General features: G+C 32.7%; 4 protein-coding genes, 1 long non-coding RNA gene and 2 other non-coding genes across 10 annotated transcripts; 4 read left to right on the top strand and 3 right to left on the bottom strand.

The window, feature by feature from the left end:
• The first annotated feature begins 25,423 nt into the window (after positions 1-25,423).
• Positions 25,424-32,294, top strand: LOC133037149 (uncharacterized). Its single transcript, XM_061113990.1, has 2 exons — positions 25,424-25,509; positions 26,795-32,294. The coding sequence occupies exons 1-2, from the start codon at positions 25,424-25,426 to the stop codon at positions 32,292-32,294; spliced, it is 5,586 nt and encodes a 1,861-aa protein (XP_060969973.1).
• On the bottom strand, positions 27,381-27,487 carry LOC115701778 (small nucleolar RNA R71). Its single transcript, XR_004008758.2, has one exon. It is a non-coding gene; the product is annotated as a small nucleolar RNA R71 (small nucleolar RNA).
• A 13,336-nt stretch (positions 32,295-45,630) lies between the features above and the next one.
• On the top strand, positions 45,631-48,269 carry LOC115714557 (uncharacterized). Its single transcript, XM_030643292.2, has 3 exons — positions 45,631-46,083; positions 46,175-46,304; positions 47,707-48,269. The coding sequence occupies exons 1-3, from the start codon at positions 45,700-45,702 to the stop codon at positions 47,940-47,942; spliced, it is 750 nt and encodes a 249-aa protein (XP_030499152.2). The 5' UTR covers positions 45,631-45,699; the 3' UTR covers positions 47,943-48,269.
• Positions 48,270-51,076: 2,807 nt separating this feature from the next.
• Positions 51,077-54,014, bottom strand: LOC133029033 (uncharacterized). 4 transcript variants are annotated; one of them, XR_009687485.1, is made up of 7 exons: positions 53,774-54,014; positions 53,520-53,607; positions 53,322-53,375; positions 52,948-53,035; positions 52,005-52,139; positions 51,732-51,792; positions 51,088-51,614 (listed from the first exon to the last, which is right to left on the bottom strand). XR_009687485.1 is itself a non-coding variant. In XM_061114479.1 (2 exons), exons 1-2 carry the CDS (start codon positions 51,761-51,763, stop codon positions 51,092-51,094), a joined length of 555 nt encoding a protein of 184 aa, XP_060970462.1. In that variant the 5' UTR covers positions 51,764-51,994; the 3' UTR covers positions 51,077-51,091. The 4 variants fall into 4 exon arrangements, 1 of the variants encoding a protein (XP_060970462.1); XR_009687483.1 differs by having other exon boundaries at positions 53,520-54,012; XR_009687484.1 differs by lacking the exon at positions 51,732-51,792 and having other exon boundaries at positions 53,520-54,010.
• Positions 54,015-56,457: 2,443 nt separating this feature from the next.
• Positions 56,458-60,272, top strand: LOC115714296 (mitogen-activated protein kinase kinase kinase 5). Its single transcript, XM_030642942.2, has 11 exons — positions 56,458-57,304; positions 57,436-58,047; positions 58,159-58,246; positions 58,338-58,400; positions 58,483-58,646; positions 58,731-58,806; positions 58,888-58,947; positions 59,036-59,161; positions 59,237-59,446; positions 59,552-59,655; positions 59,748-60,272. Exons 1-11 carry the CDS (start codon positions 56,793-56,795, stop codon positions 59,827-59,829), a joined length of 2,097 nt encoding a protein of 698 aa, XP_030498802.2. The 5' UTR covers positions 56,458-56,792; the 3' UTR covers positions 59,830-60,272.
• Positions 60,273-61,186: 914 nt separating this feature from the next.
• Positions 61,187-61,260, bottom strand: TRNAR-UCG (transfer RNA arginine (anticodon UCG)). The gene has a single exon. It is a non-coding gene; the product is annotated as a tRNA-Arg (tRNA).
• Positions 61,261-64,326: 3,066 nt separating this feature from the next.
• LOC115714658 (uncharacterized) lies at positions 64,327-65,344 on the top strand. Its single transcript, XR_004011093.2, has 2 exons — positions 64,327-64,836; positions 64,941-65,344. It is a non-coding gene; the product is annotated as an uncharacterized LOC115714658 (long non-coding RNA).
• The last annotated feature ends 6,745 nt before the right edge of the window (positions 65,345-72,089 follow it).

Raw genomic sequence — 72,089 nt, 5'->3', positions numbered from 1 at the left:
AACCTTGTCCTTTGTTTTTGTGGAAAAATGATGAAAAGATGATGTTTTGCATGCTTAGTGGAGTTGATGTTGCTGCTGTGTTTTTGATGTGATTTCTGAAGTTTAAAGCATGATTATTTGAAGATAATTAAGCTGCTTGTGATGCATGATAGTTAGGTTGTTTAGAGTTGTGGAATTTTTAGTTCAAAATTATAGTTTTCAAAATGAAATTGTGAAATTAGTTGTTGTATTTGTTGCATGAGTTTGGGAATAGTTTCTGCAGTTCTTTTATGCATGAATATATAGTTTAAATCTAGTTTGGAGGCTTGTTGGTAAGCTTTAGACAAGTTTGAGTTTTGAACTCAAAGCTTGGAGCTCACATGGTGATTTTCGATTCTGTGTTTTCTGGGCTATGTAGATGCTTTAGAAATGTTCTTTGGAATATTTAGAACAGGTGTTGAAGTTTTGGTGTGGTTTGGAATTGATTTGAGCAAAGTGTGAATTTTTGAAAGTTTCCTGCGAGAAATCGGAATTCCGGTTGTGCATTTGGAATTCCGGATGGGGTTCAGGAATTTCCAAAACCGGAATTTCGGTTGTGCAACCGGTCTGCCGGTTGGGAAATTTTCTGGAACCCTAGATTTTCTCATTTTTGTGTTATTTGGGGTATTGCCATGCTTTTTATCGATAGGGAAACTTTTAGTTTCTAGTTTAAGTCCCCGGGAAGTGATTTAGCGTATCACTTATAGTGTTGTGATTGTTATGGTTTAGGAGCCTGTAAACCGCCGTGCAGTTCGTTCCAGTCAGGTTGACCGACACACCTGAATTCGGAATTGAGGAAAGATTAGTATAACAGTATGCATATATATTACATGTTTAGCATGCATGTTAGGAAGCCTGTTAGATTACATTAGATATGTATGTTGGCTTCGTACCATCTGACCATATCACATCGGTTAGGCTAGAGTATGACTAGCAACTAGAGTATGACCAGTATACCGAGTATAGGCTGATACTAGGGTTGGTGGTACAGTGCTATGTGACCGTATATCATCGGTTAGGCTAGAGTATGACTAGCAGCTGGAGTATGACCAGTGAACCGAGTATAGGCTGATACTGTAACACATCGGTACAGGCTAGAGTATGACTAGCAGCTGGAGTATGACCAGTGTACCGAGTATAGGCTGTTACTTGTCAATAGTACCGTCTTATGAACGTTTGGGACTCAGTATCGTGTGGGACACGGCAGTTAGGGTTATGGTCAGGGGTATGGGCGTCTGATCATAACCCAGGATTTATGTATGTTTATGATTTATGCTTTTCTTACTGAGTCTGTCGACTCACAGTGCTATGTTTATGTGTAGGTAAGGGCAAGGCTAAGGCTGAAGGACCGTGAGAGCGAGCCGGTGAAGATTGTACATGTCGGGGCGGTTAGGCCTGGAGCGTACGATCCTCGGGACAACAGTGCTTGTTTTGTAATTAGTCGCTAGGCGATAAGTATTTTGTATAGTCAGTGAACTTTTGTAAAATATTTTGTAATCGGGATCCCGAGTATTTTTGTATAAATATTTTATAAGTTTAATTAAAAAGCAAAAATTTTAATTAATCACGATTTCCATAAACCTCGTTGATTAGCAACGAGCTGCACAGTACGTTTAAAAATCACGTAATACGCCTATGCTAGTTAGGGTGTTACATTATAATTCCTTAAAGATCTTGTGATCCAAAAGAAGCCCAATATTGTGTTTCTCTGTAAGACTCCATCCAATCGTTCTCAGATGGAGAGAGTGCGTGTGACGTTGGGATTTGATGGCATGATAGTCGTAGATGTCAATGGTAAGAGTGGAGGTATTGCGTTGTTATGGAAAATTAAGGATAAAGTGTCTTTGCTTGGGTTTTATGATGCTTATATAGATGTGAGAGTTGCATCTAAAGGTGTGCAGGAATGGCATTTCACTGGTGTGTATGGGGAACCGAATAGGAGTAGGCGTGCTTCTACTTGGAATCTGTTACGTACTCTTGCTAATCGTTCTAATCTACCATGGTGTGTGATGGGTGATCTTAACAATATTTTATCTCATGAGGACAAAAAGGGCGGTAATAGGTACCCTGATTTTTTAATCCAAGGTTTTCAACAGACTTTGGTTGATAGTGGACTTCAAGACATGGAGTTATGTGGTTATCTGTTTACTTGAGAGTGTGGGAGGGGTACTAATCATTGGATCGAAGTGTGTTTGGATAGGGAACTAGCTAATCTTGCTTGGTTGAACATGTTCACTTCTTCTAAGCTCCATAATCTTGAAATTTCAACTTCAGACCATGATCTGATTCTTATGGTCATGGTTGAGGGAACCTCTTTGTTATCAGATTGTTAAATATAGTTGGGAGATTTGTGGGGTTGATGACGTGATGTATAAAATTTAGTTTTGTGGGAAGAAGCTGGCTGATTGGGGTAAGGAGGTTACTGGGAACTTTAAAGAAAGATTAAAAAAGTGTAAAAATGAGATGCAAAGGTGAAAATTGGGTCGAGATGAAGTCTCCGTTGCCAATTACAAACAAGCAAAGAGAAATTTGGCCGAATGTTATGTGCAAAGGGAAGTTTTCTGGCGTGAAAGATCGAAGCAATTTTGGTTGCAAGAAGGAGACAATAATAGCAAATATTTTCATGCTTCTGCAACTACAAGACAAAGAAATAATTTTGTGGCAAAACTTAAAGACCATTCTGGTGCGTGGGTTGACTGGGATAGTGGTTTAGACCAACTTATGGTTTCTTATTTCAATGAACCTTTTTTATCTTCTCAAACCGATTGGAGAGAAGTCACAAGCAGTGTGCAAACTCGTGTATCATCACAGCAGAATGCCGAGTTGTTGCTACCAATTTCAGATGAGGAGGTTCGCAAAGCTTTGTTCCAAATGCATCCGGATAAATCCCAAGGGCTCGACGGTATGACCCCTGGTTTTTTTAGAAGTCTTGGCCGATTGTTAAAGATGATAGTATCAATATGGTCAAGCAATTTTTTTCATAATGGGTTTCTTCCTATAGATCTTAACAAAACTATTTTGGTCTTAATTCCTAAGAAGAAGGAGCCTATGGATATGGGGGATTTAAGACCAATTGCTTTATGCAATGTGTTGTACAAGATTGTGTCCAAAGTGGTTGCTAATAGACTTAAGAGTGTTATACCATCCATCATATCTGATACTCAAAGTGCATTTTTACAAGGTCGCTTAATCTTAGATAACATCATGATTGCCTATGAGATTATGCATCATTTAAAGAGAAAACGAAGAGGGAGGGATGGTTATATGGCACTTAAACTTGATGTTAGCAAAGCGTATAATAAGCTTGAGTGGTGTTACCTCCGTGCTATGATGGTAAGGATGGATTTTGATGGTCGTTGGATTAACTTAGTTATGCAATGTGTAACTTCTGTTTCCTATACCATTTCACACGGAGGGAAGGAGTTGGGACCCATTGTTGCTCAAAGAGGATTACGTCAAGGTGATCCTTTATCGCCATATATGTTTATTCTTTGTGTTGAAGGTTTCTCTAGTTTGTTGTGTAGTTATGAACACAGTTTTTTACTCACATGATGCAAAATTGCTCAAGGTGCACCGGTAATCTCTCATATGCTCTTTGCTGATTATAGCTATATTTATTGTAAGGCCACTGAGGAGGAAGCGTACAATGTGAAGGAGCTGTTGCTATGCTGGTAATCTCTCATATGCTCTCATATGCTCTTCTGTGTTTTATAGCAATAATACTGGTAATGATGTGCGGGATTCTATCTGTGCTATGTTAGAAATTTATAAGGCAGATGAAAATGGCTATTACCTGGGCCTTCCTTATTCGGTTGGGAGGAATAAGAATGTTATCCTTGGCTTTCTTAAGGATAAGCTTCGGAAGAGAATTCAAGGTTGGGAAGGGCGTATTTTATCTCGTGTTGAAAAGGACGTATTGCTAAAATCTATTGCTCAAGCATTGCCGAATTATGCTATGAATGTATTTCTCTTGCCTTTAGACACTTGTAAAGAGTTAGAGCGGCTTATGGCTAAGTTTTGGTGGCATTCAGATTCGAGCAGTGGTAAAGGTAGTAATTGGATGAGTTGGGAGCGGTTGTGTCGTCATAAAAATGTAGGAGGACTGGGTTTCCGAAGCTTGAGAGACTTTAATTTGGCTCTTCTAGGGAAACAATATTGGCAATTTTTGGTTAATGATGACTCTTTGGTTGGTAGGCTCTATAAGGCAAAATATTATGCTCATGGCAACTTGTTTTCTACTGAATTGGGAGATAATCCTAGTTTCATCTAGCGAAGTATTCTTGAAGCTAAAGATCTAGTACATTCCCGTGCTTAAAGAACAATCGCTAATGGGGAAAATGCATCCATTCTTGCAGATCCTTGGCTTCCACATAGTTCTAACATTTGTGTCGTTATAAGGCACCCTGCTCTTGTGAACAAATGGTCAACTGCCTCTTTCAAGTTGACACTCGTGCATGGGATGAGGATATTGTGAGAGACTTGTTTGTTTCACGTGATCAGGATCTTATTTTGTCCATTCAGCTTAGTGATTCGACCGTAAATGATGGTTGGAATTGGAGACTTGAGACTTGTGGGAATTATTCGGTTAAAAGTGCCTATAAATTTTTACAAGAATCTAAAGGTGCTTGGTGCCCGGATGTCAATACTGATTTTTGGAAGTACCTTTGGTCGTTACAAATACCTCCTAAGATTAGTAACTTCTTATGGAGGGCTACTTCGGGTGTGCTCCCAACTTGTTTTCAGCTCCAAAAACGTCATGTTCTTGTCAATGCTGACTATCCGCTGTGTAACGCTCATGCAGAAACTGTTCAACATGCGTTGGTGGAGTGTGAGTTTGCTAAAGTTGCTTGGAATCGCAGCATGGTCGACGTTGGGGCTGGGGCTGCAACATTGAGCAGCTAGCTATTGGGGATCTTCGACAGAGGGCACGAAGGTGAAATGGAGGAGTTGGCTGCATCATATATTGTTGCATCAGCTAGAAACATGCTTGATCAGTATAAATTTGCTCAAGGAAGGAAGGGTCTTTCGTTGTCTCCGCTGCATGATGGGGGCAAAATCTTGAGCGTTGGATTGCACCTGAGTTAAACAAGATCAAAGTTAATGTTGATGGGGCTTTATTTGAACAAGAGGGGCGCTTTGACATGGGTTGTGTAGCTCGAAATTATCATGGTGCTATGGTAGAAGCATTCAAGAAGGGGAAGATTGGTTGTGTTCAACCCGAAATTGCTAAGATAATAGGCATTAAAGAAGCTTTGAGTTGGATTGTAACTCATTCGTAGGATAGAGTCATGTTGGAAACAGATAGCTTGGTGTGTGTCCAAGTGATTCAAAGCGGTATTTTTATACCTTCATAGTTTGGTCTTATTGTTCAAGATGTTCGAAATTTTTCTTTTGGCTTTATCCTTTGTTAATTTGTGTTTTGTAAAACGATCTGCAAATAAGTTGGCTCATTGCTTGGCAAGAGATTCTTGTTTCTCTACAGGTCGTGCGCTTCAGTTGGAGGACTGTTCCTCTGAAGTGCGTTCTATTGTTTTGAACGAATTTATTAATTAATAAATTTTATGATTTTTATTCAAAAAAAAAAAGATGAAAAACTTGATTGGTTTGAGATTTGAAAACAATTTTATATTTTTGAAAACTTAAAAGATGGGGGTCCACATAAAAATACTTGATTGGTTTGGTATTTATAAAAACTAAATTTGAATATGATTTTGAGTTTTAAGCTTAAAAATGAATATAACAATTTTATGTTTTCTATGTTTTCAAATTATTAAATCTAAAAAATCTTCAAATACTCTCTTACTTTTTTATTTTGAAATTATCAACCAATCACAAATCTAACTTTTTAAAACCCAAAAACACAAAATTAAACTACAACCAATCACATTTTTAAAAATAATTTTTAACATACAAATTCAAATTTTTGTTTCCAAAACACTTTCTTGGAAAACACAATTTTTAAATCTCAAACCAATCAAGCCCTAAAATAAAAAATTCATGCATTTTATCATAATAAAAATATATATTATTTAAAAAAAAATATTAAAACTAAATTTTAAAAATTAATTTAAGTTGATTAACTAATTAGAATATTTAAAACACACTACCTTATATAGGCATAAAATTTCATTTTCATTTTAAAAACTTTTTTAAAATTTACTATTTCCCAAACTACAATTTATAGAATATTATTTGTTGTTCTAAATTTATTATTCCATCTTCATATTAGTTGTTTCTTCTATTTTGCTCACATTCTATAACTCTAGCATTACACATTCTATGAATGAAGAGAATAGTACATTTCGGATAAATTTTAAAAAAATTAATGAATAGTAATTTTTTCTCTTTTATTTGAAAAAACATGTTAATAAATAAAATAAAACTAAATTTTACAGTCGTTATAAAATATGTTCTCTAGGATGATTGACGGGTCAATCATGCTAAAAATATTATTGGCGAAAGCAAACTTAAGTATATTATAAGCTGTAAAATTACAAACTTTAAAAATAAATAAAAAATTACAATTCAAACATAAACTAGAGAGTTTATTATAATAGTAAACAAGTTACCAATACCCAATTGGAACAGGTCTCATTCATTCAGCACCTTAATAACTATATTGGAGTCACTCTCAATTAACACACAAAAAAAAAGTGTTTCAAAAACAGACCTTCAATTTCTCCAAGAGATTAGAGAACTTGTGTAGTCTTCTTTATAGTTTGGTTGTGGAAATATTTAATAAAAATTGATGTATTTTAAAGAGTGGTTATGCAAATATAAATATAGGAATATGATTTTGTCTCGTGATGTACTTTCACGGAATGTATTCCGTGATACATTAGATGAGTCTCAGGATATGTTACTATTTTTTAACCCTAATTATTCGTAGATCAACCCTAGCGCTCAGATAAAATAACTCCCTCATCTGACAGTTGCCTTACATCACGGAATACATTCCGTAGTAGAGTGATAAAATAGTGTCCCTATAAATATAATGTCCCGTAATTGTAATGAATGAGGTGAGGAAAGGGGAGATGAGGTGCAAGTGCAGTTATGGGTCAGCGTCCGTACGAAGTGAAGGCACATCCATCCATATCATAATATCATTATCAAGTATATATCAACGACAACCACACTGCTACTGCTTCCTTCATCATCCCTGGCTTAACCCCTTTTTGCACCACCTGCGACACTGTCGTTTTGATTGACACATAAGACATTTCCCTTTTTACCCCTCTTCTTCTTCTTCTTCTCTCATTCATTTTCCCAATCCGAATTGACTAAACCTTAGCTTTCCTCCCAAACGTCTCATCATCCAACCCCACACCCTCCCTTCGCCCTTGGATATTATATACTACTACTACTACTACTAGGATCCCCTATATATTAATGATAAGGGATAGTTACGACTTAATTTCTATATAATAACATTTTCCACATTTTTTTTTTATAATTAATCACATTTTTGTGAATTAATGTTGTTTGGAGAATTTTTGAAATAGAATGAAATTAAATTTATAACGTATAGAAAAATTTAATAAAAAATTATTAAACCTTATTGGGTTTCTCATTAGAAGTCATTCATCATTTACAATTTCATATTCTACTCTTTTTTTTTTAAAAAAAAAATATTATACTCATTTTATAGTTATGTTAATAATATACATATCTCATAAAATAAATAAGTAAAATTAGAGATTGTTTCACTTCATAACTTAAAAACTGTTTTTAGTTTTTAAAAACTAATAGAAGTCGTTCGGTAAATTTTTTAAAAAACTGAGTTTTAAAAAACAAAAAAATAGAAAACATATTTTTAATTTTCAAAAATAATTTTTTTTGTCTAACATATTATATTTTATATTTTTACTCACATACTCGGATCCTAGACTCGAACCCGAATGGATTCATATTATGGTATGGTATTAAAATATTAATTTTTTTTAGTAAGACTAAAATTAAAAATAGTTTTAAAAAACTTGTATCGAACACTATTAAATTTTTAAAACGACAAATTTTTTTTTCTATTATCACTTTTAAAAATACAATTTTAAAAACTGAAAACTAAAAACACAACTAAACAAGCTATTAATATGGTAGATATATGAAAATTTATTTGGATATAACACATTAAAACAATACATATATATTACATATACTAGGTGAATGTACGTGTCGAGTCACGTATTGCTAGTTTTATTTAAGATTTTGGTATTTTTAAGATTTTGAATGTATTTTATTTTTAAAGATTACAAATTTTTTGTTTGAAAAAATTAAATATTTATATTTGAAATATTATTTAATAATGTATTAAAAATAATATTAGTGTAATTATAAAATTGTAAATAAATTTATTATTGGAGTAGTAGATTATTCTATTTAGTTCTTTTTTTAACATAGCATTGTAATGTAAGTTTATATTTATAAATATTCTGTAAAGTGTTAATATTATATGAACATCTCCATTTATAAAGCTAAAAAGTGGGTCAATGACAGAAGTGGTATATCTGCAATCACACAAAGATAGAAGTGTTAATATTAGATAACGTAATGTTAACTTTAATATATAAAGATTTTTCTTTTTTAAAAAATAAATAAAAAAAAATATTAATATTCTCCCAAAATAGGTTTGTTAGAGAGATATGTGGGTAAAATGATTTTTTTCATATAAAAAAAGATTATTAATATTTAAAAGATTGTTTAATTTTTTGGTTTAATTATTGGGTTTATTTGTTAACGGGAGATCAAACCTAATCGTTAAATTTAACAGAATATTCTTTTTATTTTTAAGAATATTCTGTTAAACCAAGAATTGCCGTTAGATAGGCACTTTTAATATATAAAGATATTACATGTGCATTTATTGAAAAAAAAAAAAGTAATATATTACCTGATTTTATCTATGAGCCTATAGGTATGAATTGGTATTATAAATAGGTATATAATATATAGGGTGATTCTACAATGCACTCCCTTAAAAGGGATGTACTGATACACCCTTGACTTGTTTCAGCATCCTATTAAAATTTTTTAGTCTAATTTTTTTTTATATTCATGTACGTTATAACTATTTAAGATAACTTACAAAATTTTGAGAAATTCTGAATAATATACAATATAGAAAATAATGTTCAAACAATCTATTTTACATGCGTATAAAATAAAATAGTCATGCGTGCAATACACTGTTTGAACGTAGTTTTCGGCGTGTTAAACTTTTTCAAATTTCTTAAAATTTTGTAGGATGTCTTAAATAACTATAACGTATATGACCATGAGAAAAAATTTGATGAAAAAATTATTTCGAGTGCTAAAACAGATAAGGTTACATCAATATATCTATTTTAAGGGAGTACATTGTAGAATTTCCCATGTAACCGAATAAGATGCAATCAGAGCAAAAAGGTGGATTCAAAAAAATAAAAACAAATGATCTGAATATGTCTATATCTGGCATAATCAGATAAAGATATATTATTAACCGTAAACAAATGACCTTTAACACATTTCTACTGTTTTCCTTAATGTATTATTGGCCATTTTGATTAGGTTAATTAAGATTTTTATTCTTGAATTTTGACATGTACTAAATTATATCCTTTTAATTTTTATGGTCGTTAAAAATTCCTTCAGAACTATTAAGATTGTTAGATTTAAGGACTTTTGTCTAATTTCATTCAATTTTACTGTTTCAGTGATTATTTATGTACTAAACCATGCTTCCCATACTTTGATATCTACCAAATCATGACCTTCGAACTTTGACATGTACTAAATCATGTCTTCTAAACTTTCATCCATATTAGACTTTTTTTTACTAAAATTAGATAAATGTCCTTAAATTCAACAATCTTAATAATTTATGGGGCATTTTTAACGACTTTAAAAATTCGAGAAACATAATTTAATACATGTCAAAATTCAAGGAGTAAAAATACTAATTAGCCTATTAATTATACTAAGTTTACAACAATTTTGTACACTCATGTTGGCTAAAATTATTCTATGACAATACATTATCACTCTATATTACTGTTTAAAAAAAACTCTAACTTGTGATTGTGACTATATGGGACTATCTATCCCACCAATATATAAAACACTTCCAATTTTTTTTTTTAAAAAAAGTTGATTACTATCAAAATCAAATATTTAATAAATATATAAATTTTATTTTAAAAAAATATTATCACACATAATTCTACGATATAAAGAATAATTAATAGAAGTTTTTGATATTATTAATAAATTTAATAATCAAATTTTGACATTTTATAGATTAAGTATATAATATTAGTATTTAATATTTTTTTATTTTCTTTTATAGGAAAAAATGATTAAAGACAAAAATGACCTTTATTAACCATTAAACTAGAATACTAAACTTTGTTAGTATTAACCATTAAAGTCTACTTAGCAAGGGTGTGGGCTACACCGTTATTCAAAAATAATGAGAACTTGAAACTTAAAAATAATGTAAATTACAAACAAATTCCTGAATAATTAAACCCAACGATGAAACCATATAAGTGTATGATTGTTAACTTTTTGTACAACACTTTCTTATTCTTTTGGAACAAAATTCTCCACAACGTAATAGATTACTTCAATCTTTTTAATTGGTTAGTGGTTACAAATCAATATATTATTTCAGAATAAATATAGAAATCCGAACAATGAGCCATCAGATTCCCATAAAAATCACAATTTTTTTTACATGAATATAAAGAGAAGGAAATCCTCAAAGAGCATGGTGAGTCATGATCTCCTCTTGATGATCACAAATAGGATAAATCCTATCATTCAAAAGACCATGACTACTACTCTCTCTCTCTCTCTCTCTCTCTCTCTCTCTCTCTCTCTCTCTCTCCACCATCCCTAGCCCAAAACACAGCAGCCCCTTCGCACTCCTTCCGATTCCAGGCGCAGCCACTGAAAGCGCCTTTTATAATCTCGGCCTCGCCTCCAACCACCAATTGTAGCCACCATTCCTCAGTTTAGGTGTGATTGTGTGATATGAGTTTTTTGTTGATTTTTTTCTATCATCTTTAATATATATGGGTGTGTGTGAATGTATTACTGTGGTATTTTTTTATTTGATTTCATATGTGTTTATGAGTTTATTATTGGGATTTTTTGTTGTTTTATCTTTGATATACACATATATTTATACGAATCGTATTAAATTGGGACTTTTGAGATTTATATTAGAACTTTATTGAGATTTTTTATTTGATTTCAGATTTGTTTGAGTTTATTATTGATATTGTTCATGTCATATGTGTTTTCTTGTGCTATATTGTCTATGCTCTATACTTTGTTATTTATCTTTTTAAAATCATATTTATATAAATATGTACATATAAATATATCTTTATCTTAAGAACTATTATAATTCCTTATCTATCATCATCTACAAACAAGCTAGGTAGAGATTTTTCTTTTTTCATTTTTTTCTTCATACAACAGATTCTTTCACTCAAAAAAAATCTCCTTTCGCCGTCGTCGTCATTGTCCTCTTGTTCATCTTCAACCTCTTTTCTTTTTTTCTTCTTTGTAATTCTGAGATAACAGATTAAAGGAAAGTTGATCTGGGCGATCCTCCTCAATGTAAGCTTCCATCTGATCTCATTTTCAAATTGGATTTGAAAATACAGCTGAATTTCTGGATCAATTAAGCATCAGAATGAAAAAGCAGGAGGAAAATGTATGATCTTGTTTTTCTCTACTCCCATACTCTATTTTAATTAGAATTTTTATAGTTTTGGCTGAGCGTAATACTGAGGTATTTTTATCAATCTCTTTCCATTTCGTATTTCTCCAAAATTTTCTCTTGTTTTGATGTTAAGATGAAATTCAATTTGGGTTCTTATTCAATTTATTAAAAACTTAGTTTGTAGATTTCCAGTCATTCATTTTCTGTATGACAGAGTTTAAATTTTTCTCTATAATGTGTTAATTTCCTGTTTATATTTCTAGTGTTTGTGTGGTTTTTTTCTTTTAGACTTAGTTTAGGGGACGTTTTACTTTATTCATGTATGTTAGTGTAATTAGTTAAATGATTCTGATTGATCTAGTTTTACGATTGTAATGGAATTTGCTGCGGAAGGTGAAAGGTGGGAGGAGTTTAGTGCCACGGAAAGTGGGATTTCTGTGCCTTTTGTGCTTAAATTGTGCCTTTGTTAGGGTTTCTTTGTGCCATGTTAGGTGGCTTTACTGATATGAAAAGGGATTTCTGTTTTAAGGTATTTTGATGTAATTTGTATCAAGTATCTATTACAATTAAGATTTTTGACCTTTTAATTTTATTTTAATTTTGTGGTTTTGACTTTATCTAGTAGGATGATTTAATTATATTACTAAATTTGTGGGATTTCAATGGAATTAATTGGTAAGAATGAATTTATGAGGAAATTATATTAAGGCTTTACTTGGAAAGATTTGTGGAATTTTATTAAATCAGTTTAAATTTCATTATTAGTGATTTGAAGAAAGAAATTTAATTGGTTTTAAGGGAATTGATAATTATGATTTTAGTAATAATGGATTCGATAGTTATGAATTGGTTTAAATATTTTGATTTTCAAGTTTAAAAGATCCCTAATATATTTATAGAGTGGTTTTTACAATTTAATTAGATTGATGTCCAATTAGATATTATATAATTATATCTTGGTATGTATTTGTATTTATGGTATAGCGTTAGAAGAGATAGGTATTTTGTCAAGCTATTTGTGGAAAGTTTGACTTCTTTTAGAATATGTTATTCTTTAATTTAGAAAATCTGTGATATTGGTAGATTTTAAAAAGTGATTTAGAAATTAATTAGAATAAAATGTTATAGGAAAGTTTCTTCTTTGGTTTTAACTTAATGGAATCCGGTTTTAATGGTATTGATTGAGTTGTAATTTTGGTATTAAATTATGTAATATAAACTTTCTTACTATAATTAAGGCAATAAATTTAGGAAATTTTAATTTTAGTATTGAGAAAAGTTTGGATTTGGAATGGCCATGTATGAGCTGAAGGTTGGATCTGTTTTGTTATGGTATATATGTTAGTTACTTGTAAGTTTATTGGAATAATTATTTATTAATTATATATTTAATTTAATTTATTACTATTTATTCATAACTTTTTATTATCCCAAAACTTAATTTATCCCAAAACTTAATTTATTTAATTAGTATATTTTAGTTGATCGTATAGGATTGTTTTATTAATTCTATTTTATATAAGGAAAAAATAATCAATTTGTATTATATATATATATATATATTTAAAAAAAAAAACCATTATTTTTAAGACCAAGCATGTGATAGAATTAAATGGTGGAGAAAATTTAGCTAAGTAATTACCTTTTATATTTTAATTTATTAAAATTTGTACTCATTTCAAATGATTTTACATTAAATTATTCTTTTGTTATCAATTAGATTTTTTATATTTAGTAATTGACAGGTTGATTTGTGCGTCAATTATGTCTTTGTAATTGTATTAATTTCATTCACTTTTTTAAAATCTTAAATAATTTTAAGTCAATTTTATTATTTATATTTTATTATTTATTTCTTTTAAAATTTTTTATATTATTGACAGCCAATTAGCAATTTTAATTATAATAACAATAATTTAAGTATATAATTTTTTCTAAGTTTAGTTTTTACAAGTTTATAGTTTTGAAAGGTGAATTTTTTTGATTTTTGGGTATTTATTTAGAACATTTACACAATTAATTATATTTGTAATTGATTTATTTATGTATATTTTTATATTAATTATTTTTCAATTTATTTATAAATCAATTAATAAATTTAGTTAATATTTTTTTTACTTTAATTCATATGAATTTACATTACTTTTTTCTTATGTGCTTTTTATGGCTTGTCCCTATTTGTTTAGAGTAGTTTTGTGGTATGCTCAATTGGCAAGAGATGTAATTTCTTTTGTGCTCATGATTTCTACTTCAACGACATTTTCACTTTAAACAGGTTATTTTTTGGAGGGCCTACAAGAATAGGGAATTTACTCATAACTTTAATTTTATATATAATTTTTTGATTTTGATTTTCAACAATTTATATTTAGGTGTTAGTATGTTGTTACTAGCCAAAGGGTAATACCTTTGGCTAGTTATTCTTAGTAATTTTATTGTTTTTTTATTTTTTAGTATTGTTGAGCTAGTGATATGAGTTGCGTGCTATTTTCTTAGTTTGTATATTTATTTTTAATTTTTAATTTTTTTATTTTGAAAATTGTCATTCTAATATAACTGTATTTTGGTTTGGTGTTGCATTGTTTTTTCAGATTCGCTAGCTCTAGAGAAAATTATTAATAATGGGAAGGTGTTTTTTCAATGTGATGTGGTGCTGTTCTGAAGACATAGCTGGATTGTCTAAATTTCCAGGGGCAGTTTTGTCCCATGTGGTTCAGGATAAGAATTCTGCAGCACATGGTTTAGCAAAGCATGCCCTTCGGTTAGACGATGAGCTATCCTGGTTCGAGGAGGTGTCTCCGCCGATTGTGGATTGCTGTTTTGTTTAATCATGTGTGATTTTGATCACCGCGTCAAAAAAAAAAAAAAAAAAAGACCATGACTAATTAAATTATATTTTGTAGGAATCCAATTATTAGAGATTTGCCAAGTGAACACTTTTACATTAGGAGGGATGTTGAGACTCTAGATTTTCTTCCACCATCCTAAGAAACCCTCTAGGCAAAGCTCTACCCAAGCTTGAATTCTCGATAGCAAGCCAGTAGCCAGTAGCCACTCTTAACAGAATAGTAACTCGAACCTCAACATGTCTCGAGATGGCAAGACGATCAAGGAAAAGACAAAATGTCGCTTCATCAGGAGAAAATAACCCACAAATTAATTATGTATCCCAACTACCCAATTCAAATCTCAGCTGAGCCACCTTACTACCCACACCAAGTAAATTAGGTGACAACGAAGGCATATATTATATAAATGTCACAACCATCCCCAATCCTCCAAATAGCACTACTAGGGTCAAACAATTCTTTACCCATATGATATACTTCCAAACAAAACTTCGTTAATAATTAAAATTACCCAAAATTGTAAGAGTCAAAATCTAATTAGAGAAGTCACGTCAATAAATAATACTAGTGGCCACCTTAATATATTTTTCTAGAGAATAATCTACAACATTAATCGTCCTAAAAGAATGAAAGAATTCAAGTATCTACATGAAATGAAACACTTCATAAGTATTGCTTTGTGAGCACAAATCCTAAGAGTGAGTCCATAGAAACAAAATTAAACTTGACAAAGTGAACTTTGTAAAACCAAAATATTTAATTATTTTTTAATAAATTGATATTATCATTAGTAAATTAGCTAACTTAATCAAGGCATTTTCTTCAATCGAGGTATATGAATTTTCATAATAAATTAAATGTTGCAACTACTTCGTTTGTGAACTATTAACAAGTAACTAGCCTATATAATTCACTTTGTATGTTGAATTAAAAAAAAAAACACTTGTATATGTGACCGACTTAGTTCCATTAACCAAGTCAACGTGGCAGAATGAAATGCCACGTGTTAGGTTTTAAGTGGTGGAAGACATTTTTGTTTTTATGTATTATTTATATTAAGCATGGATTACCTCAAAACAAGCTTTACGATTAGTCATGTTATCATAGAAATTAGAAAAAAGCAAATTGAATCCAATAAATAAGTGACCTTTGTGTGCAAACTACATTAGTGGTTATAGGAAGATATAAATAATTTTTTTCAGAAACCAATGAGTCTAAAAATAAAAATAAGCCACTGGTTTTATTTCTTTAATTGCATTGATTTTTGGTCCTATTATAAATTATGAACTGATGACACTCATAATTTAACATCAAGTAATTAAACTCATAATTGCCATGAATTAAAGTCAGGAACATTAATTTATTTGGTTTTAATAGCTAGTAAAACATTGTTACTACAATAAAAATGTACAACTCAGAATCAGAATCCATCAGTTTAAGCCAATCTCTATTTATGAACCCACTTTAAATTAATTACATATAGAACAAAATTGTAATTTTTTTCTTTCAATAATTTTAGCCTAACACACTAACACTTACATGGTTTTAATGTGAGCAAAGTTCGTAATTCATTTTGGTTAGAAAATAGGAAAATAACCACATACACTAATTTACTGCATAAATACTTAAGTTTGACTTCTATAAATACTTAAGTTTAACTTCTATTTGTAAATAAATTCCAAAGTTTAATTTTAGAACTTATATAGGTACTTGGTTAAGTAAATAGCCACGTGGCAATTCTTGATTTGTCCAAGTCATTAAATTTTTATTATTTAAAAAGAATAGTTCAAATATACCAATAAAAAAATAACACGTAGATTTAATGACTTAATATTTAACGGGTAGGTACCTACCGTTACATAAATATATATATATGAGTAATTTGCGGCAAAACTCCCTCAACTATCAATTTACTTGCAAAAAACTATCCAACTTCATATTTTGGTGGAAAAACCCTCCAAAGTACTGTTTCATTTACATTTTTAAGGTGCCGTCTGTCCAGCCTCGTTAAATCCTAATTTTGCCCACGTGGCAATGACAGGTCACTAAAAAATTATCCTACGTGGCCATATTTTATAAAATAAAAATAAAAATAAAAATAAAAAATTTAAGAGTAATTTGCGGCAAAACTCCCCCAACTATCAATTTACTTACAAAAAACCATCCAACCTTAATGTTTTTTGAATGGTTTTTTGCAAGTAAATTGATAGGTTTGGGGTTTTGCCGCAAATTACTCTTAAAGTTTTTATTTTTATTTTGTAAAATATGGCCACATAGGATAATTTTTTAGTGATCTGTCATTGCCACGTGGAAAAAATTAGAACTTAATGAGGCTGGACAGACGACACCTTAAAAATGTAAACGGAACAATACTTTGGAGGGTTTTCCCACTAAAATATGAGGTTGGATGATTTTTTGTAAGTAAATTGATTAGTTAATTGGGTTTTACCGCAAATTACTCTATATATATTATACAAATCATGTTTGTGCAAATGATGATGAGTATATATAGATTTTATATAATCGAGTGGAGTATATATAAATGCCATAAATGTTTCATTCTAAACATTATTATGAGTAGGTCAGAATACAATTACTTTTTGTGCTCTCAATTACCCTATATCTACTCCAATTACAACGTACCAAGACACACATACATAACATAATTATTAAGGGCATAATGGTGCAATTTCCAGAAAATGTGAGGGGTAGTTTAGAAAGTATAGTATGTATGATGTGGTGATGATGATCATATATAATGGATAGTACGTACGTAGCCATATAGTTATACACAAATTAACACATGTAAGAGAGAGATAAAGAGAGAGGGAGAGTGGGGCCAGTGAATGGGAGGGACAAAAGGGAAGTAGTAAAGTAGTGTATAGATAAGGGTATGTGGTGTGGTGGTGGCACAGTTTGTATATGTACGTACCACTGATGGATTATCAGAACAGGACAGTACATGCTGCTAATGCTACCACTCACCAATATTGCGTGTACCCTACCCTCTAATCTTTCATTTATTATTATTTTTATTAGAGATATTGGCGGCTAAACCACTTGAATTTTACGGTTTGTAACACTTAATTATAAAACCTGAATTTTTAGCGGCTAAACTACCTAAATTCTGGTTCTGTTTTGCTCTGCACATCTCCGTCCAAAAATCACAATTAAGGGTCACGGTGGACTGTCCACGTGTACTCACTTGTACACGTGAAAATTTTTTAGTTATCTACGTAATGTTAGCTTTAAACAATAATTTTTTAAAATTAAAAATAGTAAAAAATAAAAAAAAATTATTTTTTTTTCTGTTTTTTTTTATTATTTTTTTTTTAATATTTATAATTATTTTTTAAAAATAATATTACGTGGACCACTAAAAATTTGCCACGTGTATAAGTGTGTACACGTGGACAGTCTACCGTGACACTTATCTGTAATTTTTGGATGGAAGTGTGTAGAGCAAAACGGAACTAGGGTTTAGGTAGTTTAGTCGCAAAAAATTCAGTTTTTGTGGTTAATTGTTACAAACCGTAAAGTTCAAGTAGTTTAGCCGTCAATATCCATTTTTATTAATTATTACAAATGTACTGTGTTTATGTAATAATTTTTATAAAATATTACTAATTAATAGTAATATGTTACTTTTAGGTAATGTTAGTTACTATTGGTGCTTAATAATAGTGAGCACGAGAAGACCATTTTTAATATAATAAGATGTGCTAAATTTAGTGCAAAAAATAAATAAGAAGAATGTTACTGTCAATCTGCTATTACAGTTTCTCTGTACCTAAAAACATATGTTAGAATATTTTTTTTATGAGAGTGTACGTGTTTGTTATAGTTACCATTATTCTTGTAAATTTTAAAAAAAATTTAAATAATTTACAGTACCAAAAATATGTTTGAAGTTTTTTAAACACATGTGATAAACTAAAATAAAGAACTATATTTTTGGTAGTGTAAATTATTCAAAATTTGTTAAAAAATTTCTAGGATAAAATTGTAGCTATAATAAATACTATTATGAAAAAAAAATTCTTGCAAAAAATACTCATTAATAAACAAATGTTATATTTATGAGCTCTCATAACATTTCAATTGTGCTCCAATATACAATAATATTTTCAATACAATTTGGTTTATAAAATAAAGTATCATTAATAAATGTAAATAAATTAAATATTTAAAAAAATTATCAATGAAAATATTATAATTAAAATATATGTGTTAAAGTATATCATTAGCAATTAATAACAAAAGTATAATTAAAAAAAATAATATTTATTGTTAATTAAATTTAATATAATACTATATCTTATATCGAATTTTGAACTAATTTATAGCATGTGCCAAATATGGCACAACTAAAAATTATTATACTAAATTATGAAAAATTTAATACTTAATTATACCAATTACAATAATATAATAGCTTCAACACATTTTAGCATTTATTATAAAATAGAAAAATCTATAGTACAAGTACACCAGTTAATAACACGATTTATGCCTCTCTCATATCCTGCTGTGTATTGGTCAGTATGACCGTTATTTCTGTTAGTGGTTTAGGTGCTTTAATCTGTTCGGTTAGGATATTTCTGTTAGTTAATTTTTCTGTTTTATTTCGTTTTCTGGTTGTTATCCTCTGTCGAGGCCTGGGTATATATATACCCCTATTCCTTGTAATTCATTTAATTCATTCAATTCAATAAACTCAGACCTTGGTTTTTCTCACAAAGGTTCTTTCGTGATATGGTATCAGAGCGGGGAAGAGAAGCTTCCCCTCGATCCTGACCTCGTTCCCTTCATCTCCTTCGCTGTGTCTTCTTCTCCAGCGAAGGATCTCTTCTCATGAGAATTCTGTCCACGAACTTTCTCTCTTCATCATTCTTTTTTTTTCTTGATCAGCGTCCTTCTTTCCTGATCTGATTTAATTTCGTTTCCATCATGGAAACCGACAATCAAGCTGAAACTCAAGGGACTGGCGATGATAGTGTTACTGCTACTGTCGAAGAAGGAGTGGGACCAAATATGCAGAACAATCGTATGCAGCAGAGGAACCCTCTTGAAGATCCCTCAAATCCCTATTATCTTCATCATGGAGATAACCCAGGTAACATACTTGTATCACAGCCCCTAACTGGGCAAGACAATTATATGTCATGGAGTAGAGCTATGCAATTAGCTATATCTGTTAAGAACAAAATTGGATTCTTGGATGGTACTATTCCTAAACCCCATTCTTCTAATTCTGTTATGTATAATGCTTGGTATAGAAATAACAATATTGTTATTTCATGGATCTTGAACTCAGTTTCAAAAGAAATTTCCTCAAGTCTTTTGTATGATGAGTCTGCTGCAGCCATCTGGACTGATTTAAAGGTTAGATTCCATCAAAAGAATGGACCACACATATACAACTTGAGGAAAACTTTGATGAACCTGAAACAAGAAAACCAAAGTGTTAGCATGTACTTTACTAGGCTCAAAACCGTTTGGGAACAATTGTTTAACTATAGGCCCAACTGTGTTTGCAATGGGTGTACATGCGGTGGTGTTAAAAAGCTCCAAGAACACCACCACATGGAGTACATAATGTCTTTTTTAATGGGACTTTCAGATTCTTTTTCTCAGGTCCGAAGCAATGTTCTTATTATGGATCCATTGCCAGAAGTTAATAGAGTTTTCCATTTGGTAACTCAAGAAGAAAACCAGAAAAGTAACAACAATGCTACAGCCGATCTAAATTCGAATATGGCATTTGCCTTTCAAGGAGACAAAAGCAGTAATAAACCGAATTCTCAAGGCAATAAGTCTCACCCTCCCAAAAGAAATCGTCCATTTTGCACTCATTGCAACCTTCTTGGACATACTATCGAGAAATGTTACAAGATCCATGGTTACCCTCCTGGTTTTCACAAAAATGACAAAGGAAAGGATGCTTCTGCCAATCAAGTTCAGACCAACAATGACACTACTGCTGGGAATGAAGGGCAAGCTATCTTGCCACGATTGACAAGAAGCGCAATATCGGCAATTTCCGAACCTTTTGGCTGTTCAGACCTCGAATACCACCAACAATGAAACTGGTAACAATATAGGTAACCCAGGTATCATTCTTTCAAGTATATCCAATACACATTTAAAAGATTCTTGGATAATCGATTCTGGGGCTACCCGACACATATGCTATGATAAAAGTTTATTTCAATGCACATGTTATGTTAATCCTACCAGACTTTATTTGCCCAACAATGAAAATATCACAGTCAATCAAAGTGGCACCATTGTCATATCAAATAATTTAATCCTCAATGATGTTCTTTATGTTCCAAAATTCAAGTACAATATCATTTCTGTTAGCTGCCTTGTGAATGACAGCAATATATATGTTCAATTCTTTTCAAATCATTTTTTGATACAGGACAATGCCAACAAGAAGAAGATTGGCAAAGGTGAATCCAAGAATGGTCTATACATTTTGGATTCCAAACCTCATGCTTCTCCTATTCTTGCTGTCAAAGCTGAAGTTTGGCATTCAAGACTTGGGCATCCTTCAAATAAATGTCTCAAACTTTTAGATAGCAAAATAAATTGTAACACTTCTAATCTTCATAAAGATACTCCTTGTTACATATGTCCTATGGCTAAACAAAGAAAACTTCCCTTTAAAAATAATATCACTTTTGCTGATAATGCTTTTGATTTAATTCATTGTGATATATGGGGACCTTATCATGTGCAATCCCATTCGGGTTTTAGATTTTTTCTCACCATTGTTGATGATCGATCTAGATTCACTTGGATTTATCTCTTAAAACAAAAATCTAATGTTCATGAGATCATACCTCAATTTTTAGCTTATGTTGAGACTCAATTCAAGGGTAAAGTAAAGAAATTTCGTTCTGACAATGCTCCCGAACTTGTGTTCAAAAATCTTTTCTTAAAATATGGAATTATGCATGATTTTACATGTGTTGAAACCCTTGAGCAAAATGCTATTGCTGAAAGGAAACACCAACATTTATTGAATGTTGCCCGTGCTCTTTGCTTCCAAGCACACACACCACTTAAATTCTGGTCTGAATGTGTCATGACATCTGCATACCTCATTAATCGCACTCCCTCTCCCAATCTTGGTAATAAATCTCCATATGAAATTCTATTTGAAAAACAACCTGATTATGCCCATTTTAGAACCTTTGGATGTCTTGCTTTTGCTTCTACTCTTACTGCAAATAGGACTAAATTTGCTCCTAGAGCAAAAGCTTGTGTTTTTCTAGGCTATCCTCAAGGAGTAAAAGGATATAAGTTGTACGATCTCAACACTAGACAAATTTTTTTATCAAGAAATGTTGTCTTTCATGAGAACATTTTTCCTTTCTTGAAGCTAAATGAAGATCGTGGTAACATTGATCCTTTCACTACTGTTGTTTTACCATCTGTTGATATTACCAGTTCCCCTATTGATGATTATCCATCTGACACTATAGATCTTCCTAGAGATGATATTTTTTTGCAGGACAATAATCTCGGTGTGCCAGACTCAACAAATGAGTCAAATGACACTTCAAACACACCAGCAACTGCTGCCAACACACCAGCAATTGAAACTTCAACAACACCAAGAATAAAGAACAAATACACCAACTGCTATTACTGATACACCAGCTGTTGTTCCTCGCAGAACTAGCCGAACCACAAAGCCACCTGCTTATCTCAAGGATTTTGAATGCTACTCTATTTCACAAGACAAACACACCACTCCTCATCCTATTACTAAATATATGTCATACCATAAACTGACAGAATCTTACAAAGCTTTTATCCTTGCAGTGACATCTCTTAAGGAGCCCCAAACTTACCAACAAGCTATTCAGTTCCAACATTGGTTGGATGCCATGGATTCGGAGTTAACTGCTTTACGAAATAACAAAACATGGATTGTTGTGCCTCTTCCCCCAAATAAACGCGCTATAGGATGTCGATGGGTTTATAAAATAAACTCAATAGTGATGGTTCTATTGAGAGATTCAAGGCTCGTTTGGTCGCTCAAGGCTACACACAACAAGAAGGCCTTGATTTTTTTGATACTTTCTCTCCAGTGGCCAAAATGGTCACATTCAAATTACTACTCGCAATTTCTACGATCAAACATTGGCATATGCTTCAAATAGACATTAATAATGCCTTTCTAAATGGAGACCTCAATGAAGAGGTCTACATGACTTTACCACCTGGTCTTAACTTACCCGCCTCTGTTCCTACAGGTACCAAATTGGTTTGCAAGCTTCAAAAATCCATCTACGGATTACGCCAATCTTCAAGACAATGGTACAAGAAATTGACTGCCGCCCTTATTCAAGAAGGATTTCAGCAATCTCAAGTTGATTACACCCTCTTTACCAAAGGCAAAAATGACACCTTCATCGCTCTTCTAGTGTACTCTCCATGACAAGTTCAAGCTCAAAGCTCTTGGCACACTACGATACTTCCTCGGCTTCGAAATTGCTCGAACTAAAGAGAGCTTATTCCTTTCTCAAAGGAAATACACTTTGCAATTACTTGAGGACACTGGGTACATAGGCAGTAAACCTGCCAAAGCTCCAATGGATCCACGGCAAAAACTTGATGATCAACAAGGTGTACTATTGGATGCTCCTTCCAACTACAGACAACTCATCGGGAAACTCCTTTATCTCACTCTGTCACGGCCGGATATCACCTACGCTGTGAATGTCCTCACCCAATTCATGGCTTCTCCTCGGACTCCCCATATGCAAGCTTTACAACACCTCCTCAGATATTTAAAAGGGAGTCCTGGTCAAGGCATCATGTATTCCGCCAACTCTTCCCTTCATCTTAGAGGATTTTCCGACTCCGATTGGGCTTCTTGTCCTATTACAAGGCGATCAACTACGGGTTTTTGTGTTTTCATCGGCGACTGCCTCATATCATGGAAAACTAAGAAACAAAACACCATTTCACGCAGCTCAGCCGAAGCCGAATACAGAGCACTTGCAGCCACCACAAGTGAGTTAACTTGGCTGCAATACCTGCTGAAAGACCTCCACATACCACAACCGAATCCAGCCTTTATCTACTGTGACAATCAGTCAGCGATACACATCGCTAACAACCCCACCTTCCATGAATGCACCAAACATATTGAACTGAACTGCCACTTTGTCCGTGACAAAATCAACCAGTCCACTATTCGACTTATTCCGGTTCCAAGCAATCTCCAACTCGCAGATGCTTTTACCAAGCCATGACCAGCATCCACTCTCTCGGTTCATACTAGCAAGATGGTTGTCCAAAACTTGTACCGTCCACCTTGAGGGGGGGGGTAACACGATTTATGCCTCTCTCATATCCTGCTGTGTATTGGTCAGTATGACCGTTATTTCTGTTAGTGGTTTAGGTGCTTTAATCTGTTCAGTTAGGATATTTCTGTTAGTTAATTTTTCTGTTTTATTTTGTTTTCTGGTTGTTATCCTCTGTCGAGGCCTGGGTATATATATACCCCTATTCCTTGTAATTCATTTAATTCATTCAATTCAATAAACTCAGACCTTGGTTTTTCTCACAAAGGTTCTTTCGTGATAGTTAACATGGTTGTAATTTTTTCTTTTCTGATAAAGGAGCTGTACACATTTTTAAGAATAAAAAATTTTATGGCCAAATATTCTAATTAATAAGTATTACAAAATAAAATACATACCCAGTACAGTTCCATCACTATTATTATTATTTAGAACTAGTTTAATGAAAATTACTTACAATGTTTGTTCTTAATATGATATTGCATGGCATATTCTCTAGAAATTCTTTTGAGATTCATTCATATAGTGTCAAGCTATATATATAGTTCTCAATCTATATTTAAGATATAAATGTAAAGTGCTCATATATGAACAGTATATAGCCAGTACTATTTATTAAAGTTTGAAAACTGTCATTTGAATTTGAATGATCCACCAACCCATGAGTAACAGTCTGCAATATATATTTTTATTGGGCATTTATGGGTCATAAAGTGAAGATTTAGCTAGTGAAATTGTAAAGAACATTTGGAGTAGTCTAGCAAACTATTACAAAAAGCAACTCTAAAATGAAGTTGTTGTGCTACGAAATGTATGCTAGCTTCCTTTTGACATTTTATTAGGACACCAAAATGTCCAATAATTTCTATAAAAAATATTAATAATTTATATATTATTAAAATTATTTTAAAAATATAAAAACATAATTCAAAAAAAATAACTAAATAATAAATTACAAAATAAAAAATATTTTTTCCTTGATCCTTTCCTTTTCTATTCACGTTGTTCTCTTTCTGTAATCCTAAATATAGTCACAGTTCTCTTATTCTCTCGGTAGTCTAGTAGTAATTACCAACTCCGACCAATGATTGAACATCGGTGAGAGAAGTATACCGACCACAGAACCCCCACAACCCATTCTCTCTCCAGTGGCCCTGTCCCTCTCCCACGATTAAACTTCCTCATCAAGAAGTGATTGATGGTCTCTTTCTCAAAAAGTCATAGTCGCCCGCCCCATCCCTGAGCCTCGCCTACAGTCCTCCACCGAGGTCATTGATCCCTCAATCCCATTCGCAAACCCCACTGCCAAGGCAACCAACTGATAACTCTTGAGTAAAGAGTTATTTGATATCACTTTAAGCATTTTTTTTATGTAATTGTGTGTCATTTAAATTATGTTTGTCTCTTAATTTGTGAAAGTTTCAGTGATTTATGTCTTTGTGTGTATTTTGAAGTTGTTAGTTAAAATCAATAACTCTTGTGCATAGATTGGCAAAGAAAATAGCAAGTTAGTCATGTTCTTAATTTTGCTGAAATTCTGTGAAGTTTTTGCTGCAGCAAACAGATTTGTGGCTGAGGTGTTTTATTTTCTTAGAAAAAGGTGAGTTGGCATTTCATTAAAAGAGGTGGCATTTGTGGAGATGACGTGGCAATATAAGAGTGGTGGCTGGAGCTATTACATGGAGAGGCTATCTACATGACATGTGTAGGGTTTATTTGGGGCAAAAAGGTACAAAACCTAAGGAGAGAGAAGAAAGAGGAGAGCCTCCATTTAGGGAAAAAAGGGTGGCTGAACGAAAATAAGCTTGGGAGCTGCCATTTTTACACAGAAAAAAAGAAGATTGAAAGAAGAAGAAGAAGAAGGAGGAAAGAGGAGAAGCACAACAAGATTCAACATCCATCCCTTTGGAAAACTCCTCTATTATTGTTTGCTATTTCTTTCTTCTCTCTTTTAATTTCTTTAACTTAACATTCAAACTCTATGTCTAAGTTTTATCTTGTAATGGTGGTTCTTAAGTTAGCTATGAGCTAAACTTTTTAATGGTTTGAATTGTTGAAGAACCCTATGTTTAGTTGAGTAATTTTCTTATGCAAATATTTAGTAAAAATTCTCATGTTCATTCAAGTGTGTGTATTGCTAATTTCTTGATATTGTTTGGCCACCAATAGCTTGATTATTGAGTTATATTTAATTCTGGAAAGGTTAAATGTAATGGACTTAGCTTGAATGACACAAGTTCTTAATCTTTTTTAGGTTAGATTTGAAATAACATAGGAATATGTTATATCCTTGTGTAACAATTGAGAACTATGCTTGAAATGGTATTCTTGAGCTTGCTTGGCATAGGAATATGTTTGAACAGGTCCAAGGATTAATTGCATAAAATTTGGAAGAGTTTTGTGCACTTTAATGGAGTTCTTGTTAACCTGGGATTTTTGCTAAAGATTTGCTAACTTTTTGCTGCAGCAAAAACGCACAGTTTTTGCTAAACATAGGGGGATTCAATAGTTCAAGCCTTTCACATTTCAAAAGCTTACAACTAAATTTTATTTTCATCTTGCATCTACTTTTGAGTTAATTTACTTATTTTCTTACTCCTTTAGTTGATTCATTAATCATTTAATTTTAGTTTTTAGGCTTGTTGCTTGGTAATTAATTTTTGCAATAGAAATTTTATTTTCACAGTCCTTGTGGAGACGATACTCATTACTTATCACTGTATTACTTGTTTGTGACTACGTGCACTTGCGTATCTAATTCTAACACAACAAGTTTTTGGCGCCGTTGCCGGGGACTGTAAATATATTTTGTTGTAATTGTCAATTAGCTTGCAATTTAGTCTATTATTTTGTACTCATTTTTGGTGACTCTTGTGCATTGGCAGGTGGAAATTTTTTATGAACGAGTACCAAGAATTTGTTAATATTGATCTATATCCTATTGATCCCGAAATTGAGCGCACATTCAGAGAGAGAAGAAGAGCTCAACATAGGGCTCAAGGGGAAATAGAAATGATGGATGACCAAGGAAATGGACGACGAGCTCAAGGGGAAATGGCCCCTAATAATGGTCAAAATGCAGTGATTATGGCGGATGATAGAGATCAAATCATCCGACAATACGCAGCACCTCTTTTCAATGAGCTCAATCCGGGCATTGTGAGGCCAGAAATTCAAGCTCCACAGTTTGAATTGAAGCCAGTTATGTTCCAGATGCTTCAAACTGTGGGACAGTTTAGTGGCATACCCACCGAAGATCCTCACCTTCACCTTCGTCTATTTATGGAGGTGAGTGATTCTTTCAAATTGCCCGGAGTTACGGAGGATGCCTTGAGGTTAAAGTTGTTCCCCTATTCTTTGAGAGATCAAGCCCGAGCTTGGTTGAACTCCTTGCCTTCTGCGTCGGTTACAACTTGGCAAGAATTAGCGGAGCGGTTTTTGATGAAGTATTTTCCTCCCACTAAGAATGCCAAGCTCCGGAAGGAAATAACTTCCTTTCAACAATTTGAAGATGAGTCTTTGTATGAGGCATGGGAGAGGTTCAAGGAATTGTTGCAGAAATGCCCTCACCATGGTATCCCTCATTGCATCCAAATGGAAACATTTTACAACGGTCTCAATGCTCATACTCGAATGGTGGTTGATGCTTCGACAAATGGTGCTTTACTTGCCAAGTCCTATAATGAGGCCTATGATATTATTGAGAGAATTTCCAACAACAATTATCAGTGGCCCACTACTAGAGTTCCTTTGGGGAAGAAGGTTGCCGGTGTTCTTGAAGTTGATGCCATTACTGCTTTATCTGCCCAAGTTGCTTCTATGTCAAATATGATCAAAAATATGAGCATGGGTCAACAAATGGGTCAACAGAATGTTTCCTCACCTGTGGGACAACTTGAGGAGGTTTCTTGTGTTTTTTGTAGTGAGGCTCATACCTTTGACAATTTCCCATTCAATCCTGCATCTGTGTTTTACATGGGAAGTCAGAATGCCTACAACCAAACATACAAGCAACACCCAAACTTGGCATACAGAAATCAAGGGGCTGGTACTAGTAATTCATCTATGCTTCCTAGATCCAATTTTCCACCCGGTTTTTCTCAACAAGCCTTTCAACAAAGACAACAACAAGGTGTCCAAACAAGTTCTCTTGAGAGTATGATGCGTGATTTCATGGCCAAGACAGAAAATTTCATGACAAGAACTGAGAGTTATATGGCGAAGAATGACACTGCGATCCAAAGTCAAGCAACCTCCATGAGAACTCTAGAAAATCAAGTTGGGCAACTAGCTAATGAGCTTCGAAATAGGCCACAAGGTACTTTGCCTAGTGATACTGAAAATCCAAGAAGAGATGGAAAAGAGCATTGCAAGGCGGTAATCTTGAGGAGTTGTAAAGTTCTGGAGTCAAATGAGGAAGAAGCTAAGGATAAAAATGAGCCAACTTCAATCCAAAGTCGAGTAGAGAAAAATGTTGAACCTTCTAATATGGCAAAGGAGCAACCTGAAGAAAATGCTGCAGCAATTCCTCATCAAAATGCAGCAGAAAAGTTACTTAGCAAGCCACCCCCACCATTTCCTCAAAGATTTAAAAAGCAGCAAGAAGATGGTCAATTCCGAAGATTTCTTGATGTTCTAAAGCAGCTCCACATCAACATACCATTAGTGGAAGCTTTGGAGCAAATGCCCAACTATGTAAAGTTTTTGAAGGACATTTTGACAAAGAAAAGGAGGCTAGGTGAGTTTGAAACAGTGGCTTTGACGGAAGGGTGTAGCGCCATGTTGAAGAGCAAAATTCCTCCTAAGTTGAAAGATCCCGGAAGTTTTACAATCCCATGTACCATTGGCGGAAGAGATGTGGGTAGAGCTTTATGTGACTTGGGAGCTAGTATTAATTTAATGCCCATGTCTATTTTCAAGAAGTTGGGAATTGGAGAAGCAAGGCCAACCACCGTCACTTTGCAATTGGCCGATCGTTCCATGGCCCATCCGGAAGGAAAAATTGAAGATGTCTTGGTGCAAGTTGATAAGTTTATTTTTCCGGCCGATTTCATCATTCTTGATTATGAGGCGGATAGAGAAGTTCCTATTATTTTGGGAAGGCCATTCCTTGCTACCGGGAGGACCTTGATTGATGTGCAAAAAGGGGAACTTACTATGCGGGTGAATGATCAACAAGTGACTTTTAATGTGTTCAATGCCATGAGGTTTCCGGATGAGATTGAGGAATGCTCTCGCATAAGTGTGATTGATTCTATTGTTGCTGAAAAATTTCACAAGGAAGCTTCGAAAGAGGAAAAGATGATAAGTTCTCTTGAAGAGCTTGAAGCTTTAAGTGAAGATGAAGAAACCAAAGTTACTTGGGTAGAGTCAAAGCAGCCTTTCACTAAGTTTAGGAGGCCATTTGAATCTTTGGAGTTGTCAGAGAACAATTTCAAGCCTCCTAAGCCTTCCATTCAAGAACCACCCGAGTTGGAGTTGAAGCCGTTGCCTAGTCACTTGAAGTATGTTTATTTGGGAGATGGAGAGACCTTGCCGGTAATTATTTCTGCTATGTTGGGTGCCCAAAGAGAATGCTTGTTAGTTGATGTCTTGAAGAAATACAAAAGAGCCATTGGTTGGACCATGGCGGACATCAAGGGTATAAGTCCTTCGATTTGCATGCATAAGATTCTGTTGGAAGATTTGTGCAACCATTCTGTAGAGCAGCAGCGACGGCTAAACCCCATCATGAAGGAAGTGGTTAGAAAGGAGGTAATCAAGTGGTTAGACTTTGGCATCCTTTACCCCATTTCAGACAGTTCTTGGGTAAGCCCAGTTCAATGTGTTCCAAAAAAGGGCGGAGTCACGGTGGTAGCTAATGAAAACAATGAGTTGATCCCTACAAGAACGGTGACGGGATGGCGTGTTTGTATGGACTATCGGAAGTTGAACAAGGCCACGCGGAAAGATCATTTCCCGCTGCCATTTATTGATCAAATGCTTGATCGTTTGGCGGGAAAAGAATTCTATTGTTTCCTTGATGGGTATTCTGGCTATAATCAAATTGCCATAGCTCCGGAAGACCAAGAGAAAACAACATTCACTTGTCCATATGGTACCTTTGCCTTTCGGAGAATGCCATTTGGGTTATGCAATGCTCCCGCCACTTTTCAAAGGTGTATGATGGCGATTTTTTCAGATATGGCGGAAAACATTCTTGAGATCTTCATGGATGACTTCTCGGTATTTGGGGAGTCTTTTGACACTTGTTTAGTTAACTTGGAGAAGGTTTTAGCAAGATGTGAAGACACGAACTTAGTTCTCAATTGGGAGAAATGCCATTTCATGGTTCAAGAAGGAATTGTTTTGGGTCATAAAGTTTCTAACAAGGGCATTGAAGTGGATAGAGCGAAAGTTGAAGTTATTGAGAAGCTGCCACCTCCTACTACTGTCAAAGGAATTCGAAGTTTTTTGGGGCATGCAGGTTTTTATAGGAGGTTTATTAAAGATTTCTCAAAAATCTCCAAGCCTCTTTGCTCTTTACTTGAGCAGAATAGATCTTTTGAGTTCACCAAAGACTGTCATGAAGCTTTTGTGACTTTGAAAAAAGCTCTTGTGTCCGCTCCCATTATTGTAGCTCCCGATTGGTCACTTCCTTTTGAGCTAATGTGTGATGCTAGTGATTTTGCAGTTGGTGCTGTTCTTGGTCAAAGAAGAGAGAAGGTGTTCCACTCAATTTATTATGCAAGCAGAACACTAGCTGACGCCCAATTGAACTACACTACTACAGAGAAGGAGTTATTGGCTGTGGTTTTTGCCTTTGACAAGTTTCGAGCTTACCTTGTTGGAACCAAAGTGGTGGTGTACACGGATCATTCCGCAATCAAGTATCTCATTGCCAAGAAGGACGCCAAACCGAGATTGATTCGTTGGGTGTTGCTTCTTCAAGAATTTGATTTGGAGATTCGAGATAAAAAAGGAGCTGAGAATCAAGTGGCTGATCACCTTTCTAGACTAGAAGGTGATGATGAGATAAAGAAAGTTGAGCAGCCTATTAAAGAGATGTTCCCCGATGAAGCTTTATTGATGGTGAGCTTAGTAAACCAAGACTCCACTCCTTGGTATGCTGATTTTGCCAACTACTTAGTGAGTGGGAGGACTCCATCTGATTTAAAAGGGCAACCGCTCAAGAAGTTCTTCCATGATGTGAGGTCTTATTATTGGGATGAACCCTTTCTTTATAAGCAATGTGCTGATCGTGTAATACGACGTTGTGTGCCGCAAGAAGAGGTTCAAAATATTCTTGAGCATTGTCACTCATTACCTTATGGGGGGCATTTTGGAGGCCAAAGAACAGCTGCAAAAGTACTTCAATCGGGGTACTATTGGCCTTCCATGTTCAAGGATGCTTATGAGTTTGCTAGACGGTGTGATAGATGCCAACGGGTTGGTAATATTTCTGCCCGAAATGAGATGCCTTTGCAAGTTATCCTCGAGGTAGAGTTGTTTGATGTTTGGGGCATCGATTTCATGGGACCCTTTCCCCCATCCTTTGGAAATTTATTCATTTTGGTGGCTGTAGATTATGTGTCAAAATGGGTGGAAGCAATTGCAAGTCCCACCAATGACTCTAAGGTGGTGATGAAATTCCTACACAAGAATGTCTTCACTCGTTTTGGGACTCCAAGAGCTCTCATTAGTGATGAGGGAACTCATTTTGTTAACAAAGTGTTGGCGGCTCTTTTGGCTAAGTATAGTGTCAAGCACAAGATAGCTACAGCTTACCATCCTCAAATAAATGGCCAAGCGGAGATTTCCAATCGAGAAATCAAAGGAATTTTGGAGAAAGTGGTGAATCCTACTCGTAAAGATTGGTCACAATGGTTAGATGATGCTCTTTGGGCCTATAGAACCGCTTTCAAAACTCCTTTGGGCATGTCTCCTTACCGTTTAGTTTATGGTAAGGCTTGTCATTTGCCCGTTGAATTGGAACACAAAGCTTATTGGGCCACGAAGAAGTTGAATATGGATCTCCAAGCGGCGGGGGAAGCTCGAAAGTTACAATTGAATGAGCTTGAGGAAATGAGGTTGTTTTCGTATGAGAATGCCAAACTTTATAAAGAAAATACCAAGAAGTGGCATGATAAAAGAATTCAACCTCGAGTGTTTGAGAAAGGGCAGCGAGTTTTGCTTTTTAACTCGCGGTTGAGGTTATTTCCGGGCAAATTGAAGTCTCGTTGGTCGGGCCCATTCACCATAACCAAAGTTTATCCTCATGGAGCTGTGGATGTTTGTAATGAGCAATCCGGAAAGGAATTTAAAGTGAATGGGCAGCGTCTAAAGCATTATCTTGGTGGTGAGGTCGATCGAGCAAAAACCTCAATCACTTTGGAGGATGCATGAAGCGGAAGGTGGTTGGGTTGCCTTGTGTTCGAATTGTCAATTCTATTTTTAGGCAACCCAATGTTAGAAAAAAGAACAAGTATTGTAAATATTTTTGAAAAAAAATAAAATAAAATAAAATAAAATAAAAGAAAAAAAAATGAATGAAAAAAAGAAAAACAAAAAAAACAAAAAAAAAGAGTGAAAAAAAAGTATATATTTCTTCATTTGCCTTTATTTTTATTTTATTTTATTTTTTGTTCATTTTTCTTTTAGGTGTTTGGGTGGATTTTACACTTGGTTTGATGTTTCAGGTGGTTTTGGAACACAATTTGGAGCCTTGGAGGTGATTTGGAAGTTTAGAGATTTTGCTAAATTTTTGATGGACTTTTGCTGCAGCATTTCTGTGAAGCACAAAAGGAATTTTCGTTCATGTGGAGAACTTCCGCCGTCGCGCATTTTTCTAGCAAAATTTTAGCAAAAGTAATACATGTTCAAAGAGCACTCAGCAAGATTTTTGCTGAACTTTTGTGGAAATTTTGCTACAGCAGGCGTAATATCACTCACATTACGAGAAGAAAGGTCCATCTATTACATATTACTCCTATTTTACTTATATATATATTTATATTATTATTAAAAAAAAAAAAAAAATCCGTGTTTTACTCACCCGTGTGATAGTAAAAATTTCTGTGTTTTTTAATATTATATTATTATATTTATATTTATTATATTATATATTATTACATAAAAAAAAAACAAAAAAACAAAAAAACAAAAACAGAAATTATTATTATTATTATTATTATCATTATTATGTAATATTATTAGGGTAAAAAAAAAAAATTTAATTTCAATTTTTTTTTAACCTACCCGACCTTCCCCCCCCCCCCCCCAGACCCCTTCGAAACCCAACCCAGAACAAAAAAAACCAACCCAGACCCCCCCTTCTTCCTCGACCAGCCACCGTCCGACCACCCCCATCGCCTCCTCGCCACCACCCGACCACCCCCATCGCCTCCATTCCGACCCCGTCCACACCAGGAAGCCACCGTCCAAACCCGACCGCACCCCACAGCCAAACCCGAACCCCTCCCAGTCCGACGAACCACCACCCCCCAGCCGCCTCTGTCCACCCCAGAAACCAACGACCCAGGGACACTGTTCGACCCCCAGAAGCCCGAACCCACCTCAAAACCCACCAGACCCGAGTTCGCCTGGAAACCACTTCACCAGACCCGACCTCCCTCTCTTTGACCACCATCCCTCCACCCGTCGGACACACTCACCACCGCCCTTCTCCGGCTGCTCCAGTAGTCCGAAACCACCATTTTTAGTTGGTGACTGTTGAGTGGGAGGAGCTTCCACATTGTGCCGACTTTGGCATTGCATTCTTTGGATTTTTGTTGTGGTATGATCATTTTCTCTTGTTTTGGTTGGTGATATTGTTGGGATAGAATTCTGCTCTAATTTATTGTGACAATAATGTTGAAAGTGCTGCCCAAGTTTGCGTCATGATGATAATTTTAGTGTTGGGTGATTGCATTTTGAGACTCTATGATGTTTAGAGGATTGAATATTCTAGGGCTAATGGTGCTAACTTCTGATTTTGAGTCTATTGGTGGATATTCAAGTTGAATGATTATTATTGTCACTGAAATGTGTTGATAGAATGCTGAACGTGATGTGATTAATTTTGGTTAATAATATTCTGTTGAGTTGTGCATTGTTTAGCAGATATTTTCGAGCTTATTATTGTGAGATTGAGCCATGGCAACCACCAAATCCAAATCGCGTAAGCGTAAAGCTCCGGCCAACACATCACCCACACCTCCACCACAACAACCAACCCACCCAAACCCACCAACCCTTGCCTTGCCTTCCTCCGCCACACACTCACCACCCCGTACTCGTCCCCGTAAGGCCTCCTCACCTAAACCCAAAGCTCCAACCGCCAAAGCCGCTCCCTCAACCTCCAAGGGCCAACCCAAGCCTAAGCGCACCACTTCCACATGTCCACCACCTAAACAGAACCCCACTACTCGTCCTAAAGCCAAAGCCGACCCCGTCCGTCATCAATTGCGGTTTGAGATATTACGAACCCGCAGCCAGTTGGCCGAGCGCGGCTTTCTCCCTGCCCCGGAAGCTTTACCTGCATATATTACCAATTTGATTGCGGAGCACAAGTGGGAGAAATTTTGTGCAATTCCTAAGCCTGCTGTGGCCTTGGTTGCCCCTGCATTTTATGCTGCACTTGATCCAAAGTATCCTGATGTCGTTAGAGTGAGGGGTCAGAGTGTCCCCTTTTCTCCTGATGTGATTAACGACTTATATGGATTGAGAGCTCCGCTTGAGGATGAGTTTGCTCTTTGGAGGATTAACCCAGCTTCTATTCCATATGACGCCGTGCTTCGTGCTGTTGCTCACTCGGGTTCTGAATGGTCTATCTCGTCTTCCGGCCACCGCACCTTGTTACACTCGGCTACGGCCCGAGCGAGTGTTTGGCTTGCTTTTATTAAGTGCTCTTTGATGCCCACAACACATGACACCACAAATGAGCCAAACACGCCTCTCGTTTATTGTATTGCATCCCGGCGAGCAAGAAAATAAATGTGGGCAAGATCATTTATGAGGAAATTTGGAAGTGTTTTCAGAAAAAAGGCGGCAAGTTATTTTTCCCAGCTCTCATCACTCAGATTTGCCTAGCGGGTAATGCCGCTATTGGGGACGATGAAGAACTTCTAAGAGAGCGGATCAGCATTGATTTGGTCTCGATTCAGCGTGTTGCCACTCATTGCACACCCTCGACTGCTCCTCCCAAACGTCACCAGCCATCTAGCAGTCAGACGACTTCCGCCAATCTTCCTCGCACTCAGCACGAACAAATCATGGATCGCCTCGCACACCTTGAGGAGAAGCAACTTACCTACTTTCGCTATGTTCAGGCGCGCGACACTGCATTAGCAAAATCTCTAAAGCGAATGGCGCCAAGGCCGATAGTTGACTTCCCAGTGTTCCCACAAGAAGTGTTTGCTCGATGGGCCGATCCGTAAGCTCCGAAGACTCTAGCGCTTCAGAGGATGACCCCGAGGGATAGACAGAGGGAGTACTTTTTCTTTCAGCTTCAGTATTTATTTTTCACTTGTCTTTTCTATTTGTGTTCTTGTTTTTTCTGTTATAGTTGTTGTTGTTTGTCTTGTTGTTTTATGTTCGGGTTGTATCTTGTCTTTGTTAGTGTTGCCTAGGGGGGCTCGATGACGATGTTGTGTTTCCACTTAGTTCTTGAAACTGAATGTTTTTCTTTTTGAGTTTTAAGCTGCCTGTTTTAAGTTAACATGTTGGTTGCCCTTCGTTGTTGAAAGTTTGCCTCTCTTGATTGTGCTCATAGCTTGACTAAATGGTTTGTGTCACTAATTAGTTTGAACTAAACCTTTGTGAGAGTTTAAGTCTCTAGAATTACTTAGCAATTTTTCCTTGAGGCGAAATCCTAGACATCCCTACCCCGAGGAAGTGATATAGGCCATGTTTGGAACGTTTGAACCTTGAAGCCTACCCTTGAATATTTTATCCCTAGTTTTTCCCCTTTGAGCTTGATATTCACATTTTCTTTTCTTCGCCACTACATAGCCTAGCTAGACATAACTTCTCTTTTTCACCTCACCCTAAGACGCATTGGTCTTTATAAGATACTAATTTTTATTGCATATTTGGGAGTTGTGGGGAGCGTAGTGAGTGAATGTCAATTGGGTGAGTATTTGCCAATTTTCTTTTCTCTTTTTCTAAACATTGAGGACAATGTTGTTCTTTAAGTTTGGGGGGGAGTGGTTCTCACCTTTATTGTTATCTTGCCATCTAGCTAGTTTATGTCATCTCTATTTAGTTTATATAAGTTTATTATTCAAAAAAATGAATGAAAAAAGAAAAAAAAAGTTTGTACTTAGAATTGTACCCCCTTTCTTGAAAAAAAAAAAAAAAGAGATCAAAGTCAAAAATAAGTTTGGGGGTGCCCAAAAAAAAAAAAAAATGCATGTAGATATATATATATATTAGTAAAGAATTAAAGCTAGTGGCAAGAGTTATATGTGGTTTGTGGGGTTTCTTAAGGGAAAAATTTATTGTGCATTGCTTAGGTCCTATAAAGATCAATGTGTTTAGGGTGGTTCGAACCAAAACTAATTTTCCTTATCTTACCTTGACCCTAGCCTATCATTACAAGCTTGGCAAAGTCCTATTGATCCTTGGAGTGGTGTGTGTCTACATTAGTGGAGAGGAAGTTGTTAGGTAACCTATGGAGGCATCATTTGAACTTGAGGACCAATGTTTAGCTTACATGTTAGTTGATCGAAATTGTTTAGGAAAAGCTATGTTTAAAAAAAAAAAGAGAGAGGGGCACTTGACACCTATTTTGGGCAGCAACATTTAAACTTAAAGAATTTGGTTTAACGCTTGAGCAAGATCTTCATTCAGTTGCCTTTTGTAAAACATTATTCCTGAGAGCTATTTCCCCTAGGTGTGTGCATTGACAAGACAAGTTGCATCCTGTTTTTGTTTTTGGTTGAATATCTTTGTTCAGTTCAGTGACGTTTGTTTTGAAATTCTGTGGGCTGTTTGTTGTTCTAGTTTGTGTGGTTTTGTTCTCATCACTCGAGGACGAGCAATGTCATAAGTTTGGGGGTATTTGATAACTCTTGAGTAAAGAGTTATTTGATATCACTTTAAGCATTTTTTTTATGTAATTGTGTGTCATTTAAATTATGTTTGTCTCTTAATTTGTGAAAGTTTCAGTGATTTATGTCTTTGTGTGTATTTTGAAGTTGTTAGTTAAAATCAATAACTCTTGTGCATAGATTGGCAAAGAAAATAGCAAGTTAGTCATGTTCTTAATTTTGCTGAAATTCTGTGAAGTTTTTGCCGCAAAGAAACGCATTTGTGGCTGAGGTATTTTATTTTCTTAGAAAAAGGTGAGTTGGCATTTCATTAAAAGAGGTGGCATTTGTGGAGATGACGTGGCAATATAAGAGTGGTGGCTGGAGCTATTACATGGAGAGGCTATCTACATGACATGTGTAGGGTTTATTTGGGGCAAAAAGGTACAAAACCTAAGGAGAGAGAAGAAAGAGGAGAGCCTCCATTTAGGGAAAAAAGGGTGGCTGAACGAAAATAAGCTTGGGAGCTGCCATTTTTACACAGAAAAAAAGAAGATTGAAAGAAGAAGAAGAAGAAGGAGGAAAGAGGAGAAGCACAACAAGATTCAACATCCATCCCTTTGGAAAACTCCTCTATTATTGTTTGCTATTTCTTTCTTCTCTCTTTTAATTTCTTTAACTTAACATTCAAACTCTATGTCTAAGTTTTATCTTGTAATGGTGGTTCTTAAGTTAGCTATGAGCTAAACTTTTTAATGGTTTGAATTGTTGAAGAACCCTATGTTTAGTTGAGTAATTTTCTTATGCAAATATTTAGTAAAAATTCTCATGTTCATTCAAGTGTGTGTATTGCTAATTTCTTGATATTGTTTGGCCACCAATAGCTTGATTATTGAGTTATATTTAATTCTGGAAAGGTTAAATGTAATGGACTTAGCTTGAATGACACAAGTTCTTAATCTTTTTTAGGTTAGATTTGAAATAACATAGGAATATGTTATATCCTTGTGTAACAATTGAGAACTATGCTTGAAATGGTATTCTTGAGCTTGCTTGGCATAGGAATATGTTTGAACAGGTCCAAGGATTAATTGCATAAAATTTGGAAGAGTTTTGTGCACTTTAATGGAGTTCTTGTTAACCTGGGATTTTTGCTAAAGATTTGCTAACTTTTTGCTGCAGCAAAAACGCACAGTTTTTGCTAAACATAGGGGGATTCAATAGTTCAAGCCTTTCACATTTCAAAAGCTTACAACTAAATTTTATTTTCATCTTGCATCTACTTTTGAGTTAATTTACTTATTTTCTTACTCCTTTAGTTGATTCATTAATCATTTAATTTTAGTTTTTAGGCTTGTTGCTTGGTAATTAATTTTTGCAATAGAAATTTTATTTTCACAGTCCTTGTGGAGACGATACTCATTACTTATCACTGTATTACTTGTTTGTGACTACGTGCACTTGCGTATCTAATTCTAACACAACACCAACTCTCATTTGTTTGACGTGTTGCATCTCTCTCTTTACTCACAGAACCAAACACCCCGAGGACAATTTGAGGGACCATTCTCGTCACCTCCATCCTTCTTTCTCCCAGCCACGATGACAATTACAGAGGAGAAAATGGTGTTCACATGGTTGGGTGACAATGATTTGAGCGTTTGTATAGAGGCGACAATGGCACGAGGTTGGGTGGTCACGACAGGTTGACTTCTACACAGTTTTGGCGAGCGATTGAAGAGAAGGTGAGCTTTCTAAGACTGATGATGGTGGCTTGTTTTATGAATGGTTTGGAGGAGGACAAGACGGATTAGGTGAAGGAGGAGGAGGTGAGTTTATATGGTTACTTGTGATTATGGTGGATTGTGGGTTATTGTTCAACTTATATATTTTATATTTTTAATCTTTCAATATTGAGAAATATTTTAATCTTTTTGTGTTTTGATGTTTATAGATTTCTACAAAACTCCAAACTCTAGCAAGTAGATTTTGAGTTAGTTTAGGATTTAGGAATTTTTGCAACTATGATGGTGGTTTTGTTCTGTGTAGATGTGATGACCGCATAATTAGATATAAAAATTAATATAATATTATTGGTTTAATTAATTATTTTTATATGATTATTTATGTATTAGCAGAAAATAAGTCTTATTGTCAAAAATAGGCAAGGGTTATAATTTCTCGATTATAGAGATTTTATTAGATTCTGGGTGTGTCATGCATGACATATATGAATTTAGCATTTTCACATTTTATGTCCAGTAACAGTGGAATGCGATAATTTGACCATTAGAGTCAACAGTAACAGTGACATGTGATGATTTGTCGACTGCTTCCATGAAGTCACCATTACTGATTTTGACTTTAGTCTTGGATCTATCAAGACTACAAAAGATGCTTTCATTTTTCGTCATGTGGTTACTACAACCACTGTCAAGATACCAAGTACTATCATTTTTCTCTTTAAAAAAATTAGCTTGATGTGATTTCTTTAAACGACACGTTTTTTCAATGTGACCAATTTTTTTACAATTTTGGCAGTGTGGTTTTCCTTTAAACCAACAGTCTTTCTCCAAGTGACTTTCTTTTACAAATGCCACATGGAGGGTACTTGTCGTTATTTTTTTTTTTTTGTAATTCTTGTGTCTTTTTCCCATCAACTTTTGGTTTTTGAGACCGCAGATTAATTTTAGACTGATAGGCATTTTTAACTTTACTTTTCTTATGTCTTTCTCGTCTACATTCATATGCTTCAAGAGAGCCCATTAGTTGAGTTGGTGATAGAGTTTCTAACTTTTTTGTTTCTTCTATCATAGAAACTATTGAATCATATTTTTCTGTACAAGAAATTAATATCTTTTGTACTATATTCTTGTTAGAAATTATTTTTCCATAGGCTTCCATTTGATTTACTATTTCTTTAATTTTAGAATAGTAGTCTTTTGCGGTCTCATTATCCTTCATATTAAGATTCTCAAAATTTCTTCCAACTTTTTTTAGTCTAACTGTGCGTACCTTAACTATTACTAAGAACTCCTCTTGCAGCGTGTCCCATGCTTCTTTTGCCGTTGCTGCACCCATAATCTCTGGAAAAAGATTATCTGTCATAGAGCTTGCTGCAAGTAGTATAATGCATGAGAATCTTTTTATTGATTATCCTCCAGTGCCTTCTTTTGATCTTCCGAAAGAGATGTGATATCTTCGAAATAGTGATTCATTCTTTAATATTTTTCTATAGATTTTGTGATCGAAAATAGGTTCTCATTTTCTCCATAGATAAGAGTGGTTGGACTCTAAACTCATATTGATGAGTGAAAAATATTATGTCCAGTGATAAGATCGAACGAAGCTTTGATACCAGCAATAGTTTGAGAATAGATTTGTATTAGTTTAAATTTGAATAGGTGGATATAAGTGTTAAATGGTTGTTATGGTAACGTAGTGAAGTAGTGATGTTGATGAGTAGTTGTTGATTTAGTATATATAAATAGTTTGACTTAGAAGTGAGAATTATATGTAAAATAGTAAGCTCTTATTCAAAGTTTAGTAGCTTTGGCTTTTGGGTGTTGGTTTCAATTTGGAACCTTTGATGGGTATTTATAGTTGTATTTGAGGCTAGAATTGTTTGCTCTAGATCTTTCTAGTTTATATAAGGATTTCATCCATACATTTCTACATATTTCTTAAGCTTGCATATCTAAAAAAATTTAGACTAAAGTTTTCTAAAAATTATATTTTTTTACATGTTTAGAAAATTCTAATATATTTTACAATTATCTAAAAAATGTAAAGTAAGTTATTCTAGACAAATTAATTAAGTATTGTAGAAATGTGTTATAATTTTTAATACATATCACTACAAAAAATCTTAATTTTTAGTCACAACAAAATTTATGATTAAAGATAAAAAAAGTTATGGCTAATTATAAATTTTCATTATTTAAAAGGTTTGTGGATAAAAGTATTAGTCACAAAAATAACAATTTGTTGTGACTAAATGCGTTTTTAGTCATAATATTTGTTGTGACTAAAACTAAATTAGTGACAACTTGTAACTAAATACTATATTTTAGTCGTAAGTAATTTTTTATTATGTCTGAAAATCACATTTATGTTATGAGTAAAATATTATCACTAAAAGTAATAATTTTTGTAGTGTATATATAACACCTATATATGAAAAAAATATGAAACTTAAATTTATAATACCTCTGTATAAGTTACGAATTAATAAATCAAATAATATAAAATTTTGTATTGGTCAATAATGTAAAATGCATACATCCATTTTTGCTATTAAAATATATGTACTTGTCATATAAAGTAATACATATATATATATATATATTTTGTATTTGTTAATATATGATCATTCCAAATAACATTTAATTTTTGCAGAAAGAAGCATTTAAATATTATGTTCACACTAGTAACTTGAATTATTTTATTAAGAATAATTCCAAAATTTTGTATATTCTGAAAATTGGGAATATGCATCTTTATAAGATTAATTATAAATTTATTAAAATTAATTAATAAGACAAAAGATATAAAAAAAATCGATCATAAAATTTTAGGATTTTTTTTTTTTATGATAAAACCAAGCAACCAAACAAGGTGTTATAGGTAGGTAGGTGTAGTAGTAGTGGTAAAGTTAGAAGTAATTAATAATGATAATAATTTTGGATGTATAAATTAATAAATTATGGGTATTCGAGCAAGAGGAATCCGTATACCATGGTGTTGTTAAGCCGTGCTATGTACGTATACTACCTTTTATCTTAGCAAGTTATCTATCAACTAATATATTTTTTTCTTCATTAAAACATTAATTATTCCCCATTTATTTAAATCATTCTAAATTTTGGATTATGTTATATCACCCATTCAATATATTTTAATGTTATTTAACATATCTATTGCAATTAATATATTAAGTACAAATGTGTTATCTTTAATAAAAGAAAGTATTAAGTTAATTATATATAATATTGGATGGTAATTATAATTAATCAATATTTGAATTGGCTGAATATGCATGAGAATTAATGTAAATAGTAATATATACAATATATATGATTTATTTTTTTAAAAAAATAATTTCATTTTGAAAAGCATGATTATTACATATTTTATTTTACTATTTATCATATGATATGAATATATAAAAATATATTTTATGGAGTCGAGTCTTCAACACAAAGAGATATTAATTATATTATGTTTTTTTTGAAAAAGAAAATTATATTGTCTTTATGACCACTTGTTTATTATGTGATCTATCAATCAAATAATCAATATTTTATATATAAAGATATTTATTTAAAGATAATAGTAGTATTATATATATATTTGTAAATTAAAATAATTTATTTAAGAAAATTTAAAAATATCACAATAAAATTGAAACAAACGGGCTTGTGCAAATATTGTTTTTACCTAGCTAGCTAGCTCTACTTAGCACACATGATTGCGCTATTGTTCAAGGTAAAAAAAAGATTGCTAATTATTTTTATTTAAAGAAAAAAATTATATAAATCGATCTAAGTTAAGAATATATACAGTAATCTTTATAGATTTCACAGTTGGAAACAAAATGACAATTCTGTCAAAAAAAAAATCCTCATGAATAGAAAAAGGATATATATAGTTTTCTCTCATACATAACTTTTATGAAATTTTGTTAACATATTAAAAAATTAGGGTTGCACGTACACTCAACTATTAAATTATGTAGATTACAGATCATTACTTAGTTCAAATCAAATTTGATCGGTTCGAAGATTTTATTAAAATTTCATATATATAATAAACAAATGATACGTATACATAATGTCAATTATTCACACTCTATACACACGTACAATACTTAAAAAATATATATCTTTTAGCACTTTAATGTATAAAAATTCTCAAATAATCTTACCTATACATTATTTATTTATTTATTTGAAAGTCTTGTTTTATAGCTACAAAATAAATTCATTAAAATAAAATACAATATATAAGGGTGAAAAAAATGGCTTAGTTTTTGGCTATTTCTATCTGCATGCGCATGCAAATATTAAGAAAAAAAACATATTTATTTCTTTATGTATTTCCTTATCGATCTCAATATTTTTATTTGTCTACTTATGTTTTATTTATTTATTTATTTTGTTTCTGTACACATTTTTCTTTGCTGTTGACTTTTATTTTTGGCTGGAATGTATTCACGTGCATGGATTTGACATATGAAAACAATCACCTTTAACAAATAAATATATTCTGATAATACATATAGCCGCATGCCTTTTCTCCACTTTCATACACAGTCTCTCAAATTGATTATTTTCACCTGAAAAAAGTATTCTATTATATTATACAAAAATGTCGAACTGTTTATATCATTTTTTAGTAATATTATATATATACATTATAATTTTGAATAGTGTTACTATCAATCTTTTATCATAATTTTTTAGACATGTTTATATTGGAATTTTTTTTATGGGAATGTTTGTTATTATATTACAATATTATTTTTGTAAATTTTTAATTTTATTTTAATTTTACAGTACTAAAAATAAATTTAAAACTTTTTGAACACGAATAGTAGATTGAAATTTATTTAAAATTTACAAGAATAATATTGTAAGTATAACATACCTAAAAATAAATATTCTGACATGTGATTTCAAACGTAAAAATTATCTAAAAAATTATTATTAGCACTCCTCTAAAACCCCATGTCCATGTGACTATAGTTACTTTCTCGTAATAAAAATCAAATTAATTGTTCCTCTAAAGTCTAAAAATCATTATTGTAACTTTTTTTTTTACAAAATTAAATTCATAATTATTAATGTAGAGACTAACTAGGAAGAGGACGTCCATGGTTTTTCCCTTAGTGTTATACAATTGGCACAAATCAAATTAATTTTTGTGCTTTCTGCAAAAAAATAAATAAATAAATAAATAAAACTTTTGTGCTTTTTTATTTTTTTTTTAAAAAATTGTGCTTTAAATATATATTAGAAATAATTAAATAATTGTTGTTCGACCTTGTAAGGCAAGAAATTGGGGATATCATCCACACATAGTTACCCACATATAACATCTGTAAGAACTTTTCACATTTACCTACACATATGGATAAAATATGTGTGGATAGTTCAAGTGCAGGATATTTAAGTATTTGATGAAATTATGTGTAGATGATTATTTTCACCTATACATAAATTTGGCAGTATATTTTCCGTCCATTTTTTCTTAATAAAATTTCAATTTTTATAAGATGAAAAATCTTTTTTTTTTATTTCAGAATTTTGCTGCATCAAAAGGACTTGGCTGATCATGATAAAAAAAAATAATAACAAAATAAACATGGATATGTACACAATATCAATTAGACAGAGAGTACTTTTTTTTTATTTTATATTATGTATATTTGATTGATTAATATCTCTTTGAGCTAATTAACCTTAATCACTTGAGAAAGCCCTAAATTGAATTTCAATAAAATGGAATTCAATATCTTTACAAAAAAAGGAAAAAAAAAATGGAACTCAATATAGATATATACAAATTGTTTAAACGTATATTTATTACTGATCTGCCGGCTGGTATTTGTTTGTTATTGTTTCCACAATTTTTTTTTATTTGACTTACGTATTAATTGGGTTTCTATATATAAGAATTGGTCCAGTACTATAGGTAATTACTAATTAGATACTAGATGGTAGGGTCGACAAAGAATCATAAATATAATTTGGACCACTTGAATGAAATGAGATCAATTTCAAGTGTAATCCCTCAAGTTACAAATACTATCTAAATATTCGAATCAATTTGATTAGATATTAGATTTTCTTTTTGAAAGGGATTAGACTTTTGATTTGGAGCTAGGTTTATTATTAAACAAAAGAAATAAAGAAATACCTTAATTTGACTCATAAGATAGGAAATCCCATAACATAATATCATTGAATTCTAATAATAATTTTGTGGGGGAACATAATACTACTATATAATTTATTACAAATTTTATAAGTTTTTATAGTGCAAAATTATTTTTTTTTTTTCAGAAAAGTTATTTTATGGAAAAAATTTAAGAAAAATTTTAAAAATAAGTTATCATGTAACTTTAAGGTAACTAGAGAGGTAACCAATTACCTTATACTATTTTTTTTTTTTTCAAATTTTTTAATATTTATTTAGTTTTTCCATAAAATAATTTTTTTGAGAAAAAAATTATAATTTTGCAAACTTATATCTTAATAACCGTAAAATGAAAATTCTCCATAATAAAAGGAATTTTTACAAAAATACTAAATTTTGAGTCAAAGTTTACAATTTTACTGTCACATAATTTTTTTTACAAAAATACTATTTTTTTATAAAACAACCGTAAAACAATAAAACAGAACAATTAAAAATAACAGTAGAATAACTAAAAAATAACCGTAAAATAACAGTAAAAACTAAACATAATACAGTGTGAAACTTATACAGTATTTTTGAAAAAAAATCCGCTCCTCATTATAAAAGTAAAAAAGGTTAAAAATTTTCAGTACGTGGTGTAATTATCCCATAATAATAATAGCTGCATTGGAGAGGCCCAATGAGACAACGTTCGGTTTTATTCTATTATGGGCTTTGATAGGCCCAAATTGAAAGCCTTCCGCGTTTCTCTCAGGCCCAAAGCCTTAAACCTCGCAACAAAACCCTTAGACGAACGGTAGAGAGAGAGGTTTCGATCTCCATTCGGGACTAATTCGCCGACAAAACTGTCGGGAAAAATGGCTAAATGGTGGCGCTCCGGTGCCGGAGGCCTTAGGGTTTTACTGACGAACACAACAACATCAACATCTTCATCCAAAGCCGCTTCGTACCACACGATCCAAGCCATCCCAAGAGAGTGTACGGGGGCCAGAATCTCAGCGAGAGATCGTGAGCAGGGTCGAATCCCCACCGTTGTTTTCAGTCAGTCCCTTCTCGAGAAAGACCCTAACAATCGTTCGGAATCAAAGAAGCTTTTATTGACGACGGAGAAGAAGCAGATTCAGGCCATCGTTAAGTCTGTGGATCTTCCTTTCTTTTGCTCCACGAGGTTTCCTCTTCAGATCCGAGCCGGGTCCGGGTCATCAGTTTTACTTGAATCCGGGAATGTTCTTCCTATTAAGGCAAGCAAGCTTCTTTAGCTTATTATTCATTGCAATTTTGCATTTGTTGACAAATTTGTTATTTAAGATATTGTTATGTTTGGTTGTGTAGATACATAGGGATGAGGAGACTGGGAAGATATTGAATATGGTGTTTGTTTGGGCTGAAGATGGATCAAATTTGAAGCTAAATGTGCCCATTGTTTTCAAAGGAGAAGATGTTTCACCTGGTCTCAAGAAAGGTATTCAATTTTTCTTCTTTGATTCTTCAGTTCATTTTTTTCAGGTTTAGTTTTTGATGATTGAAACTTTTCTCAAGTCAAATGTTCTGAACGTGGTTTGCCTACATAGTAATTGTTTTAGTTTTCTAGTCTCTAGATTGTAGAGTTTGGAGGGAATCTAGTTGAAAAAATCAAGTATTTTGATGTCATACTTGGTGTGTATTTCATTGGTGTAGCTTCTGGCTTTTTCAAATGAAGTAATATACTCTACGTTTACTTGTATTAGGGTGTAATTTACAAGGCTGGAATCTTTCATATAATGTTAAGCTCATCACATATGTGTTAGGAATGTTTAATTATAACTGATGTCGAGATAATGAAAATAATAGTTTCTAATTAAATTGACTCAAAATAGGCAAATTGTAGAAGGATTATACTATTATAAAAGGATTACAACAATTTTCTGTCTAAAATAAGGATAGCACAAAGTATAATTTTCTTTTATGATAGAAAAAAATACTCACTCTCTAACAAGGAAAACCTACAAGTGTGTAAGAACCTCACTATATCTTTTTCTAATGCTTTCTCTTTTTCTCTCTGTGGAATCTCTCTCTAAGTCGTTCTAAGTGGGATCACTTAATTCTCTTATATGTGCCCAAAGAGCACACCTTTATGCAAGTTGTGTATAATTTGCTTGTCTTGATTTTATAACTTTTGATTTAATCATTGCCTTAATCAAGAAATGCAAGGTGTACACAACTTGTATAAAGTCACCGTCTATGTCCAGCTATATATGTACTTCGGGGATATAAGTACCCCATTTTTAAAGCATTTTTTTGAGAGTTAGAGAAAATTAACAAAGGGAGTGTGTTAGGAGACAAAAATACTGAGGTTTTTTTCCTAACCTCTAATAAGAGAGAGGGTACCTTATTTTAGGGTGAAGCTATTATAATCTCTTTTTGTTATGATGAAATCCTTCTACTAATTTTTATTTGAGGTTCTTGTTTCATTATCTCGACATAGTTGTAACTGATTGCCCATTATCACAACACATAAATAAACTCTCCTGTCTATAAATATTTGAAGCAAGAAATTGTAACAACACCTAACCATTGAAGACCAAAAAAAACTATAGCAATAACTCAGTAACAAGTACTCAAACTTTAGACCCCTATTAGGTATTGTTCAGTACTTTTCAATATTTGATATGATTGAGTGAGACCACCATATTATTCAATATTTTTTCTTCACTTCGTTTGCCCTGTATTTGAATTGATAATTAATGGTTAATCCAATCATCATTTGAAGTGATGGTTTATAGTTGATATGATTGAATGAGAGTCAATCTAAATCTACATTGGTCAAGTATGATAAATGATGTAATAATTACATTGATTGTGGTCCTTTTTGTTGCCAAGAACAGGTGGTTGTCTGAACAAAATAAGAACTAGTCTAAAATACATTTGCCCAGCTGAACACATTCCTTCCAAAATAGAGGTTGATGTGAGCAAGCTAGATGTTGGGGATAGAATTTTCATTCGCGATGTGGAAGTGCATCCATCGTTAAAGCTTTTGAGTAAGAATGAAGACATGCCCATTTGTAAGATAGTTGCGACCGAGTTGGAAAATTCAAATTCAGAACATGCTGCCGGAGTTTAAATACTCAAAGTTCATAGTTGAAGGCCTTTCGTTTTCCTAAATTTTTGTACTGTGAATCACAAGCAATCAATCAAACAATAAATCTGCTGCTTTCTTCTCTAAGCTAATCGTTGAAGTGGTTCTCATGGATTGGATTCTTCGGCAGGCAAGAATTTATGGCTCTGATTGTTATCAATTATCTTGCATTATCTTCAAAATCATTAAAAATGATTAAGTGATAATCCATGGAGATTTGGATGCTTGAAAATGGTGTTCAGTAATCTGTTATCATTGAATTACAAATTGGATTGCTGGTTGAAAATAGTAATTTTTAGTTTTTCTATTGCATTTATAATTCAAGATAGTAATATCCCTTTACTATTAGAGGGGCTAAGACCAACTTCATATAACAGCTCAGAAGTATATGTTTTAATGGCAAGTACTTATAAAATGAGGATATCTTAAAAAAAAAAAGAAAAAAACGCATTACTAATACTATCTCCTTGAAAAATTATTTATGCTTTCTTATTATTAAAACCTAAATCAACTATTTTTTTTTACTTTTCTAAAGTCAAGTTAGTGTTGTTTACAATTTGTTGTTTTTTTGTCATTTTGATTTGTTATTTGATTAGGTTAATATAACATAATGAATAAAAACAAGTATAACACAATAATTTAAAATGGTTATAATTAAATAACAAAGAAACATTAGTTCTTAAAAAAATGAAATATAGATTAAAAATAAAACTAATTAAAAATATTGATGTGTAAATCAAAACAAAATCATTTTCATATAAAATAATTAAAATAAATAACACACAATAATTTAAAATATAAAATAAAGAAATCAATTATATTTATCAACAAGTTAAAAATTTGAGAATAAAAAATTAGTTCCGTAAAACAACCAAAATAAAAACTTAGCGGTTCCCGAAATAACTAAATTAAAAACTAGTTCCTTAAATTAATTAAATCAAAAATCGATTTTTGAAATAAATAATTCAAGAATCGTTTTTTAAAATAGATATAAATTAAAATAGAAACGTTTTCATAAATATGGCATATCCTCATGATATTAGATTCTATACTCCTTTTATATTGTCTTCTCTTAATTTTACTCTCTTTTCTAAAGTCTATCATTTTTACCTCTTTTTTTAAATATTGTACCAACTTTGCTCTTATCATTTCAAGATATTCTTCATGTAACTCCCTTATGTCAAGGTATTTTTGAGTACAGTACATATAAAACCCTTATGTCAGGGTATTTTGAGTACAATACATATAAAAAAAAGTATGTTTTAATTAAATATAAATTAGAGGCAGATTTAGTTAATTGATAAATAAAAGAGGTATTTTTCAATTTACCCAACATATCATAAACTATAAAATAGTTTAAAAATTAAAAATATCATGAAAAATAGCCAAATTCAAAACTGCCATATTTAAATAAAACACTTCCAAAAAGCCATATTAAATGTAAATTCTTCATCTGAAAACCCAACTTAAGAGGTTGGGTGGCCCATATCAACACACATATGCGTAAGCCCAAACCCAAACGCGTCTGATCCCTAAAAAGCCCAAAGCTGCCATATATTGCCACGTGTAGAAGTTGACTTCGCAGCGTGTGGCGTACGTGACCATTGACTCTGTGAGAGAAAGACTCTTGACATGTGGACCAGGTCCTGGGGTCGTGGGGTCCCACATGGCCTTTGGTCCATGTTCTTCAAGCTCTATCAATTCTCTCTCCCTTTTTATATTATTTGATTATACCATAATCTTTTTTTATTTCACTTGTTTATACCATAATCATTAGTGAAATCTCAATCTTATAATTGTGGACCTTTTCCATTTTGGTATTATTATTAATAATAATAATATATTAAGTAGGGAATTAATGTCCTGGTCTAGTCCATGGTGTTTAAGTTGTGACCTAAGAAATCTAAGCAAAGAAAATATTCTTATTATGTGTGTGCAAGCTTATACTAACTAGAGAATTTCAAACTCAAAAATCCATGACCTCTTTCAAATTTCGTGTGCTTAATTATAATTAATTAATTAGTGATTATATCTTTCCCCAAATTTTTACTTGACTCTTTTTCTTGTTTTTTTTTTTCTCAATGCGCTTGAGCCATTTTAAAAACATGGATTTGTTTTCTTATGTCTATACACAATAATTAATATGGTAGTAATTAATGTGTATAGAAATAATTTTGTAATTAATAGTTAGGGTAATTATAATTAAAGAAATATTAAAAGATATTATTGGTGTCTAACACACCTCTAGGTGTCATATTATTATTAGTGTAATTAAAGATCGAGTCATATATAATTTAATATAATAACTTTTAGAGAATATCGTTAACTAATCGTAACCATCACATCAAAAATGTATTGAACACTACTATTATTTAATAACAATATTCTTTAATATACAATGTGTGTTTAAATATAATTTCATAGTTTAATAATATTAATGACTTAAAAATTATTGGCTACTTGAAAATTGTAATTACACACCATTTTCATTAGGAGCCACCAGAAGAAAAGTGTAAATAAAATTCCTCAATTATATCCATTTACATGGTTGTTGTGTAATTATTTGGTTCTAAACTTTATAATTATTTTAAATTACACTCAATTTTAATTATATAATGACTTTTTAAATATGCTCCTAATTAATTTCTTACTAAATTTGGGCAAGAAAATTTCATAAAGAGAAAAAAAAAATACTTTTAGGGAAAATGTTATTTTATAAAAACATTATTAATTTTACGCAATTTTTTATAAATTTATTTTAAAGAATAAATAGGATTTTTTTATTTAAAAAAATATGACTTTTGTAAAATTTTGCCTTTTATTATTTATTTATTTATTTATTTACACTACAAGAAAAAACATTTACGATAACACTGAAAAAATGTAATTAAATGTATTTTATAACATTTTAGCAACTGTTAAGACAGCCCATGTAATTAAAAGTATTGACATTTAATTACATTTTTTCAGTGTTATTAAATAGCATATTATAACATTATATTAGTGTTATATGTTATAATAGTTAACATTAATTTAGTGTTATGGTTCATTATGTTACATTTATTAATAACATTTGTGAAATGTAATTGTATAGATTTTAATTACATTATTATTATGTTATATATAAAGAAATATTACATTTTAACTGAGTACGTGGACTTGAGAAGCACGTTATCACATGGAAGCATATCATGAAAAAGATTGAGAATCTCATCAAAACTCTTGTCAGACCATCCATTAGTTGTCTTAACCTTATATAAAGCAATAATAGCTGACAACTTAGTGTAATTTGTGCACTGTGGATATAATGCGATTTGTGCATCTTCTAATTTTTTGATGAAGTTGTCATCAGGGCCTTCTACAGGTTCTTCAGAATCACAAACATCAATATTTGTAGCACTAAACAAATTAAAAGCATCAAAAGAATTCATTTCCTCAATATCATCACTTCTAGGTGCTTCTTCCCCGTGATGAAACCAAACTGTGTATGTAGGATCAATTCCATTTATGACCAAGTGCTCATAAAGCAAATTGACCTTTTGGTGACTTAAGTTTCGACAAAATTTACATGGACATAATAACTTTTCTGGATAATTAGCCTCTTTCTCTATTGTCTCTACAAAACTCCTAGCACCTTCCTTATACTCATTTGAGGCTCTACAATTGAATGAAATATATAAATATATATATTAAAAAATATTAGAGAAATGCATAATCTAGTTGAATCTATACATTTAATAAGTTGATATTAACTAAACCCTTAATTCTTATTACCTGTTGAAGCGTAACCAACTTTTATCAAACATGATGTCCAAATTATTTAACTATTTTTTCTCTGAGAAAAGACAACAAAAACTAACATATATAAAATAAAAATTATGGAGAACTTAGTATCTCAACCAAAGTGAGATAGGAATAGCATATAATTTTCTCACATAAGCATTTTAATTGAAAAAATTTAAGGACCAAGAAATTGTATTAAAGCAATCCACAACAATACAATCAAATAAAACAATAATTAACAATATAAAAATTTAGGAAACTTACCAGCTACAAACTAGCCTTCAAGAAAAATCTTTAAATGATACCACCACGATTATACACTTAAACCACCTGCCAAAAGTCTCCGTGAATGAATCGATTGCCCCACCGATCGATTTCCACGAACAGAGAATGATCAAGCTGCAAAAAGCAGTGAAAAAATCAACTTGGTCAACCAACTAATAAATCATTTCCTAAGTTGGACAATTATAATCAGTATAATCAGTATAAATACCAGACATAACACCTATACAACCCAGACACATCTGGAACATAATTTAGTTACAGATTCTACAGAGAAAAACTAAAGGGGCATGTTCTAGATATTTTGATCAGATTTTTTATCCATACGGTGATGAGTGGATCCATAAAATTTAATAAATTTCAGCTTTATATTATTCTCTTTTATGTCTCTGGTTGTAGTTATGTGAAATACACAAAAAGGTTATATGTATAAGATAAAAAAGTGAAATATTGCTTAATTACATTAAGGTTAAATAAAAACAAACACTCACAACCAGAGATAAACTCCATTCCATGGATCAGCAAGGAAAAAAAAATGACCAGCTGACCTTGATGGAGAAATCATCTGTACACATTTTACAACATAATAATAAACTTAACTAAACAGACTGAGCTACACCTCTGCAATGTTAAAAATTCCATGGCAGAAGCTGCTGCTGCTGGTACTATTACTACTACTTACATCAAACTCAGCCTAGTTAACTTGCAAATACTAAATTAGACTGACACTACATAAACTTGGAGACAATAATTAAAAGGACTTGATTAAATAGAATCCCAATCAATCTCCACAGAAGGGTACTTGCCCAGATCAAAATTCTGTGTGTCATCCCATTGAGAATCGGAGGTGAAATCCAAGAATGTTATATCAACAGCTAACATTAATGATTAGTATACTATAAAGAAATGGAAAATGTCCCTTTACCTCTATTTGTGACCCTTACAGTCTTAAACTCCACATCATTGGGATCATTGATGTAGACTCTACGGGGATCAATGCTTACAACCACAGCCTGCAACATTATGTTTAAATCGACATATTTGAGAGCAAACAAAGGACACAGGACATAAAGAATAAATATATAGCAAGAAGAGAATGAAAGATAAAGCAAACTGACACCAAAATTGAACTACAGATGATCCAAAAATTAGGCCCAATAAAATGTTGTGTATTTGTTATGTTCAGTTCTGTAGTCAGTAAACTTTAGACATCGTTCCCTCATTTTCAATACAAGCTACTGTTCCATATTAATAAAAAGCATGGATTAGCAGATATCTATAAAATAGAGAGTGAATTACTTGATTTCCATAAACTTTAGATATCTGTTCCAAACTGCTCTTTCCAGTTTTTACCTACAAGGCAACGACATCAGAAGGGACATATACATTAGTAAAGTCCAAATGCACAGAGATGCAAAACCGTAAGATAAATATTGCAATCAATAATGTAGTGCCTTTTGTTTATGAGTAAATTAGGAATGGGAAGAAGGAGAAAACCTTGGGAGGAGGGCTTTAGTGATCAGAGAGGTAGAGTAAATTGAGAAGGAGAAGTGAGCGGTGATTCCAGTGGAGTGGTCTTCAGATGCTTTGCCAGAGAGATGATTGGGTGGAAGCCATTTTCAACCGGAGTAGATGATCGGAAATGAACCGCGGCAGAGTACAATCAACGGAAATAGAAGAATGGGTGAGAAAGCTTACCGTAAATACTGAAATAATTTCACACATACTGAAAAAAAGTTTACAGTAAATACCTTGGATCGCCGTTCACCGGAGGAGACCTAGACACTCGAAATTCATGTCGTCGGAGGAGTTGAGCACGAAGCACCAGCGATTATCCTTGGGGGCGCTGAGCTGAAGCACGAAGAAACCTAGCCTTTCTTCTTCAAGGCTACTGTACCCAACAATAAGAATGCCCAATTCAAATGAGCCCAATTTTGAATAACTCTCTAAGGCCCAATAATTAATAAGACCCAATAACTATTAGATAACGTTTTTTTAAAAACGTTATTGCTGAATGTAATTAAATGTTAAAAGTGTTGTAGTGTTATTTATTTTTCACAAAATTCTTTTAAATTATATATATCGTTTCAAATACGTCATTTTACTTACATTTTGCTCATTTTTTTATTAAAACAATTTGTTTATTTTCCCTTGGACAAAGGTACAAATGCAATGGAGAGTTTATATAATAACTTTTAAACTATTCAAAATTAAATTTATTAATATTAAACATACAAATATAAATTTTAAGAATACGTATTTATTGTTATAATTTACTATTAGTATGCTAATATGAATTTATTTTTTTTAGACTTTTAAATTGCACTAAATTAACTAAAGTAAATCTAGATATTTATTTAATTTTTTTTATAATTTAGGTAGAATTTTTTATAATGGAGGACAAATTTTATTTGTTCATTTTAAATTAGCTTTATATATTTATATGCAAGTTTGAAACAAATTAGTTTGTGAGATAGTTTACAAAGTATATTTCAGCAAATTTAACTTATATATGAAAAAGATTGCACATTAAATTTGTTTGGACTTGTTGGAATTACTTGCGTGCATGTTTTATTGTTTTCACACTAAGTTGTCATAACAATTATTTTCAATGGTACATTTGTCTTAATTTGTTGTTTCAATTATATAATTTAAATTATTAATTCACATTACTAGAATTTAATACACATACAATTGTATAAAAATTATGCAAGTGTCTCTATCATTAATTTATTTGAGATTCAACTTTTTTTTTTTTTGCTTAAGTAGATTCAATTAATTGCATTCTTGATGAGAACGTATGTTTCAAATTTGGTATTTATTTTATAATGTTAAAACAAAGTGAATTTTATAATAATAATAATAATAATAACAATAATAATAATAACTAAGGGTGCGTTTGGTAATACTATTTTAATTAGTTTTTGTTTTTAAAATTAAAAAGATAAAAATATTTTCTAAAATAATATTTTATAAAACTGTAAAACAAAAAAAGTTGCTTTAATTTTTTTTAAAGCAATATTTTGAACTTCTACTTAACTTTGACCTTGAAACCCGGACCTAGACCCAGGGGCGGAGCCAGAATATAAAATTAGGGGGGGCCAAACTATTTTCTAAATTTAGGTGATAAATATTTTCAAAATACTTTATTAACTTTATAATTTAAATTAAAATGTAGAACATCTTTCTTACATATCATAAAAGTTATCTATAAGTGAATCCATACTAAATTTTTTTAATAATTTTTCTTTTTTAATGTATAATACTAGCGAACGACTATTTAAATATTCATTTTTTTTATCTTATTGCGAAATGCAGTTTTTACTATATTCATAGCTGAAAATGATTATTTTATAGTAGTTATAAAAATGTAGTTATAAGAGTTATCACTTTATACACAATTAAAAAAATTTAAAGTGGTACCTCAAAAAATAAATGGTATGTCTTACTAAGCAAATCAATATATATTATTAAAGAAGAAATAAAAAAAAAAAAAAGGTATGTCTTGCTAAGCCAATCAATATTATTAAAGAAGAAATAAATGCTTTAAAAAAAAACAAATAAATTTTTTATATAAAATAAATAAATAAAGTAATTACATATAGATTGAAAGAAGTTAATATTTATAAATTTTAGTTTGACTTTTTCAAAAGAATTTCATACAATAATTATAAAAAAAAAAAAATTAGTTTGCATATATAAATTTAATTAAGCATATATATTCTAGGGGGGCCATGGCCCTATATTGTAGTAACTACGTCCGCCCCTGCCTAGACCCAAACATGGACCCTAATCCCGCTCCCCGTACCTAACTTAATAAAATCAACAAATTGAAATGAAATTTATAGAATAGACTTTTATTTTTAGTTTTTAAACTTGAAAAATAAAAGTGGTTTTATAAAATATATTTTTATTTTTCAAAAATAAAAATTTTAAAAAATTTTACTTTTATTTTTAGGATTAAAAAATTTTAAAACAAAAATATTACCAAATGCACCACTTAAATTATTCAGTAACAATTTTGTTTTTTGTTATCTTAATTGAAAATTTTCTTTATTGCCTTTTAATTTCTAATCGATTAAACAAAATTTATTAAAAATATATATTACACCCGAAAACCCATATTTATGCCAAGTGGGTACATTTGACGTTATTATTATTAAAAATTTACAATCATAACAACCTAATTAGGATTAACAAAATCAAATGGTAATAACATAAATTTGTTCTCGTACAAAAGTGACATCATATGATATTTTGTTTGTTCCATTGGAGAAGAGATAGTTATGACAGTTTAGATCAAACCAAATATAGTTTCTATTTTGGCGGTAAACTACAACAAACTAGTTAATTGTTATTATTGCTTACGTACGCAACATAAAATAAACTTCATTAAATAATAAACAGAAAATTTAGTACAAAACAAAATTAATTATTATAATGTCTTACACATGCAAAAGGTCTTGACTTGGTTTTTGTTTCTTTTGTAATATAAAATCTCGATTGACCTCTCAAAATTGAAACAATTAATCTTTCTTTCCCGTTTGGTTTGGGAGTACGTTGCAAACCGCGTCTTCCATAGCCACTCGGCTTCTGCTTTCTTTCTCTTTCTCAAAAGAACCCATAACCATAACCAGAAGAACCAGAAACAACAACAACCAACTTCCTCCATTGTCATTGCCATTGCCATGGTGGTTTCTTTTCATAATCTTCTATAACCCTTTTGTTGAAACTACGTTAGAATTAATCACCCCCAAATGCTTTTCAGCTATGCGTTGGTTACCCACCATATCTTTTTCTTCTTCTTCTTCTTCTTCCTCTCTCAGAGCTTCTCCGACCCGACCCGGATCCGTTGACTCTGGGAACAAGACATCTTCTTCTGCAACAGGGGATCGTCGGGTATGGCGATTCGGGTCAAGAATAAAGAGCTCTCGTCACAGAAAGTTTCGACCTTTAAGCGACCGTGATGTTGTTTCTGGTTCTGGACAATCCAAATGGTCTGATTCCCAATGGGGTCTTCATAAATCTGCTAGTAGTCATGATAGGATACCCACTCGTTCTTCCTCTGCTTCGGCTCTTCCTCAACCCCTCCCGTTGCCGGAGATTTCCCCTGTTTGTCGCCGGAAAGAGGGATCGTTGGTGGCTGGTTCTAATCCTTCTCGGGATTCTGATTGCCCTCTTCCCTCGCCCAAGCTTAATGGGTACACCAAAGGAGTTGAGGACAGAGCTGACCATGGTACCGGAGAAGGTGCTTCGGCTACTGCTAGCCCTAAAACTCAGCGGTAATTATAATTTCATTAGAAACCCATGTTGAAAAATTTGATCTTTAATCTTGTTTTTGTCTCAATTTTGGCAATGTGATCTAATTTACCAATTCTGGGCTATATTCGTTTTTTTTGTTTGTTTGTTTCAGTATGTTTTCTTCCCAAGAGATGAAAAGTTCAGATTTATCTGAGAGGAGGCCAGTTTGGAAAGGTCGTAGAAATGAGAATGGTTTAGAGAATTTCAGAGTTGAGGTTCCAATTAGGAGTGCCCCAACTAGTCCTTTCTCAAGTCCTGCACTTAGTCCCCAAAGACCAAGTTTTGATATGACAAAATACTACCGTTCAATGATTCCTAAACCAAATCAAGTTTGGTCAGCACCAGAGATGCCATTCACAGATATGATGACAGGTCCTCCTCCTGCATACTATGATGGTTCTCCATATGGTTCTCCAACAAATAGTCCACCAGGAAGAAGTATAAGCCAAATGTGTAAAAGCCCAAATGGATCTTCATCCCCATTATTCCAAGGAAGATTGTCCTTTGACACCATTTCATTACGTAGGGAAACTATTGCTCCTCCTGAGGTTCATCGTTTACCTCTTCCTCCTGTAGCTGCAACCCCTACTCCTCCACCCTCTTCTTCCCATCATGTTCCACAAGTCAATTCTAAACAAGAACCTGTTTTGATGCAATGTCAATGGCAAAAGGGAAAGATCATTGGTCGTGGAACATTTGGAAGTGTTTATGTTGCTAGCAATCGGTATGTATATAAATATATAAATATACATATGATCTTCCTTGATATATGTTGTGATAGTGGCATGATGAATTGATGATGATGATGACTCAGTTATTTTTCTCATGTGAGTAGTGAAACTGGAGCATTATGTGCCATGAAAGAAGTTGAACTATTTCCTGATGATCCAAAATCTGCAGAGTCTATAAAGCAGTTGGAGCAGGTTATTTTCCAAATCTGAATAATATCTCTTTAGTTTGTATCATTATGTAGTTTACATTATTGTTTCTTACTCTATTTTTCATTCTTTTTAGGAAATCAAAGTACTCAGTCAGCTAAAACATCAAAATATTGTCCAGTATTATGGTAGTGAAACAGTAAGTAAATATCACAATTTCATGTTTAGTTATCACAATTTCATGCCAAGAACAAATTATGCTATAACTTTTGAAATTGCAGGTTAAAGATCGATTTTATATATATTTGGAGTATGTTCATCCTGGTTCAATAAATAAGTATGTAAGAGAACATTGTGGAGCCATTACAGAGTCTGTTGTTCGCAATTTCACTAGGCATATTCTCTCTGGATTAGCTTACTTACATAGCAAAAAGACCATTCACAGGTAAGACCACATGATTGATCTGATTAACTGATTTTATCTTGGATTACTCTCAACTTTTTAATCACTCTTTAATGTATGTAATAGGGACATTAAGGGGGCTAACTTGCTGGTGGACTCATCTGGTGTTGTTAAGCTTGCTGATTTTGGAATGGCTAAACATGTGAGTAATGATTGTTGTTAACATTATATATTATCATATTAATGAATCAGCTTATTAACCTTGCTTAATTTTCTTGCACAGCTTAATGGACATGTAGTGGATCTTTCTATGAAAGGAAGTCCATATTGGATGGCTCCAGAGGTATCATTTTATTGCTTTGGCATTTCTTTTAGGCTCTTCTTTTCTCTTTTGATTCTGTGATGACATGCAATTACTTCCTTTCTTGTAGCTCATGCATGCAGTGATGCAAAAAGATAACAACGCCGATCTTGCTTTCGCTATTGACATTTGGAGTTTGGGTTGCACCATAATCGAAATGCTCACTGGAAAACCTCCATGGAGTGAATATGAAGGAGTAAGTGAATAAAGCACTCACAATAATACTCATGGATTTATTCACTTGTGTTAACCATGTCACCCTTTTATGCAGGCTGCAGCAATGTTTAAAGTTTTGAAAGATTCCCCACCTATACCCGAAACACTATCATCAGAGGGCAAGGATTTCTTGCAATGCTGCTTTAGGAGAAATCCTGCAGATAGACCAACTGCAGCCATGTTACTCGAACATCGATTTTTAAAGAATTCACAGCAGTTAGATGTCTCCCCTTGCAAACAAGCATTTAATGGGATTAACATAGCGGTAAGAGGGTGAAAAATTCTAACCATGCCCTTGTGTTTGCTTAATAAATTTTTAGTTGGGTATATCATAGTTTCTTTTTCTTTTTCTCCTTATTGTGTAAAACAGGATAAAACTACTCATAGTCCAACAAAAACAATAACTGAAGACAAACATGGTCAATCCACATATTCTCTAAGCACTAATAACGGAGAAAAATTTGCCTCAGAGAGGTAAGAGTGTGCAATGATTTACTACACATGGCTCCAACCTCATCTTTCAAGACTACTTCTTCATCAGTTTCATTGACATACATGACTTCCAGCTCCAGCTTTGTCTTCACAAGATATTGTTTTGCTCCAGTGAGACTGGACACCAAACTCGTTGTTGGGATACTTCCAAGCTGACCGTGGCGCCCCCCAAGCACAGCCGTTCACCTCGCTCTACCCTCGAGGCTCTTCCAAGCTTATCTCCTCCACAGTCACCTCGCACAGCAGCCTATTGGCCCTTGCATCAAGCAGCAGCAGCAGCAGAAGCTAAGCTGAAAAGAGTGGCGTTTTCAGTTGACATGTAGAGAGGAAATTCCTACTTCATGTAATTTTGTTTTGGTATATAGTTTGGTCACAAATTTGAGTTATGTAAACTCTGCTGAACACAAAAGAAAATATCATGAAGTTGTGTGTAATTTAGAAATCAGTTTTTTTTTTTTTTTGGTTGCTCACTTATCTAGAAATTCCAATTTTTGGTTTTGTTTTTTGATCATATTTTTCACCAACATGTATAATAAAATTTGAATCAAAAGTGGATATGTAGGTATTGTTAGTAAATTCCATGTTTTTTTTTTCTTAATTTATATCATTCAACTTTCTTTCATTTTTGCACGATGCCATCACAAGTAGTGAAGAAGACACCTATGAGTAGATTATTATTATTATTATTATTATTATTATTATTATTATATATAAATATATATTTAATTATCTATATATTTTTTTCCATTACTATTGTTAACTATTTTAATACTCGTTTTGCCAACTAAATTAAAAAATTAAGATTTTCCATTAATAAATTTATAGCTTAGGAGGTTGTCTTTATTTTCCAGGTTTATTGAACATAAGTGCAACTTGGTTAGGGTTGCACTTTATTATTGTGATTTAATTTTTGCTACTGCACTTAGTCTTGTCTCTAAGACATAGTTATGAGTATTTTAATTTTGTCTACATGATTTTGGGTGTTTTAGTCTTCTGTGTGACATTATTTTGTTTTGTTTTATTGTTAGTTCTTCTTTCTTCTTTCATGGATCGTCATCAAATCGCTGTTAGTGGTTGAGAGTAGCAAGTTCTCTGCGACGGAAAAGATTATTAGTAGTGCAGTTATGTACCTTGCACAACATTTAAGGGCTCAAGCTACGAGATTGAACGAACATGCTACAACAGTTTCTACTATTGTGTCTTTTAAGTGGTAGATGACACTAAATATAAATGTTTTTAAAGTTAATTGTGATGTTCCAAACTTTTTCATATGATTTTTTTTTGTGTTTTTTTTTTTTTATCAAACGATCTAGAAATCAAACAGCTCATTATTTGACTTGTTTTTCTAATTTTTATTTTAATCGTGTCTCTAACAAAGAAAATATTTCAATTAGATTTTAGACTATTATTTTTATTTTAACTATTGCTATTAATAAAATTGCATAATTGATTAAAAAAAAAGTGTGTTTTAAATTTGGCAATACGGTGCGTTTTGCAGTTTATAAAAAAAATACGACCACAGTGGGAGTCGAACCCACGACCTTCTGATCCGAAGTCAGACGCGCTAATCCACTGCGCTATGCGGTCTTGTGTGTGTATTGCATATTCTTTATTATATATACATAATTTTAAATACAAACAAATAAAACCAAATTAAGAATAATTATACTTCTAAAAACCTTGTTTTGTTAATTAAATAAACCACATGGCGTTATTAAAAACAAGAACCTAATAACCTAACGATAAACCGACATGTGAGGAAAGCGACACAACATTAAACACAGAAAAAAAAAACAAAAGGATAACGAAAAAAATGGCTACGTGTCTCGAGAATATCCTTAAATTAAACTAATGAACCTACTAAAAAGCTCATCATGTTAGATTAATTAAAGCAAGTGTTTAATTAGGTAGTTAAACAATGTCATGGCAATACCAACACATCACACACATTAAAAAAAATGTGATCTGAATATTCAGTTTGCCTAAAATTACCAAAAAATACATGTCCTTTACTCCATTTTTGTAATTGTATGCAAGTGCTTTTCCACCTCAGAACGCAATAATATATATTTATATATTTTAATTAATTAAACAGATAAATGACCTCATCATTTTTTTTCTTCTTCATTTTGTGTAGTGATGGGGTTTTTATCAACTTTGTACTTTGTTGTTGTACATTGCATATTTTGATATATAGTAGTGGTCCAACCGTCCAAGCAATTTTTCCTTTAAGTGCCTTTCTTCTAAATATATTTGACAGTTGGTGAATGATCATTTGGAATCGAACCAACGGTTGTGATTATAGCCAATCAAACTATACTATTACCAATTCCTCCCCTAGAAAAAAAGGAAATATGACATGCTTAAATGTAAAGTGAGGAAACTATTTTCCACCTTAACTCAATTAAGTGGTAAGAAGATCTCAGTTCAAATTCTGTTTGCCAAAAAAGTGAGGAAATTATTTTCCATACGGGCAGAGGCTTTTGGCTAGTATTAGGTCAATTATTGCTGCTAATTTTAGCAGCTAGTTTGATTAAATTTTGTAAAGGTACAGTAAGGGCAAGTGTGGGGAGGAAGTTATGTTGTGCTAAGGATTATGGAAGGCTCGAAACGAGTTGGTTTGAAACCAAAAGTATGCTACGGTAGATGGTATTCTTATCTCATCTATGAGTTGTCTTGTGCAATATTGGAAGTCATCCCAAAATAGAGGTTTAGAAGCTTCTTTTTCAGGTTTTGAACCTGGTGATGGAGAAGAATTTTGTGTTAAGCTACAGGAGAATACAATCAAGGTAACAATGTTGATGCCGCCATATTTTGTTAGCGAGCAACATTTGGTTATGACATACTCGCTTCAGACTCTTAAGTTGAATTAGTGATGGCTAAGTCAGCCAATTTTGTTGGTATAGGCGCTCCAGATTTAGCTGAAGCAATCGGCATAAAGGAAGTGCTAAGTTGGGTTAAAACTCAACCATGGCGAAAAGTGGAGATAGAGTCAGATTGCTTGGTAGTAGTCCAAGCTATTCGAAATTTATTACCTACGCTTTCTTCTTTTGGGATTATTATAGAAGATTGTCGTAAATTTCTCACATCTTTAAATAATATATTCTTATTTTTTACTAAACGATCTGCTAACATGGCTGCTCATAGTCTTGCTAGAGCATCTTGTTCTATTCCAGATCGAGTGTTCAACAAGGGTGATATTCCTGTTGAGGTACAGTCTTGTCTTTTAGCTATTTGGCAAATTAAAAAGTTTATATATATATTTTTTAAAAGAAATAGGGTATCTATACTTTTAAAATCTTTTCTTCCCAAAAATACTCTTACATTTTTTTAAAAAAACCTCTCTCTAACTCTCTCACTCTAACTAAGTCTCCCTGTCTCTACCTCAAAGCTCTGAGCTCAACCACCCCAAAACTACCAAATTTCCACCCATCACCGAAGTTCTCAACCCATCGTTCATTTTTTACATTTTTTTTTCTAGTTTTCACGATGTTGTTAAACATCACTAAATCGCTAAATATCGCTAAATTGCAATCTCGCTAAGCATATCGCTAAATGTCGCTAAATCACATTTAAGTTTTTACGATGATTAGCGATATTTCGCGATGTGCTTTGTATTTTTTAGTTTTATATCAGAATACATCGCTAAATTATCACTTAATTTCATCCTTAGCCTCAGATTTTGTTTATTATTGCAAATATATTGCTAAATATCGCAAAAAAAAAAAAATTAAAAAAAAAACTAAACTTGGAGAGAGACCGTGAGAGAAGATGATAGGGACATGACTGGGTTTCAAGTTTGGGTTCGACAATGGGGGTTCTCAATCGAGTTCAACATCGTAGGGTGAGATAGGCATGTCAAAAACATCCATTTAGTTGGAGCGGGTTGGAGCTCCAACCTGACGAATCACCTCTGATCTGAAACATTCGGATACTTATTGGATCTTTGATCAGATCCGCTTCGCCCCGCCTAATTTTTTTTCTGGATCGGATTTGATCAGACCCGATTTCAATTAATTTTAAAAAAATTTAATTCAAGACTCGGATCCCTTGGGACCTGGACTCAGACACGGACCCAGACTCGGTCCGGACCCGGACCCGGAACTTGACGCGGGACCCGGACCTGGACCCTGATGCGGGACCCAGACCCGGACCCAGACCTGGACCCGAACCGGGATCGCGACCCGGACCCGAAACCCGAACCCGGACCCAGACCTAGAACCCCGGACTCGGACCCAGAACTCGGAACCCGGACCCGGGACCCGGACCCTGACTCGGACCCGGACCCGAACCCAGACCCGGACCCAAGAACCAGACCCATTGATTTAAAATTATAAGTTAATATTAAAATTCTTAAAAAAAAAAAAATAGTCGGGTCAGATCAGATCCGATCTGAATAAGTCTGGTCGGATTTGATTCGATCCGAATAAGTCAGGTCAGATCTAATGCGATCCGAGTATGTGATCTAGTGGGGCGGGACGGGACAGATCCTTACATGATCTGGATCAAATCGGATCATAGTCGGATCAGATCCGACCCGACCCATTGACACTCCTAGGGTGAGAGAGTTAGAGAGATTTTTTTTTTGAAAAGTAAGAGTATTTTTAGGAGGAAAAGATATTAAAATGATAAATATTCTATTTTTAATTTGGTAATATATTAAAAGATCATGCGATAAATAAGAGTACTAAGTTAAATTTGAAAAAATAAAAAAAAATAAAAAAATGTACATACCAAAGTAAATTACTTCCTTTCCTTCCGGCTTCCATACTTACTTACCTTATTAGTTTTTCCAAAGCCTCTGTATAGAAAAGAATCATTTATTTGATTAAATCAAATATGATACGCCCACCTTTCCTTTCCTTTTCTCATAATTCTTTCTATTTGTTTTTTAATAATTACGAAAAGAATTAACTATAGAAAAGGTATTAAATGGTGACTCAAAAGATGAATAGGCCGGTCCTCATATAAAAACAAAATACAATCACGTGGTTAGTAATACTAAATACATATATATATTATATTGTAGTTAGCCTGAATTTCTTGCCCATTTTGTGGTTTTGTGGTGAAAAAGATGGAGCCTCCACCAGCACAAGCCATAGACACTTCCACCAAGAATTTTCAGCCTGGAGAAGATGAACAGGAAAAAGCTCTTAATGAATGGTATTTTTTATAATTCTATTGGATATTGAACTAATACTGTATACTCTATTTTCCTAATCTGTTTATGTTTTTTATTTTTTTTTTCTTTTTCTTTAATTTTGCAGTTGTTCTTGTTTCTATGACTGCACAGAGACATGTTTTAACTACTTATGCTGCTACAACTTCTGTTGAAAGACTATGAATGAAGATTATTAGTATTACTATTATTATTATATGCCTTTCATGTTTGGAAAGGAGAGTCAAGAATATAAAATAATGTAATTGTTAACTAGTAGTTTGTGTTTTTATTTACTTTTAATAATTAATATTATTATGTCATTTGTCTAACTTTGGTGATCTTCATTACTTTTTATATAGATGGGCTTTTTATTTTGGCAAATATGTAATTTAATTTTGGTGCCAAAGTAGAAGAAATCAAGGTGAATCTGGTGTTCTGTTGAAGATGATCTGTGAGTGTCAGAGTGATGTGATTATAAAACCAATTTCAAGTTAATTATTTGTTTTTAAATGTGTGCCACTTTCTGGTTCCAAATGATATCATATTAACAACATCATTTATCTTTAAATTACTATATAATTTCCTTGTGAATGGTGGTCTAATAATAACAATAAGAAACTTTGATTTTGGAATAATTATTGGTCAAATATACTGTCTTTACACAATCAAATAATTCAAATATCAAAACATGCTCATTTTCTTAAATAGAACCGTATTTATGGGGTGCCTATTTCCACAACTATTTTCAAATGATTACAAAACAAAGAAAAATAACATCTTTAGAATAAAAAAACTGCCATTTTTTACACACTTTTTTTTAGGGATATTTTCTAATTACATTTTAAACAAGTCTCATCACATCAAAGAAACATGAAACTATTGGGAGAACAAGAATAGCTTTTATTTTTATACATTCACTAAATTTACTTCTAAATAAAATTTAATTCAAATATATTTCTTTTTATAAGTATTGTACTCAAATTCTTTGGAGATAGATGTATTGATTTGTAGGAAAATTTAGATAAAATTTTAATTTGATGAGATTCTTACTTATGAGTAATTACCGTTATTACCGTTATGAGTAATTACTCCTGAAACCGCGGATAGGTTTCTTACTTATCGTTTGTTATATCGGACAACGATAGTGACATATACAGCTCGTGGTTAACGAGTGGTAGGGGTACTTTATGAAGTACCTAAATTATGTGGTTATGAAGTTGTGGAACGATCAAGAGTGTTATTATGTGATGAGTTGTAATTGAATACATTTTTTTAAGGTAGGATTGAATAAATGTTAAATTGCTTATGAAATTGGTCATTTTTCTTACAGTCTCAGTGGCTTAGGGATGTAAGAAAACAGGTTGTAATGATGTATGATTAGAGTGCTTTATGAAGCACTGAAATTGTGTGGATATGCTAATGTGTGAACTAGGGTGCTTTATGAAGCATTGAAAATGAATATTTATAATAATGCATGATTAAGGTGTTTTATGAAATGCTGAGATTGTTGATTATGTATAGCTATAAATACTCTTAATTTTGTAATGAGTTGCTCGTATAGACGTTGAATTGTAAATATACGTTGAAAGAGTGCAATCTACTGGTATGAATAATCTGTTGAAAAGAAATCTACTATGACTTTCCATAATTTTCTTTTGTCTAATAGCTTTCTTGCTGAGTCATTATGACTCACGGGTGCTTCATGATGCAGGTAAGAAGATTAGCGGTTCTTTTTGGCCACGAGTCAGAGGTCTCCCAGCAATGTACATATCAACCGTGTTGTCTTGGCTTCCAGGAAGCAGGATCACCCCTTTTCCTATGATTGGATGTATAACCTACTCTTGTATTAATGGTTTTATAATTGGTTATAAAAGAATTTTATTAGCAGGGGATCCCCATATTACGACAGTATTTTGAACTAATGTTTCTATTTTAAATTTAATTAAAGATAATATATTTTTTTTGAATTAAACCACACTTTTCCTAAACTAATAGATTATTGATAATAAGATTATAAAAGCACACACGTGGCGTTCCTGAAGTTCTGGGCGTTACATATTGAACTAATCCACATGAACAATTTTACTCTCTAACTGTGAGTCAACACTTTATATATATATATATATATATATAGAAAAATAATAACAAATATTATTTAATATATATCTGATTAATAATTTCATAATTTATCAATATTAACTAATCTCAGTGTAAATTTATTTGAAATATGTGGGACACACTCTCTACTAATTTGCACCAAATTGTAATAGGCTTTATAAAAATGCTCATATATAAAGATCGTACAAAAAGTTATAGCAAGTCAGTAATCTTTAAAAGCACAACTACAAATTAAAAATAACATTTTTACAGAATAAAGAAAAAGTTATGTGTAAGAGTTATACTTATTGGCCACTCGGTGTCGAACTACCGGGGCCAAAATTTTTTTTCCAAATAAATTTCACCAGAGTGGAGGCTGTTTGGATTTTCTCGGGAAAATGAGGAGAAGAAAATGAGATTTGGTGAAATTGGGATTTAATTTAGGCTAGATTCAATTTTTTTTTTTTTTAAAAAAAAATATATTTTTTTATGCAAATAAAAAAAATATATATATTTTTAAAACGGACCGGGTCAGATCCGATCCGTAAAAAAATTGAGCGGGGCGGGTCGGATCTGATCCAAGATCCAATAACTATCCGAATATTTCGGATCAGTAATGATCCGTCGGATCGGATCACTGACCCAATCCGAATGAATGGATCTTTTTGCCATGCCTAGATGAGAAGAATAAATAATATTGTGAAGTAATAGGGATACAATTGGTTGAATGATTGAAAAAAAAGTAAACATAATAAATTTTATAAGATGGGATAAAAATTAAAGGCATTAACTTAAAAAAAATATGTAGTATAATTTTCTTAAAAGAATTCTGTGAAAAAAGTTCAAATCCGTAAAAATATTTAAAAAACTGTAAACCCATCCTTTTGTAATGTTTTATTTTTTTTTTGCTAATATTGGGTATTTATTATAAATATTCAAAAAAAAAAAAAAAAAAATAGAACAGAATCTCATTTGCTGGGCATTTTTATATTTTTCTTTAACATTCAATTATTTTTGAGATAAGCTGGTTTTTTTTTATTATATCCACTAATTAAAACAAGTTTTAAGTAAAATAAAAAGAATATACAATGTAATTTTCACATTATTTTCAGTGTACTTGCTTAGTTGCTTCAGTTATATAGAAAATACTAGATTTTGATGATATATTTTAGAATTGAATCTTTTTTTTTTAGAATTGAATCTAATATACTTTAGCAATTACTAAAAACTGCTACCTGACTAACTATCAAATACCAATACAATTTCTGTTTGAAGAACAGGAAGACAGAGAGTGAAGATTTATACAATTAAATTTAGAGGTTTTTACAAAAATATTAAATTTTAAATAAAAATTTATAATTTTATTGTCACACGGAATATTTTTACAAATATACTATCTTTTTATAAAATAATTGTAAAATAACAGAACAAAACAATTAAAACAATATTAGAATAATAGTAAAAATTTAACACAATATACAATATAAAACTTACACAGTATATTTTAAAAAACACACAATTTTTTAAAAAAATTTTGCCAAACAGTAAAAAAAAAGTAAAAAAATTAAAATGTAACCTCTTAAATTTAACAGGAATGACCTTAACAAAAAATAAAAAACATTAACAGGCCCGACCTTAACCGTGGGTACTAGATCTCCAAGTTAAAGCCTCAAATTTTAGAAAAATACCATAGTTTTATAACAAAAAAAAATTCAATTTTTTTTTTTTGAACAAAAAAATACAATTTTATATAATTTTTAGAAAAAATAGATTGGCAGCATAACATCTCTGCTTAAGAATCAAATAAAAAACCATTAGAAAAAAAGAAAAAAAAATACAACATCAATAAGCAATAGTGAAATTATGGATTTAGCTCAACATATACTACAAGCTAGTTGGGACTTGAGGTCTCAATTGTGTTTGTTGGCCAAGCTTGAAAAAAATAAATAACATGTACTCACAAGTTGTCACTAATACATATTTGTGGCTTAGATTTTGCTTGGACTAATTTACGTACTCACAACAAATTATAAAGTTTTGTGAAACACTTCTACATGTTCTAGTGATGAAATGGGTATAATAACAATAATGTTTAATAGTCACAAAATTTTTGTTTTTAATGATAAATTATGTTGTTGCAAAATTTTTTTGGTGTGTGTGATTAAGACTGTACAAAAAAATTCGTAAATCGCTTAAACTAAATAATCTGCCTAAACCAAACCAAAAAAAAAAAAAAATTCGGTGCAAGTTGAAGATGGATACGTGAACAACCTCATCTTTAACTGGCAACTAAAGGATGTACTTATTTGTTTTTTTACGTTTGTTTTATTGTTGTTTTATAGTTGTTGTTAATTTTGTTTTTTATTTATTTATTTGTATTTTCAATTTATTCATTTTTTTTATATGTTTATAGTTTTTTTATTTTTTGTGTTGTTGCAGTTAAAACTGAAAAATATTTTTGCAACATCAGAGGAGAGAGTAAGTTTAAACTTGACTAATCATTTCTCGGATGACCCGACTCTGTCCTTTATTAAGGTTAAAGGTAAAGACAATCAAGATTAAGATTCTAAATCTGTCCTGTAAACCAGAACATGTGTCTTAATTAGCTGTTCTGTTCTTCGGTTAAGATAGTTTAGTTTTGTAATTAGTTTGTTAAAGATTCTGTTATGATTTTCTTACTTTGTAATCTTGTGCAATATAAATAAGATCATTAGCTAACCATTTCTGGTTAAGCTCTTTTGGCTATTCTCAGTTCTTTTGTGCTCTGCACTTATTTTCTCTGCTCTGCAATTTTTCTCCAGCCTTGAGCTTCTTCATGGTATCAGATGCCCTTGACCATCGTCGTTAATGGCTTCCCCGGATAATGCTTCTGCTTCCGATATTCAAAACCCTATCCCTGCTACTGCCAATCATACCCCACCACCATGGAACCCTTTCTCCAATTCTCTTTCAGCCTCTCTCACCATCAAACTTGACAGATCAAACTTCCTTGCTTGGAAATCTCAGGTGGTACCAATTGTAATAGGCCATGACCTCGGCGATATTTTGTTTGTTGGTATTTCCCCACCCCAGAATCTGGTTACCGGAGCTCCCAACCCAGCATATCAGCAGTGGAAACGCCGTGATCAGCTCCTCCTGTCATGGCTTCGATCCTCCATGACTGAAGGAGTCCTTGGATTTGTTGCTCAATTCACCAACTCCTATTCTGTGTGGAGATCTTTGGAACAACGATTTTCCAGTCAATCTAGAGCTCGTTTGTTGCAACTCAAAGGTCAGTTTTCTAACATTCGTAAAGGATCTTTATCCATTTCTGACTATGTTGATAAAGTACAGACCATCACCGATTCTCTTGGCATTGCTGGTTCATCTGTTGATGAACAAGATGTAATCTTACAACTTCTTAATGGATTGGGCCCGGATTATGACTCGGTTGTCTCTGGAATCACTTCAAGAAGTGATCAACTATGTCTTGAGGAGGTTCAAGCTCTACTTCTTGCCCATGAAAGTCGGCTTGAACATCATAATTCTATATCTGATCTCACTCTCAAAATGCAAGCTAATCTTGCATATAAAAACTCAAGATCTGGTTCTTCATGTTCTTATCAACCACCTGGCCGTGGTTCTACTACTGATCAATCAACCCGTGTGCAAGGCAGAGGCCGTGGCTCTTTCCATCCCTCTCGTCTTATCTGTCAAGTTTGTTTAAAATCCGCGCATACGGCAGTTGTGTGCCACTATAGATTCGATAAAAATTGGGTTACTCCCAAGATTCCAGCATCTACTCCTCGTGCATTTCTTGCTGAACATGAATCGGAGTGTGATCCCCTCACCTCATCCACCACCATTCTGCCTGACTTTGGTGATGATTCCATCTGGTTTGCTGATACGGGAGCCACAGATCATGTCACTTCTTCTCTCGGCACCATGGATTCTGCTATTCCCTACTCTGGCCAAGACATTCTAGCTATTGGAGATGGTAAGAGACTTCTCATTTCTCATATTGGTTCAGCTTCTTTACCATCATCTAATAATTGTCCTTTAAACTTACAATCTGTCATTCAAGTCCCCTCTATTACTAAAAATCTTGCGAGTGTCTCTAAACTAACTGCAGACAACAATGTTTTTCTTGAATTTCACAAACATTGGTGCTTTGTAAAAGACAAGGATACTGGCCATGTTCTACTTCGAGGGAAGGTTAGAGATGGACTTTACATGCTTGGAGATGAATCTACTTCAAAACCCAAAAAGGCCTTGCTGTGTGAACTTTTTTCACTTTCCAATTCTCCCAATTTGCATTCTGATGTAAAAACCTCATGTAATTCTGATGACAATAATAATAAGTCTCCACATTCATCTTATATGTTTAGCAATCCATCTCTCTTTCATTCTGTAGTTAGCAAAAATATTAATACTTGGCATTGCAAACTTGGTCATCCCAATGACCAAGTCTTTAGCAAATTATTACATCATCTTCCTCACAATGGCACACTTAAAGATCTTAATTTTTGTAATGCTACTCAACAAGGCAAAAGCCACTCTCTTCCCTTTCCATTATCCAATACCCGTGCCACCCAACCTCTTGCTTTAATTCATACTGACTTGTGGGGACCCTCTCATGTTCTTTCAAAAGATGGATATAAGTATTATGTTCACTTCTTGGATGATTATAGCAGGTACACATGGATATTTCCTTTAACTCTCAAAGGTCAAGCCTTTGAAGTTTTCATTAAGTGGAAAGCTTTAGTTGAAAAGCAGTTCTACCTTCCAATCAAAGCTGCTCAAGTAGACTGGGGTGGTGAGTATAGGCCATTCAAAAGGTTTTTACTTGATCAAGGAATTCACTTTCAAAGTCCTTGTCCTCATACTCATGAGCAAAATGGCCGTGCTGAAAGGAAACATCGTCATATCAATGAAACCGGCCTTACCTTATTGGCCAATGCTGGTCTTGATTTGTCATATTGGTGGCATGCATTCAGTTCAGCCGTTTTCACTATTAATAGGCTTCCAACAAGAGTTCTGAATTTTGCTACTCCTTATGAAACTCTATTTCACAGCAGGCCGGATTACAACATTCTCAAGCCTTTTGGGTGTGCTTGCTTTCCACACCTTAGGCCCTACAATAAGCACAAGCTTGATTTCAGGACTCAGCAATGTATTT

This window comes from Cannabis sativa, chromosome 4 (genome assembly GCF_029168945.1).
Source record: "Cannabis sativa cultivar Pink pepper isolate KNU-18-1 chromosome 4, ASM2916894v1, whole genome shotgun sequence".
NCBI lineage: Eukaryota > Viridiplantae > Streptophyta > Magnoliopsida > Rosales > Cannabaceae > Cannabis > Cannabis sativa.
This window is presented reverse-complemented; position numbering and strand designations above follow the sequence as displayed.

Bases quoted from the DNA above. Each gene is read 5' to 3' on its own strand.
- LOC115714557 (XM_030643292.2), top strand. From the start codon at position 45,700: ATGGCTAAATGGTGGCGCTCCGGTGCCGGAGGCCTTAGGGTTTTACTG. The intron at 46,084-46,174 runs GCAAGCAAGCTT...TTGGTTGTGTAG, and splicing joins GGAATGTTCTTCCTATTAAG to ATACATAGGGATGAGGAGAC. The intron at 46,305-47,706 runs GTATTCAATTTT...TGCCAAGAACAG, and splicing joins TTCACCTGGTCTCAAGAAAG to GTGGTTGTCTGAACAAAATA.
- LOC115714296 (XM_030642942.2), top strand. From the start codon at position 56,793: ATGCGTTGGTTACCCACCATATCTTTTTCTTCTTCTTCTTCTTCTTCC. The intron at 58,807-58,887 runs GTGAGTAATGAT...TTTCTTGCACAG, and splicing joins ATTTTGGAATGGCTAAACAT to CTTAATGGACATGTAGTGGA. The intron at 58,948-59,035 runs GTATCATTTTAT...CCTTTCTTGTAG, and splicing joins CATATTGGATGGCTCCAGAG to CTCATGCATGCAGTGATGCA.
- LOC133037149 (XM_061113990.1), top strand. From the start codon at position 25,424: ATGTTCTTAATTTTGCTGAAATTCTGTGAAGTTTTTGCTGCAGCAAAC. The intron at 25,510-26,794 runs GTGAGTTGGCAT...GTGCATTGGCAG, and splicing joins TTTTATTTTCTTAGAAAAAG to GTGGAAATTTTTTATGAACG.
- LOC133029033 (XM_061114479.1), bottom strand. From the start codon at position 51,763: ATGTTTGATAAAAGTTGGTTACGCTTCAACAG. The intron at 51,615-51,731 runs GTAATAAGAATT...ATTCAATTGTAG, and splicing joins AGTTGGTTACGCTTCAACAG to AGCCTCAAATGAGTATAAGG.